The sequence below is a fragment of the Papaver somniferum genome, chromosome 6 (genome assembly GCF_003573695.1).
Source record: "Papaver somniferum cultivar HN1 chromosome 6, ASM357369v1, whole genome shotgun sequence".
NCBI classification, from domain to species: Eukaryota; Viridiplantae; Streptophyta; class Magnoliopsida; order Ranunculales; family Papaveraceae; genus Papaver; species Papaver somniferum.
This window is the reverse complement of record NC_039363.1, coordinates 139046328-139118416: the sequence shown is the minus strand read 5'-3', so window position 1 is coordinate 139118416 and position 72089 is coordinate 139046328. Positions and strand designations below refer to the sequence as shown.

The 72089-nt window shown below is 40.4% G+C and overlaps 3 protein-coding genes across 3 annotated transcripts; 1 reads left to right on the top strand and 2 right to left on the bottom strand.

Annotated features, from left to right (window-relative positions):
* Nucleotides 1-46583: 46583 nt before the first annotated feature.
* Nucleotides 46584-48203, bottom strand: LOC113289514. The gene has a single exon (XM_026538780.1). It carries the CDS (start codon nucleotides 48021-48023, stop codon nucleotides 46740-46742), a length of 1284 nt encoding a protein of 427 aa, XP_026394565.1. The 5' UTR covers nucleotides 48024-48203; the 3' UTR covers nucleotides 46584-46739.
* Nucleotides 48204-51643: 3440 nt separating this feature from the next.
* Nucleotides 51644-53028, top strand: LOC113286244. Its single transcript, XM_026534908.1, has 2 exons — nucleotides 51644-52417; nucleotides 52720-53028. Exons 1-2 carry the CDS (start codon nucleotides 51748-51750, stop codon nucleotides 52752-52754), a joined length of 705 nt encoding a protein of 234 aa, XP_026390693.1. The 5' UTR covers nucleotides 51644-51747; the 3' UTR covers nucleotides 52755-53028.
* A 4539-nt stretch (nucleotides 53029-57567) lies between these two features.
* Nucleotides 57568-60913, bottom strand: LOC113289513 (protein DCL homolog, chloroplastic-like). The gene is made up of 3 exons (XM_026538779.1): nucleotides 60327-60913; nucleotides 59486-59600; nucleotides 57568-57948 (listed from the first exon to the last, which is right to left on the bottom strand). The coding sequence occupies exons 1-3, from the start codon at nucleotides 60701-60703 to the stop codon at nucleotides 57772-57774; spliced, it is 669 nt and encodes a 222-aa protein (XP_026394564.1). The 5' UTR covers nucleotides 60704-60913; the 3' UTR covers nucleotides 57568-57771.
* Nucleotides 60914-72089: the final 11176 nt, after the last annotated feature.

Sequence of the window (72089 nt, the reverse complement as noted above, 5' to 3'; positions counted from 1 at the left end):
TAAATATATCTATTTTTAAACTTAACAGTTTGGTCCTTATTTATTTGAAAATATGCAGTTATTATCATATTTCCATGCATTTTTCTTTCTTATTTTAGTGCAGCCCTTTTTCGGTTGTGCACTTTGTTATCATTTTCTCAATCATGTAAGTTTTGTAAAAAAAAGGTGTCGTAACTAACTTGTATCCATGTATATATGTTAAGCATTTAAATTTTTTGTGTTGGGAATTGCTTTTTTTATATTTTTTTTATTATTCAACTGTGAGTAATCGCACAAGATCTGGAAGTATCTTGTTGGTAATTATAATATCTAATGGGTCATTCTGCTTTAAACGTGGAAATACAGGAGATCGTGACAAAGAGAGAAACATTTGGTCATTGTTGATATTTAAAGATTGTTGGGCCCTCTGGGATGAGAGAAACATGCAGGTTATGGCAAAATAAAGGCCTAAATCCGAAGAAAAAAAAACAATCAATGAAGTAAATTGTTGATATATGTCTGGGTGTGTGGAGGGGGAGGGGGAGAAAAATGGTTCTTTGGAATGATTTTATGTGAGATTGGAAGGTTATTATTGATATAATGTAACAACTACGTACATCATAATGGGGGCTTTTGCCATTTTATATTTTCTTTTATAAAATCTCAACCTTTTTCCTCAAGTTGGTGAAGATAGGGATTGCTTGCCGTGCGGAGCACTTCTTCCGTCTCTTCAGGAAGGGATAAATATAAACTAGGTTGAGTTTATCTTTTTATTCACTGTCTTTACCCTCTTCTGCAATGAGAAATAGTTCGGGTATTTCTCACACGATTCGTAGACCGCCAAACCAAAATCCTGATTGATATCCCCTCATTTGTTTGAAGATGAGTCATGCTTTGTGATGATATGTTAAGATAGAAAAATATTTTCTATAACCGAGTTGGCCGAGATAGAGAGATATTCTTTGATTTGTGAGAATGACTAGGATGAGTCACATGAAAAGGCATGAAATACCTCAAAAATCGTGTGTAGAGTGTGATAGGACCTGAGGTTTGGATCCCTCTCTCCATGGACCTTCACATGTATCACGTGGAGGTCGAATTATTTCATGTGCATCCCTTTGTTAAGCATGTGGTGCTCAAGGGAGCTTATCCACGTTTTGGATAGACAGGTACAGTTCAGGCCCAATTTACTAGTCATGAGTGTGTTTGAGACACTGAGAAAGAGACCTGATCCCTAGGTGAGGCTTGTGCCTGAGTCTTATACTTGGTTGAGCATGTCCTAATACTCTTCAGACGAGTTGGCTCAGCTCGGATGAGCCTATCTTAGGTTTGGCTGACACGGCTGAGGTTGTCTGATATTTAGCCGACGCGAATGAGGTCGTATGAGATTTGGCTGACTCGACTGAGGGCGTATGAGATTTGGCTGACGCGACTGATGTCGTCTGAGATTTTATCGACGTGATTGAGTCTCTCTGTAGTTATCTGGGACATGTTTGGGAGATAAATGAAGGCTTGAATGCCTCATAATGTCTCTAAGAGACTTTGGCTTACTTGTCCTTGACCACCATATCTTGCAAAGATTTGCTAGGAACAGATTGCATCTATATGTTTGTGGGTAAAAATTATTTCTGCTGGTTTTTGATAAATTTGGGTGTGTGGATGAGAAACTAGCCTAAACCTTAAACAAATACACCGCATGGGAGTACTTTAGATTCGAGGGATCAATATGTACAATCCTGGCCTAAACCAAGAAATGGTCGTTCCAGGCTTGCTTCGGTCACAAAGTGAAGGAGAAGGGTTGGTCTTAGGAGGGAAGCAAAGAAGGTATTGAGATAAAAATGGTTAACTCTGAAGGTGTGGCTATTTTATGACTTGTATCAGAATTTGGAACTGGCTTGCGGAATGTAAGTTATCGGTTCTTTGGTGTTTTTTGGATACTGTGCTGTTGTTAACCAAAACTGTTGCCGTTTGGTTGAAATATGTAGAACCTATTTATACAAGTCATGCTGAACGCACCCTGATCACGTAGAAAGTGAGAATGATTGAGTGATGGAGAAGTGGGGTCGTGTGTAAATTCCAGAAAACCACGTTCTCATCATGAAGGAGACAGGTTAGTTTACACCACTACTTCTTGCCGCCACTAACTGCCCCGCTTTCTGACACTTTCTTATAATGGGCGTGTTGCACGCCGCACGCTGTAAACCGCCAGACCAATACCCTGATGAGTATCCCCCACATGTTTGATATCTCGAGTGTTTTCGTGGAAAACGTGTAGCAGATTGCTATGTGTAGCAAGTCAAAGTCAGGATACTTGCCGTAGTAGAATAGCATGTGATGTTATTAGGCTTGTCTTGGTTGGTCACCTAAGAGTTGCCACAGGCCTGTCAATTCTGTGGCGAATTTGGACGGCTAAGATTGTGACCCATGGGAAAGGGTGGCCATTTATTATGGCCACGTTATGTGGGCGCCTTATAATGGCACAATGGCGTGGTTGGCATAGTTTGCACATGCCAGTGGCACGGTGGTGCAAGTAGCGTCTGGCGTAGCCATGGCCGCTAGATTTTGGCACATTGGTGTTAGACCAAATATGGCTTGGCAACATTATTTCTAGTTGCCACATCAATCCCAGTGCTCTGGGTAACGTGATTAGGCTTGGTTGGCGTAGCAACTTCGCCTAAGTTAGGGTTTGGCATGCCGAAACTCTAATTAGTGCATGTGGCATGCGGCCGCGGCATGGTGACACTTTTTGTGCAAACGGTTCCATAGTCATGCTAAGGGAAACATAGTAAGGCCATAATGTGGAAGCCGCCACATGAGCAAGAGTTTCTATGAGTGGCTATGATATGGCCCCATTCCTAGGGTTTCCTGGGTGCCGCATGGCTCGTGGCATGTTGTGGGGCCCTAAAGTGGCGTGATTTGAGCCACATCTGGAAATTAGGGTTTTGATTAATGCACCTAAAGCAGAGTCGTGCTTTTGACTAGAAAACCTTAATTTAAGCACATCATGGCGTTGGCCACGAACAAGAGGTAGGTTAGCATGTAGGGCGTTATTTACGGCATGTTGCATGTTTTGGCATGCTGCCATAAAGTGGCATGTTTGGCGTGGCGGAGTGGCATGTTGGCATGCCGCTCAACTTATGGCACAACATGGCACGTTTGGCATGTTGGCGCGGTTTTCTGGAAATCCAATTAGTTTTGTGACTATCTGGCGCAGTTTCCCCTTTTTAACACTGTGGCAAGTTTAAAGCAACCTGATTGGCTAATATAAGAGGATCCAACCAAGCATGGGAGTGGTCACACTTCTAGTGTGCGTGTGGAGGATTTAAATCGACCTGATCGGTCGATGGGAAATAGGGCTGGCAAATATGGGCTTAGCCACAACTCATGTGTGTGTGGCGGGAATAAGGGCCGGTTCGAGCAGCATGGGGTGTGGCCACTTGCAAGTGGCGCCGGCTGGCCTATGGCATGGACACACCTCCTTTTGCTGCTCCTCCTATTCCGCGGCTCCTTTTATTCCTTGTTTTCTGATTGTGGGTAGGATTTTGCACCTACTAATCCATGACGAATTATTTTCCTAGTTCGCTTAGACTTAATTTCGACAGGCAAGGTCCATTATACTGCGCAGGGCGTAAAACCTCAATTTTTGCAAATTAGTCAGGGTAATATCTGAATCTTGTGAATTATCACAAAACTGATTGAATTTTATGTGTTGACACAGAGTTCTTTAAGTTTATTGCCAGAGAGCAGTATGCTTTCCGATTGAATACTTTTATGCAAGGACCTCAACCTTGATACTTGGAAATTCGTGCTACTCTGCTGCGAGTGAACACAAATTGGCATACCATATTAATATTAAGGGTTCAACCGGGGAACTTAACACAGAAAGCATTCAAAGAAACTTATATTAACTGAATAATACAGGCAAGGTGCCAAAATTTACAGAATATCTGGGATTTTTGCTACATGCACCATTCTGGGTAAATTTCATGTGAATATTTGTTGCTCAATAAATGCGCCAGTGAAGAGGTTGAACACTCATCACTTTTATATGGCTTTGTCTCTTTGTAGAGTGACGGCCTATTAAATGCAGGGTTTTACAAATTTAGCCCTGAACTAAAAACTACCATCAACATTAAGTCCCCTGCTTAGCACGTAACAGTGGCCTTGTTGCGGGGTAAGCATGAGATGGTTCCAAACAAGGATAAAAAATCAAAAGGGTAAGACATGAAGGAATTGCCAGAGAAAAATTCGACCAACCTTTGGCAAGAGGCATGAGTAGTCTATGATCCTCGTGTTGGCGACTTGACGTACTTCTGGCTTGCCTATAGGGTGTTGGTGCTTGGCGTTGCAACTTTGGCCACGGAGCATTGATGCTGGCGCTGCAACTTTGGCCACGGAGCGCTGATGCTGGCATTGCAACTTCGGCCACGGGACGATGCAGATTGAGCGCCTGATGTACTGGCGGGCCCCTGGTTTGGCGCCATGGAACGTTAACACCACGGGCCCAGCTGCCTTCTTCCGTGCGTATCCCAAAAGGGAAACCTTCTTCTACTCAAACTCCGGAAACGCTATGCACATATAAAAGGGCGTTGCCCATCTTCACTATTTTTGTATCATTTGGCTTTATTTCTACGTCCTCGTTTTAGCAGCAAGAGTGTAACGATCGAGATCCTACCAGCAGGAGGAACAACAACAGTACAAGTGCTTGGGTGTATCTCAGGTATGTATTCCTACATCTCTTCTTTTCCCTTGAAATTTGTTCGTTCTTCCATGTCGGCGTGAAACCCTAACCAGTAGTTTCTTTGAACTTGCAAAACTTATCACAATACGCTAGCAGTATCGTAGTAGTATCGACAATGAATCCAGCACCATTAGCATTACTCTTAGGGTGAGTGAAATCTGTGCATGAATGGCCACCGTTTGCTCCCTCTTCCGTAAAATTTAGCCTTAGGTTTTGGCCACGAGCACAATTCCCACGGCAAGATGCAGATTTGTCCAAGAGCATATTTCCCGTGGAATCACATGTATTTGTTGGAGCGAGCGTCAGTCCCCATTACGTTTGGTCGTGAGTGCCATGACATGTGGACAAAGAAAAATTTCCCGTAGAAAATTTGTTGTTGACCCTCAATTATTGTACCCGATTTTTTTTTTTGACAAAATCTTCATGTATGGTTTTCTTCAAAGTAGTAATTTTTCTGTTTTGCTCCATTGTAGTTACTTCGAAAGTAAAAGTAGCATAAGGAATTTTGTTAAGATGTCACATGAAAGCAGTTCTGCCGCCGCATAGAGAAATGCTAACAACTCCAAGCCGAACACGGATGATGAGTTTTTTTACAAAATATGCTACAGTTACGAGGACTCATCCCAAATACGTGGCAACCCTTTTGAATGATTCAGAGAATGAAGGAGAAGTCTAATCATTCTATCCAGGGCGTATAATGAGGTTTTTCCATCAGAAGAAAGAGTATACGGCCTCTCCCATAGACTTCAAAATTTGTCATAGTCCATTGCGCTCTTATAATTAATGGATGAAATTCATGATAAGCCAAGACAATGTAAGGTCTAATATGGATGCGGCGCAACTCATGAATGCTGTCATGGAATCCGCGACACTTCAAATCAGAAAAGATGCTGCAGGTTTGATTACTTTCATCTCCAGATGGTGTCTAGAAACTCACACGGCTATATGTAGATGGGGTGAGATGACCATTTTTTTGGAAAGCATAGCCGTTCTGTTGAGTCTTTCAATAATTGGGAATCTTGACGTCATCATTCCCGAGGAAGAAGAAGAAATGCATGTGTAACACCCCGTGTTTTTAGCATGGCGCATGCTAAAAGATGCGCCATTTGCTTGTGATGAAGCTTCATCCAAAGCTTTATGTGCATAGTGAGATATGCATTTGTCCAGGGGCCATATTTGGTGCCAAGGAAGGAACATTGCGTAGGTGTTTGAAGGTGAAAATGATTTCTGCTGATTTTGGTAATTTCATGTGTGTGGGTGAGAAACGAGTTTAAACCCTAAACAATGTACTGCAAGGGAGTACTTTAGATTCGATAGATATCTATACAAATCCGGCCTAAACTAAGAAATGGTCGTTCCAGACTTGCTTCGGTCACAAAGTGAAGGAGAAGGGTTGGTTTTGGGGAGGGAAGCGAAGAGAGTGTTGAGACCAGAATAGTTGATTCTGGAAGAGTAGTTGTTTCACGACTTGTATCAGAAAGTGGGAAGCTAACAGATGGAAAGCTAGCAAATATTTTCTGAGTGTTGTATCCTCCTGACCTGAACTTGTTGTTCGGTGGAAATAGGTAAGACCTATTTATATAAGTCGAAGTGAAACGTACTCTGGCCTCGTAAGAAATGGAAAACGGATGAGTAAATGGGAGAATGTGGTAACCGGTAACGCATGGAATTGATGTTCCATAAAATAAAGTGTTTCACCGTTACTCCCTGTATTTACTAACCGCCTCATCCTTATGACACTGTCTTATAACGGTCGTAGTGTACGCCGCACGCTGTAAACCGCCAAACCAATACCCAATGAGCATCCCCCAATTTGTGACATGTGTTGATGTCTCGAGTGTTTTCGTGGAAAACATGTAGCATGTTTTTGTTCGGCAAGTTGATCTTGGGAGACTTGCCGGCTCGGTGGTGACCTTCGACGGTCGAGATTTTGCATCTTGAGAGGAAGGGTAGCCGTTCATTATTGTAACCCTTCGTTTGGTAGCCAGTGGCATGAAAGCATGGCCGATACGGCTTTAATATGGCCTAGTTTAGGCGCGGCCAAAATTTAGGGTTTTGGCTTTGTTTGGGCGTGACCAAACTAAGGTTTGGCGTCAGGCCAAAGGTTTCCATGCGTTAGCTAGTAACCTTGGCCGGATAAGATCTGCATCTTAGATGAAAAAGTGGTCGTTGATCTTCGCAAGCCTTTGTTTTGGTAGCCGCATAGGGAAGTCCGGAATGGTATGGCGCGGAAAGATGGTTGACATGCCATTGGCACATGTGGCATGGCTGGCAGGCCTTGGCGCAGTATGGGCGTGGCCAAAACCTAGGTTACCATGCGTTGGTTGGCGACCTTGGACGGCTAAGATTTGCATCTTAGATGGAAGGATGGCCGTTGATCGTCGTCAGCCTTTGTTTTGGTAACCGCATAGGGAAGGCCGGCATGGTATGGCGCGACAAGGTGGCTGCATGCCATTGGCACATCTGGTATGGCCGGCATGCCTTGGCGCGGTTTGGGCGTGAGCAAAACTAAGGTTTTGGGCCAAAGGTTACCATGCGTTGGTTGGCGACCTTGGACGGCTAAGATTTGCATCTTAGGTAAAAGGATGGTCGTTGATCTTCGCAAGCCTTTGTTTTGGTAACCGCATAGGGAAGGTCGGCATGGTATGGCGCGGCAAGGTGGCTGGCATGCCATTGGCACATGTGGCATGGCCGGCATGCCTTGGCGCGGTTTGTGCGTGACCAAAACTAGGGTTTTGGCGTTGGGCCAAAGGTTACCATGTGTTGGTTGGTGACCTTGGACGGCTGAGATTTACATATAAGATGGAAGGGTGGTCGTTGATTGTCGCACGACTTCGTTTTGGCAGCCGGGAAGGGAAGGCTGGCATGGTATGGTTTAGGCGCGACAAGGTGGTTGGCAAGGCATGCCATTGGCACATGTGGCATGGTCGGCATGCCTTGGCGCAGTTTAGGCGTGGCTAAAACTAGGGTTTTGGCGTTGGGCCAAAGGTTACCATGCGTTGGTTGGTGACCTTGGACGGCTTAGATTTGCATCTAAGATGGAAGGGTGGTCGTTGATTGTAGGACGCCTTTGTTTTGGCAGCCGTGAGGGGAAGGCCAGCATGGTATGGTTTAGGCGCGGCAAGGTGGCTGGCACGGCATGCCATTGGCACATGTAGCATGGTCGGCATGCCTTGACGCGGTTTAGGTGTGGCCAAAACTAGGATATTGGCGTTGGGCCAAAGGTTACCATGTGTTGGTTGGTGACCTTGTACGGTTAATATTTGCATCTAAGATGGAAGGGTGGCCGTTTATTGTCGCACGCCTTTGTTTTGGCAGCCGTGAGGGGAAGGCCGACATGGTATGGTTTAGGCGCGTCAAGGGTTGGCACGGCATGCCATTGGCACATGTGGCATGGTCGGCATGCCTTGGCGCGGTTTTGGCGTTGGGCCAAAGGTTACCATGCGTTGGATGGCTACCTTGGACAGCTAAGATTTTCATCTAAGATGGAAGGCTGGTCTTTGATTGTCGCACGCCTTTGTTTTGGAAGCCGTAAAGGGAAGGCCAGCACGGTATGGTTTAGGCGCGGCAAGGTGGCTGCCACGGCATGCCATTGACACATGTGGCATGGTCGGCATGCCTTGGCGCGGTTTAGGCGTGGCCAAAACTAGGGTTTTGGCGTTGGGCCAAAGGTTACCACGCGTTGGATGGCGACCTTGGACGGCTAAGATCTGCATCTCAGATGGAAGGGTGGTCTTTGATTGTTGCAACCCTTCGTTTTGGAAGCCAGCGACATGTAGCGGGGCCGGCATGGCTTTGTCATCGAATCGTGGATGGCATGGTTTTCCATTGGCACGGTGGCGCGGTTGGCATGGTTGGCCTGCCTTGGCGCGGAGGTGTGGCTGGCACGACATGCTATTGGCACATGTGGTGCGGCTGGCATGGTTGGCATGCCTTGGCGCGGAGACGTGGCTGGCATGGTTTGCCATTGGCACGGTGGCGCGGCTGGCATGGTTGGCATGCTTTGGCGCGGAGACGTGGCTGGCATGGTTTGCCATTGGCACGTGATGCGGCTGGCATGGTTGGCATGCCTTGGCGCGGAGATGTGGCTGGCACGGCATGCCATTGGCACATGCGGCTGGCATGGTTGGCATGCCTTGGCGCGGAGACGTGGATGGCATGGTTTTCCATTGGCATGGTGGTGTGGCTGGCGTGGTTTTTCATTGGCACGGTGGTGTAAGAATTTAGGGTTTGGTGTACGCAGGTGATGTCGGTCAATACTAAGGGTTCTGCCGTGGAAAATGACACATATATATGTAAAAAAAAGGTACCCTGGTAATTATTACGTAGGTGTGTTGAATGATTCAATAAATGCGCTAGTGGTCCTAGTGACGTCATGTCAGATGTAAGGTTTTATGATTTTAACCCTAAGCTAAAAACTACCATCAACATTAAGTCCCCTGCTTAGCTCGGAACAAGAGCATTGTTGCGAGGTAAGCATAAGATGGTGACAGGCTAGGAAAAAATCGAAATGACAAGTCGTGAAAAGATGGTCAAGAAGACCCGACTAACATTTTTCGAGAGGTAAGGAGATTTCGTCATTCTCGTGTTGGCGTCCTTGCATAGATTCTACCTGTGGTGTTGCTGGCTAGACCGTCAAGTAGTAAGATGTGGATTGTCGGCTTGGAATGGGAGCCGTAGGCGTTGGTCGGCTTGGAATGGGAGCCGCAGGCGTTGGTCGGCTTGGAATGGGAGGAAAATGGCTTCGGTCAGCGGAATGGTGGAAACTGTCTTCAGTCCGCAGAATGGTGTAAACTAGTTTCAAAACTTAGGATACCATATGATGGTGATGACGTTGGAACTTAGGTTATCAAATGGTAGTGACGGTGCCTGGCAACTTTGTCGAAATCAGGGTTTGGGATGCTGAAACCCTAATTAGCGCTCCTTACTAAAATCGTTGTAGAATTCTTGTACGAACTCGGATTTTGAAGGTCAACACCTCCATCTGACCGGAAAAGAATTTCATATCTCCTTACGTGAGTATATTTACGTTTTGAGCTCGTTTAGGAGGTGAAAACGTCCCGACAGTGAAACTCAGGAAGAATCCAGGAGGGATGTTGCGGGCCCGGGGTAGCATAGTCGCGCCGAGTCATCTATTCCCATTCATGGAGCAAGAAGGGAACTTTATTCTGTGCAAAACTCTAGAAACTCCGTCCGTATGAAAAGAGGTATTGACCTCCTTTTGTTTCATGTTGCTCGTTTGTATCCGTGTTTTCATCTGCAGTGTCTCTCCAGTGGATTCCAAAATTTACCAAACTCCATTGCATTCTTGGGATGGATGGATGGAATATATGCTCGGCAACGATCATGTTAGGGTTAATCTTGGATATTGTGGTTGCGGTGTCGGTCCATCCTCAATTTTAGGTTGTTCAGTGCCTGGACCTTCTGACCGTGATGATGATGTGATGTGAATGCTTGTATGGTCGAAAACTTCTGGCGCCCCCGGATGAAATAGGGAGACGTTCCGTTGCCGATGTGTTGTTTTCAAGTCTTCCAGGACTTTGTTCCAAGCGACATCTTTCGAACCATCTTCTGAATCTTGGACTATCGTATGGAATGAGATGTGGTAAGAAGTCCCCAGTTATACTTCGGTTTGATCTGATGGCATGGATGAATATGTGAATGTATCTTTGTGGCGTGCTCTTGAAGTCTTCGGTGTACATGTACGGCTTCGTGTTGAGAAGTTCCTGCGGCTCGTGAAACTTCGACAGTGATGATGTTGAAATCATAAATAACCTGGTTGAGGGGAGTGAAAGCGTATCATGCTGTTAGTCCCCATGTGTATCATATTTTCATTGCATCGCCTTGAATCCACGTCCACGTGATTTGATACAAGCTTATCGTACTCTTCTGGATGTGACGCTGAGATGCTCAGGATATCGCATGGACGAAATATTCTTGATAGAGAAAATGTAGGAATGAGAGAGTTATGTTGTTTATCATGGCTCCCTCTGTTTCTTCAAGAAAATGTTTCAGGCGCGTCTCTGGAGTTATCTCATGAGTCTTTGATGGTCGTCGATGGACTGCGAAGAGAAGTCCCTAGTCGCATTTTTCTTCAGTTTCTGAAGTTGTTTTCCTCTGAGCAGGCTTGGGATCCTCCGCGGCCTCGTAAAGTATTGAAGGCGTCTTCTAGATAGAGAGGTGATGATATTCTTGCGCTGCACCCTTGAAGAGTAGATGACCTTGTTGCGGCTATGGCATTTTGGTTGACCGTGTCTTCTGATCTTTGACAGTGAAGGGATTCCGTGTATATCCTCAGTCCTCAAGTATGGTTTACATGTTTCCACATCTTTGTAGTGATTGATGCTGTGGTGAAGCTCTGGCTGGTATCAAAAAATGAGCGACAACAATTCTTGGTAGCAGATGTAATCAGAAGAAACTACATTGTTGTGGTAGCAAAGTAGGTTGGATGGAATTGTATGGGCATCTGTGGAAGTAAAAGGATCGGCTGGAGTTGTACGGGCATCCGTGGAAGTAAAAGGATTGGCTGGATGCATAAGCGAGCAAACTGTCCATGACTACGAAGATTGGTTGGCTATGATCATGATCCTTGACATGGGGAGCGTGGTGGTACGACCCTTTGCAGGAAGAAGCGTCGTTGAAGCAGCTTCGGCTCTTGGAGAAGATGTTTAAACTTAAGAAGCCGAATGTTGAAGCCTCGTCTTCGTATCCCGGAGAAGCTTATGGAGAGAACGCTGAAACGGAGCATCTGCTGGAGCGAGCGTTGAAGCGGAGCGGCTGTCGGAGTGATCATTGAAGCGGAGTCGCTGCTGTAGGATGTTGAAGCGGAGTGGCTGCGTTAATCTTTGTGATGTCAAACTGGATACCCTTCAAGCGAACAATGGTTAGGAGTCCCCAGTTCCATCTATCAATCGTGCTTTCTAAGAGAGGTTGGGGTTTGGGAACGGCTTCCCTGGTTGGAAACACTGCTTCCATGATGCAGTGCGGTTGAGGGCTGCAAATATGCCTTGACGTTGCGCCTTGGGGAAATATAGAATCTCACATAAATATTTCGTCATAGACTGCACGATTTTGCGGGTGAAGTCCCCTGAAATCATGCATCTCCTGACAGGGAAAAGAGTCTTTGTGAACTCAGGGGGGTTGCTGATTTTTCTTTGCTTCGATTTTGGAGAAGTCGTTCCTGATCTTTTCGTGTAATGAAATTAGATTGCTGATTCCCTTCTACTGGGCGTTCAAGAGCAACGACAGAAGGATGCAAGCTGCTGGCGCAGGGAAGATGTAAGCTGCTGTAAAGATGCAAGCTGTTAACGCTGGAAAGGATGCAAGCTGCTGGCGCTGGAAAGATGAAAGATGTTAGCGCTGGAAGGATGCAAGCTGCTGGCGCTGGAAAGATGCAAGTTGTTAGCGTTGGATCGGCTTGGAATGGGCGCTGGCTTGGCATGGACGCTGACTTGGATTTGGTATGGTGCGGACTGTCGGCTGGGCATGGCGCGGATTGTTGGCTTGGAATGGCGCTGGCTTGGCGTGGCGCGGACTTGTTCTTGCCGGCCCAGTTTCCTCTTTCCATACGTAGCTCAAATAGGAAATCATTTCCTTATTCAAATTCCAAAAGTGTTATGCGTATGAAAGGGGTTGGCTCTCCTTTTTATCTCGTATCTTTGTTCTCACGTCCTGGTGTTAGCGGTAGCGTGGTTGCAATAAAGTGGGCAAGCATATTCCAGTTATGTACTCCAGCGTTTCTCTTTCAATTTGTTTTCTTGTTTACTTGTGTTGGTGCAAACCCTAGCCATAGGTATGCCTTCCATAAATCTGTAGAAATATTGTTCTTCTGAACTGGTGTAAACCTTAGCCGTGGGTATGCCTTTCATAAACTTGTAGAAACACTTCATCATAAACAATTCCTCTTCGAATATCACCGTAGTAACGTCGGCTACCTTATGAATAATGACGGGTAATCATTATTATGCAAAGTAGGCACGTACAAGTAGGTGACTGTTTTTTTTTTTTTTTGAAAGGCAAACAAAGCTCTTGGTTTATGGTTTTGATTTTCTGGATTTTTGGGTTGATAGAAAAGTATTACCCCCCGAGGGTTTTGGCTTATTATTTGGAATGAACTGTTTTAGAATATTGATGTTTTTGGTTATGAATATAAGTGGCATGATTACCCCAGGGAAGTCATGGAATTGTGAATGTTGTGCGATAGTAGAAAGCATGAAACACGGGAAAAATATGGCTACCGATTTTTTATCTCCTTTGTGAAGATTTGAAGTAGTAGACCATGTATTTTGTCTAGCAAGACTTACTCCGTTTTTCGGATCTCTTGATGAAAAGGAATCTCCTGGGTGTAAGACCGAGTTTTGTGGGTAGCACCGCCATGACTGTGGAAAGTCCCCAGTCATCCCTTGTGGTGTCATGACTGGTAATCGGGCCGTCTGGTAACTGAGCCGTCGATCCCTGGGCGGGTCGTTTGGATTCTACTGTCCTGACGTCTGGGTCGAAATATGAGATCGAGGATTGAAAGTTGACATTGTAACCGAAAGATCAATCTCCCACTGTGGTCGCCAATTATTTGAGGGTGAAAACGATTTCTGCTGATTTTGGTAATTTCGGGTGTGTGGGTGAGAAACGAGTTTAAACCCTAAACAATGTACTGCAAGGGAGTACTTTGGATTCGAGAGATCAATCTGTACAAATCCGACCTAAACCAAGAAATGTCCGTTCCAGACTTGCTTCGGTCACAAAGTGAAGGAGGAGGGTTGGTTTTGGGGAGGGAAGCGAAGAGAGTGTTGAGACCAGAATAGTTGATTCTGGAAGAGTAGTTGTTTCACGACTTGTATCATAAAGTGGGAAGCTAACAGATGGAAAGCTAACAAATATTTTCTGAGTGTTGTATCCTCCTGACCTGAACTTGTTGTTCGGTGGAAATAGGTAAGACCTATTTAAACAAGTTGTTGTAGTTTTGAAAGTGGTAGTAAAAGTTCGTTGCTCGGACTTGTAAATATTTAAAAATAAAAATATATACACAATATTTGTCACAATGGGCGAGAGGTACTGGGACTAATGATTCGGCCAATTTTCATAACATAGGGCTCAATGATTTACTCTCAACAATAATCGCTCAAAACATAAATTATATGGACTCTTATTTTGCCAAAGTAGATTTTCAAAACATTGATTGTAAGTCCTAACCATGATGTATCAAAACACCTAAGCCAAGAATACATCATCAAATTAAATAACAACCAATTAATTCAAATCATATTTCAATTTTAAATTAATGCAAACGTCTTAAAAAGAATTAATGAAATTACCCCAAGTATGAAGTTAGGCCTCCTCCATCGTCCCAGTGTTGGGTTTTAGCTCATCATAGTAAAAATGCTCTCAAAATAATTATTTATTGCTCAAAAAGTGGTTTACAAATGATGAAAAGGTGTAAAACAATTGAACAGAAAAATCGCAACAGAAATAACTGTTGCAAAGGCGCTGTTCAGCTGTTACAAGAAGAACGATAAATGATAACTGCTGTTGTACGACGAACTACGACCCACGAGTGTGCGTCTAGACACTGTTGATAAACGACTGCTGCTGCGAGTCCGTTCTTCGTGTTCTTCATCTTCATCAATGGCGGCAGCAGCATCAGAGAGAAATCATGGTTCTCGATTCTACAGCGTTCCTTCTCTCCTCCCAACTCTCGACACCCTTCTATGTGATAATAGTAACCTATTTATACTCCTAAGCCTCATTTAATCTCGCCATAACTCCTCAAAAATCTTCACAGTGAAGAAAATTATTTTTGAGAATAATTTCTTATTTCTTTCTCTGTGTACGTTAATTTCCTTGAAAATCTTCAGAAACTGATTGATACGCAACCTAGGAAAGTATCTGGTCTTAACTCCACAACCATGCAGCATCTTTTACGTGATTTTCTTTCCAAAAATGAAACCGATATTCTTCTCTCCTGTTTTGATCGGGAATTGATTTTCTGGCCAAAGTTGATCGATCCCAACCACCATAATATCTTCTTATACTCATATCACATATACCCATTAAGTTTCAGCTCTTTAATCTCCCAACAGATCCATCAAAATCTCGAACGAAATTCTGCCAGGGAAGAAGAAACATTTCCCGCCAAAAAAAACGAATTTGAATTTTGTTGAAGACCTTCCCCTATCCAGTTCAGGGGTGCAAATAGCAAGTGGGGTTGAAATAGACTTCTTGGGGTGGAAATAACCAAAACATGGGTGCCTTTAGTAATTTTTCTGGGATGTTTTCCGCACTTTTTCGAGGTTCCTCCGGGGTATTTCTGGGGTACTTCCGGTCCACTTCTGGGGCGCTTCCGGTATACTATCAACGGAGGTCCAAATGCCACATTTTTGAGCCCATTTCTCCGCAAGGGATTATTTCTCTAATAATTCCTACAAAGACATAAAAGAACACAATTAATAAAAAATTGAGCACTAACAATACATACAATAGAGACATATTAGACACATAAATGCGTCTATCACAAGTCGAAGTGAAACGTACTCTAGTCTCGTAAGAAATGGGAAACGGATGAGTAAATGAGAGGAGGTGGTAACTGGAAACTCCTGGAATTTATATTCCATAAAAGAAAGCGTTTCACCCTTAATCCCTATATTTACTAACCGCCTCATCCTTATGACACTGTCTTATAACGGGCGTAGTGTACGCCGCACGCTACCAAACCAATACCCAATGAGCATCCCCCAGTTTGTGACATGTTTTGATGTCTCGAGTGTTTTCGTGGAAAACATGTAGCATGTTGTTGTTCGGCAAGTTGAGATTGGGAGACTTGCCGGATCGGTGGTGACCTTCGACAGTCGAGATTTTGCATATTGAGAGGAAGGGTAGCCGTTGATTATTGCAACCTTTCGTTTGGTATCCAGTGGCATGAAAGCATGGTCGGTACGGCTTTAATATGGCCAAGTTTAGGCGCGGCCAAAAGTTAGGGTTTTGGCTTTGTTTGGGCGCGACCAAACTAAGGCTTGGCGTCGGGCCAAAGGTTGCCATGCGTTAGCTGGTAACCTTGGACGTCTAAGATCTGCATCTTAGATGGAAAAGTGGCCGTTGATCTTCACAAGCCTTTATTTTGGTATCCGCATAGGGAAGGCCGGCATGGTATGGAGAGGCAAGGTGGTTGGCATGCCATTGGCATATGTGGCATGGATGGCATGCCTTGGCGCGGTTTGGGCGTGGCCAAAACAAAGGTTTTGGCGTTAGTCCAAAGGTTACCATGCGTTGGTTGGCGACCTTGGACGGCTAAGATTTGCATCTTAGATGGAAGGATGGCCGTTGATCGTCGCCAGACTTTGTTTTGGTAACCGTATAGGGAAGGTCAGCATGGTATGGCGCGGAAAGGTGGATGGCATGCCATTGGCACATGTGGCATGGCCGGCATGCCTTGGCGTGGTTTGGGCGTGACCAAAACTAGGGTTTGGGGACAAAGGTTACCATGCGTTGGTTGGTGACCTTGGACGGCTAAGATTTGCATCTTAGATGGAAGGATGGCCGTTGATAGTCGCAAGCCTTTGTTTTGGTAACCGCATAGGGAAGGCCGACATGGTTTGGTGCCGCAAGTTGGCTGGCATGCCATTGGCACACGTGGCATGGCCGGCATGCCTTGGCGCGGTTTGGGCGTGACCAAAACTAAAGTTTTGGCGTTGGGCCAAAGGTTACCATGTGTTGGTTGGTGACCTTGGACAGCTGAGATTTGCATATAAGATGGAAGGGTGGCCATGGATTGTCGCACGACTTCGTTTTGACAGCCGTGAAGGGAAGGCCGACATGGTATGGTTTAGGAGCGACAAGGTGGATGGCACGGCATGCCATTGGCACATGTGGCATGGTCGGCATGCCTTGACGCGGTTTAGGCGTCGCCAAAACTAGGGTTTTGGCGTTGGGACAAAGGTTACCATGCGTTGGTTGGTGACCTTGGACGGCTAAGATTTGCATCTAAGATGGAAGGGTGGTTGTTGACTGTCACATGCCTTCTTTTTTGCAGCCGTGAGGGGAAGGAGGGCATGGTATGGTTTAGGCGCGGCAAGATGGCTGGCACGGCATGCCATTGGCACATGTGGCATGGTCGGCATGCCTTGGCGCGGTTTAGGCGTGGACAAAACTAGGGTTTTTGCGTTGGGCCAAAGGTTACCATGCGTTGGTTGGTGACCTTAGACGGTTAAGATTTGCATCTAAGATGGAAGGATGGCGGTTGATTGTTGCACGCCTTCATTTTGGCAGCCGTGAGGGGAAGGCCGACATGGTATGGTTTAGGCGCGGCAAGGTGGCTGGCACGGCTTGCCATTGGCACATGTGGCATGGTCGGAATGCCTTGGCGTGGTTTAGGCGTGGCCAAAACTAGGGTTTTGGCGTTGGGCTAAAGGTTACCATGCGTTGGCTGGCGACCTTGGACGACTAAGATTTTCATATAAGATGGAAGGGTGGACGTTGATTGTCGCACGCCTTCGTTTTGGCAGCCGTAAAGGGAAGGACGGCATGGTATGATTTAGGCGCGGCAAGGTGGCTGGCACGACATGCCATTGGCACATGTGGCATGGTCGGCATGCCTTGGCGCGGTTTAGGCGTGGAAAAAACTAGTGTTTTGACGTTGGGCCAAAGGTTACCATACGTTGGCTGGCGAACTTGGACGGCTAAGATCTGCATCTCATATAGAAGGGTGGCCGTTGAATGTTGCAACCCTTCGTTTTGGCAGCCAGCGGCATGTATCGGTGCCGGCATGGCTTTGGCATGGAATCGTGGCTAGCATGCCTTGGTGCGGAGGTGTGGCTGGCACGGCATGCCATTGGCACATGTGGTTCGGCTGGCATGGTTGGCATGCCTTGGCGCAGAGACGTGGCTGGAATGGTTCGCTATTGGCACGGTGGCGCGGGTGGCATGGTTTGCATGCTTTGGCGCAGAGACGTGGATGGCATGGTTTGCCATTGGCACGGTGGTGCGGCTGGCATGGTTGGCATGCCTTGGCGCGGAGATGTGGCTGGCATGGTTTTCCATTGGCATGGTGGTGCGGCTGGCATGGTTGACATGCCTTGGCGCGAAGATGTGGCTGGCACGGTGGCGCGGCTGGCATGCTTTGGCACGGAGACGTGGCTGGCATGGTTTGCCATTGGCACGGTGGTGCGGCTGGCATGGTTGGCATGCCTTGGCGCGGAGATGTGGCTGGCACGGCATACCATTGGCACATGCGGCTGGCATGGTTGGCATGCCTTGGCGTGGAGACGTGGCTGGCATGGTTTTCCATTGGCACGGTGGTGTAAGAATTTAGGGTTTGGTGTACGAAGGTGATGTCGGTCAATACTAAGGGTTCTACCGTGGAACATGACACATATATATGTAAAAAAAAAGGTACCCTGGTAATTCTTACGTAGGCATGTTGAATGATTCAATAAATGCGCCAGTGGTCCTAGTGACGTCATGTCAGATGTAAGGTTTTACGATTTTAACCCTAAGCTAAAAACCACCATCAACAGTAGGCATATTGGCAAAAGTCCAATGTTGCATCATCATAATGCATTAGGCCAGTTGGGTAGGTGGCCTCGAGATCGCAGTGTAATCATTGCGCATTATGAAGGCTATTGGCTTAGAGCCAATATCACACAATTATTTTGCATCAGGCTAGAACGGTCTAGCCTAGAGAATATTGCATAATCATTATGCAATATAGCAGAACGAGTGGTGCGCAATCATTATGCAACAGGAAGAACGAGTGTTGCGTAATTATTATGTATCAGGCCAGAGATGGCTGGCCGAACGAGTGTTGCGCAATCACTGCGATGAACAGTGAAGCAATCATGTCATTTTGGTCCCCTTTCTATACTTTTAAAAATTACATTAAGACATATATAGGGAGGGGTACTTGGTTGAAGGTGCATATGCGGACTATGTACCAAGTAAGTTTCATGGCTTAGCCGGAAGAGTATAAATGATGTTTAAGGCTCATTTATAGCTGCGTAGCCTTGCGAAGAGGGAATTTGATGCTTAGGCATCATTATGCCATGTCGTGGACCCGATGATGCATAATCATTGTGCATCTTGACGGAATGGCATATACGGACCAGGCCATTACCATTATTGCTTATCCACGGATTTGCAAATGAGTTTGCTTAAGCTGTTGTCCCTTTGTGGATGAACTACGTTATGTGCTTGATCCCTTGAGTAGGGAAGGGTACGTAGGCAGCCGCAATGAGTTGCAGCATTGACGGTCCAGCACGTTGGCGCTTCATATCATCTAAGCTCAGTAGCTCGATGCAAGAGATGATTACGTCCAGTCTTGATGAGGCAAGTTGGATACCAGCCAGTGGATGCTCATACTTCCTGTCAAGTCGTTCGACTTAGGCATGTACCAATCGGGCATTGGGCATGTTCTTGAAGGTAAGCTACATCGATATGCAAGTTAGCGGAGCTTTCATAAGCCTAAAGAAAGTACGACATGAGTCCTGCAATGGCCTATGCGTAAGACCAAGGCATATGCTTTATGCCTGGACAAGACTCGGCAGTATGACAGTTGCTCAGCTAGATAGGAAATTCAGTGATGAAATTTCTGCGGTGAGGCAAAGCCAGTGATGCATGCAAAATTCATTGGCGTTGGCCTTATGTCCTTACACCCTTCTACGGATAAGGGTAAGTCTGTAACAGTGTGGAAGCTAAGTTGGTTGCATCATGCTCCACGAGCATGCTTGAAAGGGCAATGAACGTGCATTTGCCTAGATTTAAGGCCCAGATGTAGCTTCATCATGGCGCACCGGGGCGATTACGGCCTGCGAGGCAATGCGCCAAAGGTGTAATTTTTCGGTCCGTCACAGCATGCCACTTTGGTCACGAAAGCAACATGATATGTTCGTAAGGATTATGAGAAAAAGTGATTCTATAACTGGTGGGTGTATGAATGGTTCCCTGATGAGCTGGAGTCGTATCAGGTGCTGGATGTCATACTCCATGTTGCTGCATTTTTAGCTCTATGGTTATCCAGATACATTATTGATGATGGCTCTGGCAAGAAGGAGATAAGGCAGAATGTAGCACCCCGTGTTTTTAGCATGGTGCATGCTAAAAGATGTGCCATGGCCTGAGATGAAGCTTCATCCAAATATTTTGTTGCATAAGAAAAGGAACATTGGCCCTTGGCCGATGCATTGACAATGTTTAGCCAACATGGCTGCACGTCAGGTTGGCAGCGGACAGCCAACATGGCTGGATATCGGTTTGGCAGCGGACAACCAACATGGCTGGACATCGGGTTGGAAGCGGACATCCAACATGGTTGTACATCGGGTTGGCAGCGGACAGCCAACATGGCTGCACATCAGCGGACAGCCAACATGGCTGCACGTCGGGTTGGAAGCGGACATCCAACATGGCTGGACATCGGGTTGGAAGTGGACATCCGTCATGGCTGGACATCGGGTTGGCAGTGAACAACCGTCATGGCTGGACATCGGGTTGGCAACAGACAGCCAACATGGCCAGGCATTGGATCTGGCCTGTGATTCAGAACTGAATGTACAACCATTACGGTCGTACATCGCAGTTGTCCAGATTGGTAACGTGTAGCCATCACGGCCTGGGGAGTTGATGAAGGATTTTTGCTCCCCAAATCAAAGCTGTAAAAATGTCAAATTAACATATATAGGGAGGGGTAGTTGGTTGAAGGTGCATATGCGGACCATGCACCAAGTAGGCTTCATAGCTTAGCCGGAAGAGTATAAATGATGCCCAAGTCTCATTTATAGTTGCATAACCTTCCCAATGGATTGTATTAAGCATGGTCATCACTATGCCATGCCGTAAACCAAGTATTCATCACTTGGCTGCATTTTGACGGAACAACCCATATGGACTAGGACATTACCATTATTGCTTGGCCACGGCCATGCACACGAGTTGGCTTAAGCTTCTGTCCCTTCGTGATGAACTACAGTCTGTGCTTGATCCTTTTAGAGTAGGGAAGGGTACATAGGTAGCCTCAATGAGTTGCAGCATTGCCGGTCCAGCATATTGTCGCTCATATTATCTAATTGTGAGATGATTGCGACATTCTGGCCTCTCATATCATCTGGCTTGGTAGATCGACGTAAGAGATGATTGCGGCCAAGCTTGATGAGGCTTAGTTGCATGCCAGCAAGTGGATGCTCATACTTCCTGTCAAGCTACGTAGAGTTGGTAAGCAAGGTAAGGTAGGGAATGGCAAGGGCTTGGTGTGGCCTATGCCAAAGTACAGGTCTTATGCCTGGACAAGACTCGGCGGTATGACGGTTGCTCATCTAGATAAGAAATTATGTGATGAAATTCTTACGGTGAGGCAAAGCCAGTGATGCATGCGATATGCATTCGCTTTAGCCTTATGGACTTACACCCTTTTGCGGACAAGGGTAAGTTTGAAAGGGTGTGGAAGCTAAGTTAGCCGTACCATGATCCACGAGGATGCCTGCAAAGGCAGATGAAAGTGCATTTGCCTAGGGATGAGGCCCGGATCGTAGATTCATCAATGACGCACCGAGGAGATTACGGCCTGCGGGGCAACGAGCCAAATGCGTAATTTTCTAGTCCGTCACACAGAAGCTCATCAAATTTTCTATAAAATTAGCGAAAGGCGTTGCTCTTCCCATCGACAGTTTGTTCCTTGGCTCTTTGTACACCCATCTGGATCACTTAGTAGCAGACATGTATGTCTCTAATGGGTATAAGAAAGTAGACTCGTATGTCCATGTCGCCTTTCTCCAAGCGTGGTTGTGGGAAAATTTCAAAAATTACGCTTCTAACCCGAAAACCTCATTTCCTGACATATATATGGCGGCTCTAAGACACTCCATTGGTTGGAGAGACGTCCAAGACCTGGCTCAAAGCTTGTTGATTTTCTTGACAACGCTCATGCAATTAACTTTCATCCTTAGGCTCCGGTCCACGCCTCCATAGTTCAACCAGACACTTTTGCTTTCGCCTCGAACATGACATTGCATTCTACCGACAAGAATATGAGCATTAGAGAAACTGTGTTATTGCGAAGCTGCATACCTGGGTATGTGCCATCTTTTTTCTGAGGGTCTTGCGAAGTAGTTCCTTATAACATTCACAGGGCTGCTCGACATATGGGCTTTGATCATGGAGTCCCATTCCGCCGTCCACTGACAGCTCCATATGAATTGCTACCCTTCGTTCTTGACAACAACGTCTTTGCACCAGATAAAATCCTTCCCTTATTGCTCTCAGAATGAAGACCGGTGACGACTCCCAAATATAATGTCTTCTGGAAGGATGAGTTCCTTGTTATCCATCAATTCGTGCAGGATGTTGTGACAAATCCACGCGGCAAGCCCTTCTCTAAGATTTTAGCAAAGCACACCTTGTTGAGGGAGCCTTCTCCGATTAAGAGGAAATATCCTAGTTCAAATGGAAACAGTCCCCAGAAAAGGGAGAAAAGATCAAAAAGTCGTGCAGCTGGCTTTTGATCGGATTCGACGACTCTCGTGACCTTTAGTTCTTCCAACATGCAAGTACGTATGATTTCCTTACTGTTTTGGCCGATTTTGTGCACATTTTTGTCGTCATTAAAAATTTATTCTTCTTTTAACTCAGGGTCTCGGCATCACGAATGCTTTCACCAGACTTGCACGTGGCCAGAAAATAACGCCTCTTGAGGAAGGGGCCGACGATACGGAGTCACGTGGCTAGAAAATGGCGCCTCTTGAGGAAGGGGCCTGCGACACTGAGTCTCTTGAAGATAAAGAAGAATCCGAAGCGGAAGAAAGCTCGGGATCCGGTGGCAAGAAGAGTACTTCTGAATATAGCAATGAGTCTTCTTCTAGTGGGCCCACAAATGAGTCGGTGAGTTTTCCACACGTCTTTTCTTCTCAGGTTATTTATTTATTCGGAATAAATGCTCAATGGTGATATTAAGGAAGAAGCCGCTTCTGAAGATAACCCTGAGATGGAGATTCGTCACAGTGAAGATGTAGCTTCGTCTCCAATCATGGAAGCCGTACCCACTAGTAATCTGGAGATGGAGGTTGATCGTGGTGAGACGTTGTTGCGATTCAAATGGCAGAAAGCGCTTCCGTGGCTGCAGGCGCAATCGTTTCCAAGGAACCTTTGCTAGTTGTGAATTCTGCTGCAGGTGTGGCTTTCGACCCTCCATTTTTGGCTCCTTTTGAAGGCCACATGCTGATCGTAGGCTTCAATGTACTAGTTAAATATGAGGAGATGTATACCAAAATATGGGAAAGGTATGTACATATCGCCACAACCAAAAAAATCACTAGCCGATTTGCGTTGGTCAAGCGTGTGGAAGAAGCCTTATTTTCAATTCATGACATGTGCAATGTGACTGGCCACACTGTTTCTGGAGATGTAATCTCAAGCTGGAAGTTCCACCGAGATGTGTGTGTAGACTTCGAGTTTAAAGCCTCTTGGTTCTGTGAAGGATTTTCCAAGATCCAAAAGTTGCAGTCTGAAGCGTTCGAAGGTCCCTCCGCGGATTTGATCCATCAACAAGAAGCAGAAATCAAAAAGTTGTCTCAAGAGTTGAAACTGAAACAGTCGACTCTTCAAAGCATGAAGGATGTTTTCTCCAAGAAGAACAAGCCGTTGTTGGATGATTTCCCTTGAATGTCTTTTATTTTTCTGAACTTCCTTCTCTTAGGTCTTTTTTTTTTTAAAGGCAAAATACGCCTCTTTATGGTTTGATTTTCTGTTTTTTGGATTGATAGATGGTTAATTTATAAGGATTCTATGAATTGACTTATTTTTGGGAAGGTTTTGTGAGTAACAAAATCTTTTGAAAGTAATGGTACTTAAACCAACAGATATGTTAGGATCCAAATCCTGAATAAAGGTAGTGCAACCATTTTTGGAAGAACGACAAGTATTGCATGAAAAGGGGAAAAATTTGGGAATGGTATGAAATCTTAGAACAATTTGGCTTTTGTTGTCAATATGGAACTGACGCCTGTGTCAAATTTCTAGCATATTCAAAACGTGAGTTGCGCAAACAATGTTCAACAAAACTTACCCGTTTAAGGGTCTTATAATAAACTGAATTTTCAGGATGTAAATCCAAATTTATTTCGTGACACTGTTCCGGCCGCGAGAAATTCCCAGTCGCCCTTTATTATCCATGTAACACATTCACATCGATCTTCAGCAAGGCGAAGAGTCTCTAGTCCCCAGGCGCAATTCCCCTAAATCTATCTTTCTTTGGACAATGAGCTTCAGAGCATTGCATTCACTGGTAGGATGATGGATAAACCTGTGATAATGGAAATATATTGAATCTAGCATTTCTTGATTAGTTGGTGGGCGTCATACCGAGGGTAGTTGGACCACCCCCTCTTGCACCTAAATTTCCAGTAACTCCAGGACTCTGTTGACAGGCAACGGGAAGCGTGGATATTATGGTTCTGGATTCTCTTGCATCAGCGGATGTGGTGGGAGTTCTGGTGGGTTTTGGTATAAAGCTCTTTTCGAGGGCGTAATTGATGCTTGAGCGATCATGGATTCATGAGCGGGCCGTTTACTTCCACCATATTGTTGAAGGGTAATTTCTATTGATGGGCCTGTATCAGTGGGGGCGACATGAGATTGCTGGGATGGGTATTGCTCGTTCCCATAAGGGTCTTGGCAGATTTCCCCTTATTCCGGCGCCTCTCTCGTAAGTAAAGCAGTTGTGGCTGCAGACTGTTGGACGACTCTTTGAACCTCCGTGAGAGTTTGGAGATAAATATTTTCCAACAAAGCTTCATAGGCTGGCTCTTTACCCTTGTCTTGTAGACACTGTGGTACACCTGGTAAGTCTCCTTAATGGGTCTTGTGAAACTGTCTTAGATCCCTGTCGCCGGCAGAATTCCATTGGCTTCTCTTCTGCTCTTGAATGACATGGCTACGTGATTTGTCTGCGTCTTCATTGGTAGGAGTACGAGCCTTAGCCAAAGACTGAACTTCCTTCGTATTATCCTTGAAATTGGTGAGATCCTTCTGACAGGTACCCGCTGATTCTTTCCACAATCGTATTATCATACTCTTAAGGATACGAAGCGCCTCGTTTTGCCGTCTGATAATATCGACTTGGTTTGCAGTCATATCTTCTAGCATTCTTACCAAGCCTTCCATGGTGGTTGGCTTCTGGCTGTTCATTGCCTTTGAAAGGTTCGAATGACCAGGATACATCTAGGAAATTGGAATCCTTGACCGAAATGAGTTTTAGATGTCTCCTGGTCATTCGAACCTTTGATATTGCAACCGAGAGATTAATCTCCCACTGTGGTTGCTAATTGTTTGTGGGTAAAAACTGTTTCTGCTGTTTTTTTTATAAATTTGGGTGTGTGGATGAGAAACTAGCCTAAACCTACACTGCACTGGAGTACTTTAGATTCGAGGGACCAATCTGTACAATTCTGGCCTAAACCAAGAAATGGCCGTTCCAGGCTTGCTTCGGTCACAAAGTTAAGGAAAAGGGTTGGTCTTAGGGAGGGAAGCAAAGAAGGTATTGAGATCAAAATGGTTAACTCTGAAGGTGTGGCTATTTTATGACTTGTATCAAAATTTGGAACTGGCTTGCGGAATGTAAGCTATCGGTTCTTTGGTGTTTTCTGGATACTGTGTTGTTGTTAACCAAAACTGTTGTTGTTTGGTTGAAAGAGGTAGAACATATTTATACAAGTCATACTGAATGCACCCTGATCTCGTAGAAAGTGGGAATGATTGAGTGATGGAGAAGTGGGGTCGTGTGTAAATGCCAGAAAACCACGTTCCCATCATGAAGAAGACGGGTTAGTTTACACCCACTACTTGTTGCCGCCACTAACTTCCCTGCTTTCTGACAATTTATTATAATGGGCGTGTTGCACGCCGCACGCTGTAAACCGCCAGACCAATACCTTGATGAGTATCCCCCAATTTGTGACATGTATGATGTCTCGAGTGTTTTCGTGGAAAACGGGTAGCAAATTGCTATGTGTGGCAAGTCAAAGTCAGGAGACTTGCCGCAGGAGAATAACATGTGATGCTATTAGGCTTGTCTTGGATGGTCACCTAAAACTTGCCGCAGACCTGTCAATTCTGTGGCGAATTTGGACGGCTAAGATTGTGACCCATGAGAAATGGTGGCCATTGATTATGGCCACATTCTGTGGGTGCCTGATAATGGCATAATGGCGTGGTTGGCATAGTTTTCACATGCTAGTGGCACGGTGGTGCAAGTAGTGCCTGGCGTAGCCATGGGCGCTAGATTTTGGCACATTGGTGTTAGACCAAAATATGGCTTGGCAACATTAGTTCTAGTTTCCACATAAATCTTAATGCTCTGCGTAACGTGATTAGGCTTGGTTGGCGTAGCAACTTCGCCTAAATTAGGGTTTGGCATGCCGAAACCCTAATTAGTGCATGTGGCATGCGACCGCGGCATGGTGACGCTCTTTGTGCAAACGGTGCCATAGTCATGCTAAAGGAACTATAGTAAGGCCATAATGTGGAAGCGGCCACAGGAGCAAGATTTGCTATTAGTGGCTATGATATGGCGCCATTCCTAGGGTTTCCTGGGTCCCGCATGGCTCGTGGCATGTTGTAGGTCCCTAAAGTGGTGTGATTTGAGCCACAACTGGAAATTAGGGTTTTGGTTAATGCGCCTAAACTACAGTCGTGCTTTTGACTAGAAAACCTTAATTTAAGCACATCATGGCGTTGGCCATGAACAAGAGGTAGGTTAGCACGTAGGCGCTATTTACGGCACGTTGGCATGTTTTGGCATGCTGCCACAAATTGGCATATTTGGCGTGGCGGAGTGGCATGTTGGCATGCCGCTCAACTTATGGCACAACATGGCACATTTGGAATGTTGGCACGGTTTTCTGGAAATCCAATTGTTGTGACTATCTGGCGCAGTTTCCCCTTTTTAACACTGTGGCAAGTTTAGAGCAACCTGATTGGTTAATATAAGAGGGTCCGGACAAGCATGAGTGTGGTCACACTTCTAGTGTGCGTGTGGAGGATTTAAAGCGACCTGATCGGTCGATGGGAAATAGGGCCGGCAAATATGGGATCAGCCACAACTCATGTGTGTGTGGCGGGAATAAGGGTCGGTTCGAGCAGCATGGGGTGTGGCCACTTGCAAGTGGCGCCGGCTGGCCTATGGCATGGACACACCTCCTTTTGCTGCTCCTCCTATTCCGCGGCTCCTTTTATTCCTTGTTTTCTGATTGTGGGTAGGATTTTGCACCTACTAATCCATGACGAATTATTTTCCTAGTTCGCCTAGACTTAATTTCGACAGGCAAGGTCCATTATACTGCGCAGGGCGTAAAACCTCAATTTTTGCAAATTAGTCAGGGTAATATCTGAATCTTGTGAATTATCACAAAACTGATTGAATTTTATGTGTTGACACAGAGTTCTTTAAGTTTATTGCCAGAGAGCAGTATGCTTTCCGATTGAATACTTTTATGCAAGGACCTCAACCTTGATACTTGGAAATTCGTGTTACTCTGCTGCGAGTGAACACAAATTGGCATGCCATATCAATATTAAGGGTTCAGTCGGGGAACGTAACACAGAAAGCATTCAAAGAAACTTATATTAACTGAATAATACAGGCAAGGTGCCAAAATTTACAGAATATCTGGGATTTTTGCTACATGCACCATTCTGGGTAAATTTCATGTGAATATTTGTTGCTCAATAAATGCGCCAGTGAAGAGGTTGAACACTCATCACTTTTACATAGGGTTGCACAAGACCCGCCCGTACCCGCTAAACCCGTGGGTTTTTAGTCCATACCTGCCCGTTGTGGGTGCGGGGTTGGTTATGAAAAAACCCTCTGTCTATGGGTCGAGGTTGGTTTAAGCTACTACCCGCCCATACCCGCCCAAAAAACCCGCAGATTATATACCATTAGATAAAACTAATCCTAGATGTCCATTATGAAACCTTAATACTAGTAGATAGGATACCTGATAACCCTCATTCACTTTCTACACTCTCGTTTCTGTCCGTCCTCTCCTCTTCTTCCTCCTCAGTTCTTCTATTTCACCTACGAATGACAATTACCAGAAATCGACAACAACAACTTCGAATCTTCACCAGAAATTGACAACAATCGAAAAATCAACAAATTTAACACTTAATCTTCATCTGTTAACTTAAGTAAAACATGTGTGTGTGTGAATGAGTATTGAATTATAAAGCGGATCTAAGCGGTTTTAAACCCATATCCGCACAACCCACAGGGGGCGGGTAACAAAAATCTCCCGCTGTTTGTGGGTGCGGGGTTGATTTTGAAGGAAAAAAAACCGCATCCTGTGAGTGCGAGGTTGGTTTCATATTATACCCGCCCATACCCACCCATGTGCAGCCCTAGTTTTACATGGCTCTGTCTCTTTGCAGAGTGACGGCCTATTTAATGTAGGTTTTTACAAATTTAGCCCTGAACTAAAAACCACCATCTACACCATATAATAAGGTCGACATGACCAGTGTATTTCGAAAGGATGTTCTAGGAGTTTTTCAAAAGGGACCGAGCCAGAATAACTATCATATCTCGCGGGGATGTCCTAGGAATTATTCGGAAGCCTTGGGATATTTTTACTCATCTACAGAGCCTACATGACCAGCAGTACTTTTCGAGGATGTATACTAGGACTCATGGCATCACAACCAGCTTCGTCTCGCGAAGACATGTTGGAATTATATAGGGCGCTGCACATGGTCCGGTGGGTACGGATTTTCTATGAACCCGGTTCCTGTACTTGATAATGGTCGGTTCCCATTCTTGAGTACCTGTACCTGTTCCCGGACTGTACTTGTCCCGGTAATATCGGTCAGGTACAGGCCGGTACCGGGTTTTTTACCTGCAATCTAGATGATTTCCATTGACAACTCAATCTCATTCTTCTCTTCAACAGAATTTATCACCCAAAACAAACGAAAATGCAAACCCAGTACTCTTCTATGGTATGAACAACCGTGAGATCTTTTTTCCCTGATTTAACTTCCAAATCTTCTTATTCTTGCTGAATCACCATTAAATTACCAACACAATTAAATTAATATACCCATTTATCCTAATCTTTGACTGTTGAGAAGAGCCAAGGGCAGTCTTCGTTTTTATCTTTGACTGTTGAGAAGAGCGAAAGATAACCTTTGTGTTTAAAATTGTCCTTAACTGTTGAGAAAGTATATGCATACGTTCGAGTCAAGGACAACCTTCGCATTTTTATTTGGTTGTAGAGAACGTATATGGACACGTTTTAGCCAAAGATAACCTTCGTCTTTGCCGCTAGAAGTTCGTACTTAGGTACGTATGAACAAAGGACAATCTTTGTAATTGTATTTGGATGTTGAAATTGTATATAAATATACTCGAGCCAAAGATAAGCTTTATTTCCGCTCAAGGGATTAGTAATATTGACCTTCGTATTTCCGCTTCCTGAGAGTAAAGAGAAAAAGGGGTAGGGTACGTTCCTATTATCCCCATTACGGGAAAAATAATAATTAAAGTTTAATATAGAACTAAAAAGAAACATGTTTGTTGAGTTCGTATTCAATAGAACTGTCCAATGTTTGGGACATAGTTCCTAAATGAACCTCAGATTCGAAAACGACAAAGAGTACTGCAAGCTGAGGTAAAGAAGGTTCCTTAGATATTCAAAAATGACAGAGAATACTGCAAGATGAGTAAAAGAAGGCGTCTGTAAAAGAAAACGACCCTCGGTTCAAAAATAACCTAAGGGATTTTACTCCAAAACTTTTACTCAGATTCCCTCGAAAACAGAGGTATTCAGATCCAGCAAAGGTTTTCTCAGATATTCAAAAATGATAAAAAATACTGCAAGGTGAGTAAAGAAGGCGTCTGCGATAGAAAATGACCCTAAGGATTTTACTCCACAACTTTTTGCTGATATTCCCCCAAAAATAGAGGTATTCAGATCCAACGAAGGTTTGCTCATGAGCAAGCAAATAAAAATAATAGCTTTTTGAGCTTTAAAAAGTGTTTTTAAAGGTGTTTCTTAACCATTTTTTTGTAGATCCGTAAAATTTCAAGATTTTTTCGAGGTTTAATACTCGAAAACTTGTCAAATAATGATAAATCTTCATTGGGAAGTGAGATCTATCCCTCTTATTCTTAGATCTGATCTTCTAACCAAGATCTAAAGAAAAAAGATGATGAAATAGCCAAAATAATGAAAATCTAGAGCTTCTGTTTCTAGCGCCAAACTGTGACTACTATTTTCCCATAGTTTACGTAATATGAACAACTCAAAGGATCATATACTAAGTAGTATGGATACCTCAGTTGAACTGATACTGCCGAGTAAATAAAAGGTACGTTCGAAATGATATCTACTCGGAAGATCATATACTAAGTAAGTAAAGATACTTTGTAAGAGCAGATGCTAAGAAAACAAAGGTACGTCTGAAAACAGAGACGAGTAAACAAATAAGCTAAATAAAGAGATATCTTTATGAATAGATAACTCAAAAAACATAGATAACTCAGAGAACAAAGATAACTCAGAGAACCAAGATAACTCAGAAATAGAGATAATTCAGAGAACATAGATAACTCAGTTAGTAAATAGTTAAGTGGGAAGATAATATAAGTGCAACTAAGTTAATAAATCACACAAGAGATTACATGGTTCTGCTTGCAACTCCAACCAAACCCAGAAGACGACGGAAAAGAAGAAGAGGGGCAAACTTCTGGAAAAGCTTCATAATGAGATGCATTCAAATCTCGATCAACAACAACATGATACCTTCAACCTATTCCAGCAGAGGGACAAACACATTTAGTAACGATGGGAATCAAGGAAGACAAATAAAACCGAGAAGGCGCTCCAACAAAGTAATCTGGATGAGCATGCAAATCTCGTCCAACTCGACTGAACTGAAATCCAGCGGTTACTTTACCAACAACTTCAAACTTATCTACAAGAAACGTTTCATCAAAACCAACAAACCTATACCGATGATCACTGGAACCAATACTCATTTCAGTATCACTAATTTTGATTGGTGGCTCAAGAGGGAGAGGAGAGAGAATCTGCACAGTACTTTCACTCTCACCTCTCAAAACACCATGATTGGGACTCACTGGGTTAGACATATCACTCTTGTTCTCTTCCTAACTGAGGTTTGCTTCACAGGGAAAAACAAGACAATTTATAGGATGAAGGAATGTTGGTTTCGCCTTGTTAATATCACCATCATTAATGAGAGGCACATCAAAAGTTTCAGAGGGTAATTCAATGTTCAATACCAAACCAAAGTTTTGATTAATGAATACAGGAAATCAAACAGATACACGCAATGCAGTGTATTGATTAATACATTCAGGCAATTCAAAAGACACACGAAATTTTTGAATCGTTACGAATCATCTGATATTGGTTGTTCGGTAAATTCAATGAACCTGTTTTTGAATCGGTGTGAAATCTTTATTTCCATTGAATCAGTAAACTCAGGAAACCAACTCGGGTCAAGGAACCTAACGGTATTCTGCCAACGGCTCTATTGCTACAAATTAGAGCTATCATGGGTCAAAATCAGTACAACTACATCTATGTACAGAACTGTATTAAAAGATGAGTTAAACACTGATATCAATACCAACTTGGAGATGCATTGTATCTTCATAAACTGTATAATCCAACACAATTTGTACTCTCATTGGATGTCCCAAAATTTTATAAGGAAACAAACTCCTAAGCCAAAAATGAACAACTTCAGAGTTCATAAACTGAAGGGATCAAGATGGGTTTTGTGGTTACCCACAGAAAATCAGACAAGGCTTACTGATAACCAATTGTGCGTGAATAATCCTAGCTTTGAAAGCAAGTTTAAGCAGTTTTGTTATTGGGACAAAGTGAACAAAACAAATCTATTCGCAGGTACTACAAAAAATTCACCGAATAACTATGCTTTAACTGAATCCGATTGTTCAGAAAGTTCTACGAACATGAACCTGTATCAGTATGAAAACCACAAATTCATCGAGTCAATCGACTCGGCAATACAACTTTGGTCAAAGTCCCAAACGACTACCTCTCAACGGCTCTACTCTAACATATCAAATTGCTCAGAAACACTGCAACGGTACAGAGGTCATCAATTGTTTATAATTAATAACAATGGAAGATACTACATATTTTATTTCCAATTGGTCAATGTGAACATAGCAACACTGTCTTGGATTGTGGAAAACTTAATTCTGAGAAGCAATAAATTCTCAAATATTGTTTATCAGAAATTGTCAATATCAACACGCCTCCTCAGTATGCTGTTCACATTGATCAACTCAAGCAACTCTCTTTACACACGCAAAAGGCAAGTACAAAGCTAGCTAAAGATTTAAAGGTTGAGAAAAATTTGTACCATTCTTGGGCCAGTAACATTAATTGTGGGAGGATGTATGGTACAAAAGGAACAGTTCCTACAAGACTCTTTATCTTAAAAAAAAGAGATGTTTCTGTTGGACAATCTAATAATGAAACTTGCTTCATTATCAACTAAAAAAACATCTCTCTCAACCAAAATACCTTGACGGGTTTTTGTTGTAACATCCAGTATTATACTTCATACCTCGTCCATGGTCAAAGGCTGAATAGTTTCTATTGGACTGGAAACCAAGGGAACTATTACAACAACAAAGACATCCCTATTAATCTAAGAAATACGGAATTATTCCATACTTGCATTGAAAATGAAAGAGCATTTACTAAGCACAGCTCACTTTCACAAAGTGATGCTACACATTTTGAGCAGACCAAAACTGCAAAAGCAACACTTTTCTCTGTCAACTTTGTAACTTCTCACTATACGAAGAATACCCCAGTACATCAAGCCTCGTTCTTTTCCACTCTCTTAGCCAAACAAAGGTCAACACCTACTAAGATAAGAGACAGCTCGAGTACCAGAACTCAGCTAAAATGTACAGAGCACCGTAGTGTACCAACAAATTTGAATTTTGAAAATTTCAGTACACTCCCACCCATAAATTTCCCCTCAACCATTCTTAAAGAAAGAATCACCATCATTTTTTCTCTCAAAACGAATTATCATACAATCTTCCTTATGGTTGATTCAGAAAACACCATAAACCAGCTTGCTGAGAAAATGAAGAAGGTGACCACCATTACTGAGCAAGAGGAAACTTGCATAGAGATAGACCCATCTTATCTCAAGGCTCCGGAGAAGAAAAAATGGAAGCTTAGTTTTGTGGGAAGATATGTAAGTCCTCACAAAGCCCTGATAATGGACCTAACAAACTACATCAAAAGAAACTGAGATATCTCCAAAGGTTTCAATATATCCAAATTTAACAAGGGTTTCAATTTTTTCATCATCAAAGTAAACAGTGAAGAAGATCGTATCCACCTGGCTACAAGGGGCCCTTGGATTGCTCTGGAAAAGTTCATGGTTCTCATTGAAGTACCAAAATATGGCTTTTATCGACTTCAACCCAAAATGCTTTGATTTTGTTCTAATGAAAATCCATCTGAAGAGGGTTCCAATAAGAATGACATCTTGGGAAGCATTGTTTGAAATCTGTAGACCGGCAGGAGTCCTTAAAGAATCAAAAAGGCCTTATTGCAGAGACGAAGACGAGAAGAACGTGGATGTTATAGTCTTAATCAATCTGAAGGAGAAAATGCCAACAGGAATTTGGGAAAAAGTGGGAACTAACAAGACTAGAATCGAATATGCATATTCAATCTACCCAAAGCTGTGCCAAGTTTGCAGGATTCCAGATCATCCAGCGAAAGCCTGCAACACTACAACAAATGAAAGCAATGCCAAAGAGGGTGGGACTGAGGAAAGACAAATGGAGTTAGGAGGACCTTTAAACGGCAAAGATATAGCACAGCAAGACAGTGAAAATGACACCACAGAGTCATCAGATTCTCACCTGATCACAGTGCAAGTTACTAACAATGATATTCCAAATGCAAAGAGAATAGTGGGATTCTATGGTAAGGAAACACAAATTGTTGAATCAGGAGGAGAAGAGGGGGAGGTCAATAGCAATGCTCTTTCGGAGGAATATTTCCTTCACAACCTAAAGCCGACTGATCTCTCTGACCCATTCATTAACATTCCTTTCAAAGGAAATGTTATGGAATGGGACAAGGACAAAACCTTCTCCCTAGGAGGAGAAGTCTCTGCAGGATGCAAAAAATAAAATCTTTGTGGGAAAAATACAAAATCTCCTTCAATCAAAAATGCAGCTAGAGCAAAGTTGGTAAACAACAACAAAAAGTCCCCTCCAACAATTCCACCTAGTTTTGAGAACACTTTTCCTCAGCCAAATAATGCAGATAGCTCATCCAAATCCTGGATAAGACAGCAAAGGCCAGCAAATCTCCTACAAAAGTTTGAAGCAGCACACCAGGAGGATAGAGTCCAAAATCCAGGGCATTCCAAGAAAAAGAGAGTCTTTGTATAAGAAAAGGAAGAAGGGAATGGATCAGGAGAAGCATGGACTGGGAAAGCTCAAAAGGTAATCCTAAACTATTGCAACTTCGTATCTAAATCCCAACTTGGCACAATGAAATATCACACACAGAAAATTAGCTCTAAACTAAGCATGTTATATCCTTGTTCTAAGAAAAAAGAGTACCCTATAGTATCATACTTTTGGGAATTCATTGTGGTGATAACCTGGAATTGCCAAGGTTTAAGACAAAAAAATACTCAAAATTATCTCCTGGAAATTCTTAACAAGGAAAATCCAGATATATTATGCTTAATAAAAACCAAACAACAAAATAGGAACATGCATAAAATTCTAAAGTTTGTGAATGTTCACAATTACTACCTTGTACCACCTAGAGGTCAAGCAAGGGGTATGGCAATGATTTGGAAACATAACCTCTCTATTAATATTGAAAGCTCGGCTTATAACCAAATAAATGCTATTTCCACAGAACTCTGTTCCAACAGTTTATACATGGTATCCGCCTTCTATGGTAGTTCATATCCTGTTGAAAAACAGTCTTCTTGGGATATGTTAGTTAAAATAGCTGAAACTATCAACATCCCTTGGCTTGTTATGGGGGATTTAAATGTAGTCCTCAGTAGAGAGGAAAAAAAAGGAAGTAGAATCTTTGACAATGGTGAAGCAACCATCTTCAAAGACAAAATATCTGACATGAACTTACAAAACCTGGGGTTCAAAGGGTATCCCTATACTTGGAGCAATCAAAGAACTGGTAACTCTAGGGTGGAGGAAAGATTGGATAGAGCCCTAAGCAATGAAAACTGGATTGAGCTTTTCCCAAAATCCACAGTTCATCATCTCATTGCTAGAGGGTCAGATCATGGTCCAATCATTCTCAAATCTAACCATGATTGGAAGGATGGTGCCTATCCCTTCAAATATTTTATGGGTTGGATGGAACACCCAGATTGCAAGAGATTAATCATGGACTCCTGGAGAGCTTCTCAACAGGGATCTATGAGTTTTTCTTTTGCTAAAAATCTGAAAAATGTTAAATTCTCCCTGTACAGATGGAACAAAAACACTTTTGATAACATCCAACACAACATATCAAGGATTAAAAAGGAGATAGATGGTCTGGCCAGCAAGAACAATAGATGTCATACTACTTTAAAGAGACTTGAATCCTCTCTTAGTAGATGGCAGAACATTGAGGAAAGTTAATGGAAAACAAAGAGCAGAAATAACATCATACACCGGGGGGATAGAAATACCTCATTCTTCCACAATGCTGCTAGGACAAGATACAGAAGAAATAGAATTGAATCCATGAAAGATCAATATGGAAATTGGTTGGAAGAAAGAAGTGATATTTCAAATTGTCTCACAGACCATTTCAAAAGCATATCTTCCACCAATAATCTTGTTCTAAACATGGATATGCTAAATCTCATCCCTTCTTCCATAACTGAGAGAGAAAATGAACTTCTCATTGAAACCCCTAAGGATACTGAAATAAAATCAACTCTGTTTGCAATGGATGGCAATAAAGCCCCTGGTCCAAATGGCTTCCCTCCAAACTTTTTCCAAGATAATTGGGAAACCATTGGAGAAGACCTAACCAAATTGGTTCAAAATTTCTTTGAGTCTGGCTATATGCTTAAGGAAATGAATGCAACATTCATATCTCTCATCCCAAAGATTCAATTTCCCTCCTCTCCAGGGGACTTCAAACCAATTTCTTTATGCAACACCACTTATAAACTCATATCGAAAATCTTTGCCCAAAGAATGAAACCATTGCTAAGTAAAATTATCTCCCCTTATTAATCTGCCTTCATCCCAGGAAGGCAGATAAATGATAACACTATGGTTGCTCATGAGATTATCCATAACATGATAACTAGGAGAGAACTACAAGAATGGATGGGGTTGAAAATCGACATGTCCAAGGCTTTTGACAGAGTAGAATGGCCATTTCTGTTAGTTGTCCTTGAAAAATGGGTTTCTCAAAAAAGTGGTGTCATATTATAAAACAATGCATCTCCACCACTAGTCTAGCCATATTGATGAATGGAGTTCCCTGTGATACTTTCAAACCAACAAGAGGGTTCATGCAAGGGGATCCTTTATCCCCCTACCTGTTCATTATCTGTATGGAGGTATTCTCAAGAACTCGTATGCAGGCTGAGATTGAAGGAAAAATCCATGGGATAAATATTGTGAAAAAAGCCCCACCGATAAGCCATTTGTTATTTCCTGATGATTGCATCATTTTCTGCAAAGCAAACACTACTGAGGCTGAAAACATCCTTGATATCATAGCTAGTTTCAGCTCTTGTTCAGAGCAAATGATCAATCTAGCTAAGTCAGGTGTCTTCTACAGTAACAACACTTCCCCTGATAAGAAGTTGAACATAACATGACTTATGAAAGTCAGTCCTATATCCCTTAAGGATAAGTACCTGGGATCCCCGCTTTTCACAAATAAGTCTAAAGTAAAAGCCTTTCACCCTGTGATTGATCTAATAAAGCACAGGATGGGGGGGGGGGGGGGGGGGGGGGGATAACAAAACTATCAACCCAGCTGGGAAGATGTCTTGATTAAACACGTCACTTCCACCATGGATAATTATCAGATGAGTACTTTAAAGTACCAAAAGCTATAACAGATGAGATGAATAAAATTCAAAGGGATTTTTTTTGGGGTAAAGAAGATGGAAAACCAAAGGAGTGCTACTTTGAAAGCTTGGCATGGAACTTGCATTCCGTTAGAAGAGGGGGGGGGGGGGTAGGCTTTGTAAACTTGGAAAAGTTTAATAGTGCTATCATCTCCAAAATGGGTTGGAGAATTCTACAACAACCGGATACTTTGGGTGCTCAAGTCATGCATGCCAAGTATTTTGAAAAAATTGATATTATGCATATGCCGACTATCCCCAAACAAACAGACTCTTGGGTTTGGAAAGGAATATTGGCTGGCATAGAAAATATCCAAAAATTCGGAAAATGACAAGTAGGTAATGGTAACAAAATTAATATTTGGAAGGACAATTGGGTCACAGGTTTAAATTTTCTAATCTGTAAACCCAACACCTGCCCTCCAAATATTGAAAAGGTTGCTGACCTTATTAATGAACATCAACAATGGGACAGAACTCTTATCTGCAACATCTTCATTGATCCCATTGCTAGAAAAATTCTGCAAACAAATATAAATCCAGGACAGGATGATAAAGTCACATGGACATTGACAAAGGACGGAATTTTCACGGTGAAATCTCTCTACAAGAAGCTAACACAAAATGATCAAAATGGTTTTGAAACAAAAAAATGGATTGCTATTTGGCAACTAGTTGTCTCTTCTTCTATCAAAGTTTTCTTATGGAAAGCAGCCCATTCTATCCTCCCAACAGGAGAAAGAATGGGTAAACACTTGCATTACATTGACAAAATGTGCAAAATCTGTAACTGTCAAGAGGAGTCAGTCTCTCATTTGTTCATCCACTGTCCTCTAGCTTATCAGGTGTGGAGAGAACTGCATTTGGAACCAAATGAAGTTTTCAATAATAGAGATGACTTCCATGAATGGCTATCAAACCTCCTAAATAACAAAAGATACAATGACAAGTCCATGGAATGGGCAGAGATGTGTATTACTGTTATATGACATATTTGGAAAGCCAGATGCTATCTGACTTTCGAAAAGAAAAAACCAAATGCTAGCAGGATTGCTAAAGATATTATCCACTATATAAACTATCAGAAAGCTGTCAATGATAGGAAAAAAATAAATATCATGAATGTGTTATACTCGAAAGAGGAAGCTGAAAATCAAAAATCATTGAATTCAGGCTAACAAGAAAATAACCAATTCTCTTTACCCTGAAAATCAATGTGGCAACTTTCCTCCACCCTATTTCAGGGAAACATGGAATGGGGTTAATCCTTTTTGATCATACATGAAACTGCAGGAGAGAAAGAGGAGCAGTGCTTAGGCAAAGCTCAATCGATGAAGTAAAGCAAAGGGCGGCCCTGGAAGCATACAACTGGGCAGTGTCGTTAGGAAGCAGAATGGATTTTGAATCCAATTCAGGCCAAATAATAAAGCTGATCAGGAGTATGTATGCTGAGAAGATAGGAGATCGCTTCTCTCTAGCCTATGACAGAAAGGAAGTCTTTGAAATTGGCACTTGGAGCACAACCAATGATAGGGAAAACTACTTAGCAGTCAACCTAGCTAAATATAACATCGACTGTAATTATGATAGGTCTTGGGACCAATTTTCTGTAACAAATATTATCCCGAACATATGCGGCAGTATCTCTCCCTTAAATTTAAGTCAACAACAAGAAGTCAATGTAACAGCTGAACTAAATGTTGTAGCCAATATCCGAGGGATTCATGGTAGACTGCTCAGCAGCACCATCCCTCATCTTTTGTGTGTACACATATATCTCACTATCAGACACGTGTATATAAAAAGGTACGTGGAAAGCATGCAGGCCAAAACATCAAAACATGATGCGTCACGAAACACCGAATAAACCCCGAGGAGTTACTTTATCTCATCCCCAAAAGAGGAGCTAAGATCAACGATGGAGAGAAAGTTAGCTGACACGGACTGACAGGGGCAGAAGACACTTGTCTGACACGAGCAGACCCCTCAACTACCCACATTAAACACTCTGAGCAGTGTACGTGTCGACCAACCTGTGGAACGAGCGAGGATGCCTCTGCGGGATCAAGGGGCAAACGCAGACCTCCGCGTGATGGACGCAAGGACACAAGAAGATAAGGTTCCAACGGTCTTCAGAGATGGGTCCCACGTTCTAACCTTATAAATACCCAATCTCCACCAAGAGGAAAGGAGATCGAAAATATCAGGAAGGGAAGGAGAGAGAGAGAGAGAAATAGTAAGGGTAAGTTAATCCCTTAGAGGAGAGAAACATGTAAACCCCAAAAGTCATTCAACTATTCGTGTAACCGTGAAGAACATAGTAAAACAACAAACCCCGTGGATGTAGGCCTTAGTGCTGAACCACGTAAACCTTGGTCTTATTTACATTTCAGCACTTTACATTCATTTAGCTCCGCGCATGTTTGCTTATATGTTTTGTTTTCCTTAATACTTATATCCCATGCACAAACGCCACGCATGGAGTTGTTGGATGAGGCCATGATAAACCCGAAGGTTTTGAGCCAATGAATCAACACCAGGGTACCATCATCATAATCTCTTTACATGTTAATGATTGATTGTGAACGTTCGGACCCCCTCGTGGTTCGTGTGCTCACATTTTGTTTACAGTCTGGGGTTTTGTTCGACCTCTTTATCTATAAAAAGAAAAAAAAAACGTTGGTAACATAGAAGAAGAGAAGGAGAAAGAACCCGACCTTTTTGTCCCAAAAAACACAAGGACCTACATACCCATGTGTGTACAAATAATGGTAGTAACACAACAACAAAATCAGACCCAAAAACGAAAGGAGCCGAAGTAAATTTTTCGAAACGTGAGGTCGCAATCGATAAGCGAAGGATTTGAGTATCAGAAACAAACAGAAAAACACAAGAATTGAATTGAGTCAGTCAATCACACCCCGGATGAGTAATAAATCCAAACCAGTTGGTCATGTCTTCCTTAGCCAAGACAAGCAAGCAAGCATCAAAACAATGTAGACCCTCAAGTGACCGAGAGACCCTGTACAGAGGACAATGGATCCATCGACACATACCGCCATAAAAGACAAACCTCTCGGCTTCACATCACCGGTCGTCCTTTTCTAATCTCAACCGTTTTAAATGCTTAAACTCGGTTCAGAATGTATATATCACAATCTGTTGGTGTATGATTTCATGTTTGGATGGGGTTGATTCTTGTTTTAGTATACTGCATTTTTAAATTTGATAATCAACTTTGGAATCGCTGGGTTGCTGCAACATGGACATGTGGTGGCCCAAGCATGGATCGGTTAACGGCACGTGCCGGGAAGTAAATAGGTTTTAAATGAGTCGAGGAAGAAGACGATGGTGGTAAGCCCCTCACATGGGGTCGATGTCTCCGTGTTTTAAGAAGGACACGTGAAATGACGTGACTGGGCGGTGGGCGTTCAGGCTTTGGAGAGAGGAGAGGAAGTGGGCTGAAATGAATGCTCCAACGGTCAATACCACCACCACCATGCACCTTAAACAGACCGTTACTTTCTTCTGTCAGATTTAATTGTTCCAAATAATTATTCAATTCTGGTGTCATGGAAGAACGTTGCCGATTTTATATCAAGTAATGACAATTTGTTGCCATTATTACTCAAGTTTATGATATCCGTTAAAGTTGTTTTATGAGTTTTTAGATTAGAGAATTGGCCCTAAATATATGGCGTGTTTGGGTACAAATCTGAATCTGTCTTTTGTTTTTGGAGAAATAGAAGTTTCCAAATGTGAATCCAACGCGCTATTAGATTTTACACTTTTGCACTTAAGAAACATGTCTGGAAACCATGGGATGAAAATCCCTTGTTTGTTCACACCTGCATCCCATAAACTAAATATGGCAATATTGCAATGGAATTTTTTGTCTAATCCATTTTTTTGTAGCAAGTTTAATGGTCATCTAGGTACACCCAGAAACCATGTAAGCCAGATAGTAGCCAACCCAAAGAGAATCAAATCATGAAAGCTGTTTCATTTATTTTGGAAGGTAATTGAAATGAGGCACTAACCTCCAAACAGGACAAAACAAACGCACACACACGCTTCTTAACAACAACTGATGATCGATAACCAGTTGTTTTAGTTTTGACGATTATGATGAAGGAAACTCAATGGATAGATTCTTCTTTTTGTTTGGAATCGTAAATGATGAAATCCATGTGGGCCGTGTGATTACTAATAAACCATTTGGTGTACGATTATGATTTTATTAATACGAGTGTGGTGGTGTCATTTTGACAGCCTATAAATTTTGTCTCTTAAAATTAGGAAAACTATAAGAAAAGAAAGATGCATCCCCCACTGATAATATGTGTACGGGGATCAAAGGAAAAAGACAATGAGAAAGATGAAAATGGTATAGTAATGTGGATCCTTTTCCCCCACCCCCAACAAATACACAATGACAGTGAGTGGATTTCTTGTTTCGGTTCGAATATGTGTGAGCGGATTATTACCCTTCGGTATGCCCAATGGAGAAAATTACTTATTGTAGAGTTTACATCACCTGTTCAGCTTTCGTGCTTAAAAATCTGACTTTATTAGTTTGTATTTTATTTTATTTTTCCCGAAGGAGATTTCATTGAAACAAGATCAACAGATTACGGCTGGAGTCACTCTGAAAGCTGACAACCTAATTTTTGCTTTCTATGTCTAAGATACTAGCAATTGCATTTGGAGGATCATTTCTCCGAGTTTGAAACCTAATGCTAGTTCTAATTAATTTTATCAGCTTATCCGGTACATTGTTGCTAGACCTCTTTTGAAAAGTAACTTGACAAGAATCTAGAGACTCTAGATTATGAAGGATTTTTTGGCAGTCAGTTATTATAATATGATCTTCCTATTTAAAACCTTAGATGCTACGACTACAACAGTTGATAACAGACCTGTAATCTCCTTCTATAATAATTTTCTTGTACTTCATATCTTTTACCCATTGAAAATCTTTAAGCAGTACCATCGATTCAGCTTGATTCACATCTCTGGCTCTTGTTGAGTAGGCCATTGCTGCCAATAATTTCCCTGCAGAGTCACGAACAATTAAAGCAAAACCTACATTAGTATTTTGAGAGAGAAAAGAAGCATCAGTATTCATCTTTACCCAATATGTTGGAGGTGTTCTCCAATTTCCAGTTTGGTTCATGTAGTTTTTATTCTGACTTTTCTTTTGATAACCTGTACAATTCATGCTTTTGATGTTTATGTAAGAGGTTATTTTATGCACAATGCTCCTACGATGATACGATTTATTTTCATACACTTACTCACATCTTGGTTTCCATATATGCCAAATGGTGCAAGCTGCTAAGCTGGCCAGATGAGTATTTGTAGCTTCTAGATACTTTTTATCAGCAAACCAAGATATTACCCAGTTTTTTTTACAAAGAGATTATTATTTTTTGATCGGTGAAGAGACACTGAAATGTCGAACCAAATAGTGTCTCTATAATTGCAATTGCAAAGTAAATGAGTGCTTGTATTTTCTTCTTGGTTGTAGAAAGTACATAGGATGCTAATTTCTTTCTTGTATCTGCTAAATCTCTTGTTAACTGGAAGGATATCTTGACAACACTTCCATAAGAATTGTTCACATTGTAAGGAACTTTCATGTGCCATAATCTTAACCATTGTTTTCTTGGAGGGGAGACTTAAACATTTCTCTATATAGAGGGTTGTAAGTTATCAGAGGGTTGTAAAGTTACCAGATTTGATTAATGGCCATCTTACCTTGTCTTTACCAGGGATAGGTATCTTGATGTTTAGTATTTATTGCGTTTGAACATTATTGGAATGATTATTAAGCTTATGTACATCCCAGCTTCCCGTTTCTTCAATGATAAGTGAGACTTTTCTGTTATTATTAGCTTGTTGTTGAGTGGAAACATCCGCTGCAAAGTTCAGCTCTTCTGTTTTTGAAAACTATCCGTGCTTGTGTGCTATTACATCTGAACCATCTCTAATTTCCCATATGCAGTAAGTTTTTATAATTTGAAGACTTGTCTGAATGCTTTGCCATATCCATGAGCTTCTTTTCTTTGCAGTGTTATCCAATAACAAATCTTTTCCTTTGAAATATCTTGCTTCTAGAATTTTGTACCACATAGCTTATTTTTCATGCAACTGTCTCCATGCTAATTTGGCTAGGAGAGTGAGATTTACTAATTCTAAGTTTTACAGACCAAGACCACCGTTTCTGTTTGGTATATTCACATTTTTGTAAGAAATGTTATTGCCTCATTTTGCATTCTTTTTGCTTCAAAAGTAATAAATGGATTATTTCCATTCTTTTTATAGCTTTATCTGGACTTCAAACAAACCCATCTGGTAGTTCACTGTGGTGCTCAGAGAAGCTTGGATCTGAGTAGTTTAGCCAGCTTGAGAAGTGAGCTTTCCTTGCCAAGTCTGCAGTTCATTTTCCATCTTATCAACCGAAGAATCAAAGAACTTATCTTTACTTCTAGGTGTCTGGAGCAGAGTACCCAGATACTTTTCTTTTTGGTCCATTTGTTTCATTTGTAGCATTTTTGTGATGTCTTCGTAGGCTTCTTTGCTAAGATTCTTGCTGAAGAACACACATGATTTTTCAAGATTAACCATTTGACCAGAAGAAGAAGTAAATTTGTAAATTATGTCCTTGAAACTACTTATGGATCTTCCAGTAGCTTTAGTGAACATAATGGAGTTATCTACAAATAAAAGGTGAGATATTATTGGTCATGTTTTTGTTGGAATTACTGGTTCTATAATTTTTCATTTATCACATTGGTAAGCAATCTACTAAAATCTTTCTTGCATAGAATAACAGGTATGGAGATATGGAGTCACCTACCTTGCCTTGGTTCTCTTGTTGGAGAGAAGAATTCCATGGGAGAGCCATTAATGAGAAAAGAGATTTTTGGTGTACTAACACAATGATGTATTAGCTGACACCAGTTTTGAGAGAATCCCAGATGACTCATTTTTTTTTCTTTCAAGAAGTCTCATTCCATTATGTCAATAGCTTTGACCATGTCCAGCTTGACACCCACTGCTCTTTGATAAGCTTTAGTTGTCTTCATCTAATGCATAATCTCATGAGCTCCAATGACATTGTCATGAATATTTATACCAGGAATATATGCATCTTGTCAAGGTGATATGATTTTGTGAAGTATAGGTTTTAATCTTGTGGCTTGAGTTTTTAGTTATAAGCTTGTATTAAATGTTACATAAGCTTATTGGTCTCAGATCAGTTGGTCTAGTCATAATTTACTTTTTTGGTGGAAGAACTTGAAAGGTTCCATTTATTTTATTTGGGAAATAAACATGAGTAAAAAAATATTGGATCATTTTTGTTACCCCCATTCCTATAATGCTCTATGTATTTTGCTAAAAGCCAGCTTGATATCCACCTGGTCCTGGTGTTGCCCATGCATTGATGCTGAATATTGCTTCTTTGACTTCTTCGGCAGTTGATATTTGAGTTAAATTTTGGTTTTCTTTTTTTTTTCTTATACAGGATTTATCTGCTAAAGAATATTCTAATCCATATTATGAGCAGAAGAAGTATATACGTTACTGAAGTGCTATGTGAGTAAAAACCGTATTTCTTCTTTTGTTGAGACCCATTTTCCTTCTTCATTCAAGAGAGTATCAATGTGATTTCTTCTTTTTCTGAAGTTATCTTTGGAGTGAAAAACTTGTTGTTTCTGTCTTCTTTCTTTATGATGTTCTCTCTGGATTGTTAATACTGAATAACTGCTTCTTGTCATACCATGTATTTAATTCTGTTTCGAGAGCTTTGATTGTGTATGCATCTTGAGTACTGTTGCTTTTCAGTTTTTGGAGTTGTTTCTGAGTCTTTCTATTTCTGTGTTGACATGACCAAAGACATTGCTGCTCCCAGAGATTTTGTAATTGCTTGTAATATCCTGTCACATTCAAATTCTTTTTCTCTGTGGAGTTTTATGTTTCTTCAATCACTTATTTGCAGGTGGAGTTGGTAAGCCAGACTTGATAAAATCTTCTTATCTTTAGACTTTGCTATGATGTTACTTGAGTGTGTAGAAGAATTAGGGCATGATCAGATCCATGAGGTAGAAGATTGTTTATAACTGAATTGGGATATGAGATGAACCAGTTGTGCTCGTAAAATACATCATGTTACTAGTTGTGTGTAATATTTTAACTCCTAAGCATTTTTCCATAATAGAGCTAGGCCTCCATCCTTTCTTATAGTCCCTTGGCATTTTATACGAGGATATCCAAGATGATTTAGGAATTTATAACTATAGATGCAATCATTCAGGTGTTGTCTAGTTCTTCTGTTTCCTATTTCTTGGACACTCCAAGCAAGAATCTATATTTTGTAATTACTTTTTTTTGCTGATTCTTCAAAGAAACTGACTCTATCTGTGTGAAATAGATGAACTACATGCAAATGATTGAGAACAATTTATGAAAATTAAAAGAGACTGTCAATAAGGTGAGAAAGATTTTAAAACCGATCATTTTGCCACCCTTGGTTTCCTTGCTACTGATGGATATAATTGTCCCAATTCATTAGTTATACATCAAAATCTTACACCACTGTATGAACATCATCTGATCCGTAAAATTAGAAAAAAATTGCAAATCGAAATTTTAAATTTTTTAGTGGTTTAAAAGAGAAGAACTGTCTAAATTCTATTGCAAATCAAAATTCAAACTATCACACTATATCATAGTAAATCGGATCTGCAAGCCTGCAGTGTGTTCGTATGTGAAATTAATATGCATTTCCAATTTTTTTTCCTGACTTGTCGCGAGAATATTGGTTCATGACATCGGGTGCCAGACCATAGGAAGCTCTAAGAATTCACCAATCCAAGACGAAGGGACTTAGCCGGGCTCCTCGTCATGTGAGAAATTGATGGGAACAAAGTTCAGGGGAGAGAGGGGTATGTAACATCTTCATTTTATTTGGCAAGCCAAATGTTGCAGGATTGCATTTTATCTTGGTCCGTAATATACGGAAAGTGTAATTGGTCAGGGTTCGGACCTGGATATTGACCAACCCAAACTCCGAAACCCAGCCTTCACTTACACACCTCGTAGTTGTGTTCTCACTAGTTTCTAGCTTTTCCTCAATTCCCAACAAAACACATACACACGCGCTCTCTTAAAAACACCATTTTTTCTTCTCGATGTTCTTAAAGTAACCCAAAAAAAAAAGACTCTCCTTGTATTTCTCGTCCCATGCTATTAAAGTATATCAGTACCATATCACAAGAAAAAATTTCTGGACTCAGGAGATTCATATCCAGTGCCTTTAATCAAAACCAGATTCTCTTCTTTTGATTGAGTTCAATACAAATGTGTCAGTCCCATTTTTGCTAGCTTTAAATTTCAAAATTTTGGATTCTTGATAAATATAACATGAGTGCACCTATGTAGTGTAGATGGGCTCTGCACAGCCGTAAATTGCAAATGGCAAGACCTAAACATATATAGCTTCTTCTGTTAATGGTAAAGATAGCTGTATCTCAGAACATCTCTGTACTGAAATGTATAAAGAGAATCTGATCAGGCTAACACAAACAAGCAAGCTGTTGAGTGCAAGTACCATTGTTACAATAAAAGAAGAACAATTGAGTGTAGATATCAAAGTTACATTAAAGAAACACCAGTTACTTCAACAGACCACTGAGTGAGTTCTAAAGCAAGACAAAGATTAAATGAAAATGAAAATGTAAATTAATTTATATATAAAAATATCTTTTTACACCTATTTTTTCTTTCAATATGATCCTCTTTTCTTTCTCCAAATTTCACAATTTTAATGGAAAAATGAACCAAATGCAGCTGTTGTAGATAAAATAATTGACAGTTAATTTAGATTTTTACTATGTGACCTGGAAACAGATTCAGCAAGTTTACCAATTTTCTCAATCAATTGAGGAGATAATTTCTTCATTTGTTTCTTTTCCTTCTCTAACCTAAAATCAAAACCTAAAGCATCACTAACTTCTTCAGAACTCCATCCAGCTTTTCTAAGTGAATCTGAGAATTGATCAGCTTTCAATAACAAAGTGTCCAAAACCCCTTGTTTATCAACTAACAACACTTCACCTTCAAAGAACCCTAATGGTTCCACATTAACCATCTCTTTAACTTCATTTTCAACCCATCCACCTTCTCTTAAAACAGACTCGACCCGATTCAAATATTCATCAACCCATACGGGTGATTTTGGCTGTTCTTGTTGTTTAGTGATTTCAAAGAATCTTTCAGGTGATGACGGTGTTGAAGATGACGATGATGAAGATGAATTCCTTCTCCTTTTATCAACCGCTACATCACTCCAGAATTCCACCCATCTTGGTTTTTTAACTGATGAATCTAAACTTTTTCTCGAGAAATTCGAATACGAAGAAGAAGACGATGCTGAGCTCGTACCCGCTTGTTTCTCACTAACGGATCTCTGTTTGTTAAGTAGATTACCTGTATTACTGCTATCTTCGTCGAATCGGACAACTAATTCACGTTGAAAGAAATCAGATAAATCAGATCCACAACAATAAACCTGATTCTCATCGACGAAGAAAATAGGATTACCAGCTAAACAAGGATTGCAAGGGATGTAACAATGATTGAATAATGGGATAAGAAGAGGAGCTTTTTTCAGTGAATTACGGGCGACCCGGATAGCTTTTTCTGGGTCAGATGGTTTAATACCCCAAGATTTAGGCCATAGAGAGTTTTTCCCAATCTGGAATGAAATTGCAGCAATAGGTAAATCGAGTAAAGAACGAAGATGAAATCTAGATGACGATGAAGAACTAGCGCGCCAATTCGGAAAGCCGGCTCCAATAGGAAGTCCAGCTGATAAAACAGCTCGTAAATCAGGTGGAAATACGAAACCAAATTCAGCTTCAGTAGTAGCAAATTCTGAATCAGTTAAACCTTCTAACACTGTGATTTCACATTTACGAAGATGAGATATAACTTTATCTGCTAATGTTGAGAACGAAACAAGACCAGTGTTTCTGACTCCTCCGGATGCTGTTGTTGGTCTCGGTGTTGGAGGTGCAGATGCTCTAGCTGAAAGTCTACGAAGACCAGCTAGATGTGCTGGATTTAGCCCAGTCATTCTTCTATCTACGTCGACCATACTCGTCGGAGTCTCAGAATCTGACTACTTTTTCTTCTCTCGGAAAGTTTGTTTTTGTCTCGCCGGGAACTACTTACAGTGAACGAAAATGAATGATCTTCTTTTGTTTTGTGGGAGAGTGTGAGAGTTTCAGATAGAGAGAGATGATGAGAGGATTTGTGTGTGGTTTTCTGTTTGGAATAGGAAAGAGTGGACTTTATATAGAGATTGGTTTTAGATGTGGGCCCGGTGGGGACCGCTAGAGAAGAGGGGATCTTTGCTTTCGTAGAATAGAGATGTAGAGAGATTTCTTCGTCCAGCGATTATGGGGTTCTGAGCTAACTGCAAGTTGCTATTAAAAAAAGAGGACGTTTTTAAGTCTTTTATACCGAAAGTGCCCTCCTTAATTGCAGCTGGATCAAGATGGGTCGGTTACTCGGTTTGTTTGGAGTCTTTGACATTTCTAACCGTTGGGAAATCATTGATAAATTAAACATTTTCTATATTATGTGTCATAAACCTAGTGAAGCGTTAAAACAAATCATTGCAAATGGTCATTAAAAAAATACTGTAACCACACCACACATGCTAGCTGAAACTGTTTGGAAAGGTATTCATATATGAGGCAAGAATTATCAGCAATATTGCACAAAATGCAAATTGATTCCAGAGGGTGCACAACCACATAAATGATGGTCTAATCGAACGTTTAAATGGAGGGAGAAAACAAGGATATATAAGTCAAAAAGTGGCTACTAACTATCAAGATTTAAGATACCCCATGTGGGCAAAGGCGGGCATCTTTTTTCTCAACCTTCCTTTTGGTTTCGGACTTGGATTCACACACAACAACTCTGGCCCATTTTATCGAACAACTGTAGGATGGAACCATCTGAGCTCCGGTTCTTTGTTAGGGATTGCCTTGTAGTGAAATCAAATCAATCACTGGATTAAGGTTGTGTTGTATTCGGGGAACTAGGGCTAGTGTCTTGTGGATTCCCCTAAAAAGCATAAGTTTCGACCGTTTGAGTCGCATCAATTTGTGCAAGAATCGATGTTTGAGCACCAACCAAAAACTATGCGTATAAATAATTCTCAATGATTTTGGTCTAGTAAAATAACAACCATTCGGATCAGGCATGAGTGTGAGGCAGCTAAAGGAATGTACTTGATGTCACCAATTCGGGAATTGTGAAGTTATGGTCTAGCATGACTTAAGTTTCAAAAAGTATATGGATATTATAAATCTTAAGGATATATCTTAGTTAGCACAAAGACCAAAAAAACTACCATTAAATTAGCGAAAGGGAGAGCAAAGAAAGGGAGACTTTGAGGCTCTTCTTGACCTTTGACTTTTTGACCAACTTAACATAATAGCATGGCCACATGGGTTATGTACTTGTGTCTTTGTGTGTGGGGGTAATGCCTGTAGGAAAGTGAGTTCGAAACTCCCATCATTTCTCGTCTCCTCTTAAAAACAAGCCGCTTTCAAATTGACATCGTAGCTTAGCAAACTATAAGAGCTGCATTACATTTTTCTATGACAAATTAGTTTTGGGAGAATTGGCCTCACTCATCCAGCTCCGCTCTGGATGGCTTACAATATGAAGTGCCTCCTATGTCCGGGCAGCTGTTGCTAAGTAGAGAAAAAATATCTAGTAATGACGGTTCTCCTTCCAAAACAATCTGTACAATTGGGACACGATTTCATAAAGCCATGATACAGACATATCAGTACGTTCCGAATGGATGTTTCGGGCAACCGTAAATTAGTAGTCTATTTCAACCCAACAGTTTCTTTTTCGATGTTTTGTGTAATGAAGAACCCTTCAAATGGAGAGTCTAGAACCACTACGCGGTAGTCTTTTTCGAAGCGAAAAATTTCGGGACAAGCCGATGTTCAGTTTCACTCGGAGGAGTCATTTCATGTACCCTCGAAATGGACGGTCTAAGTTACACAACTTAGTAGTCTATATCAACCTAAACAGTTCTGTTTCAACGTTTGATAACCCTCAAGGAATCGTCGTTATTTGCCCATTCCCCGTCTACCTAGCAGCCCCATGCAACTTATGGTGTTTCAGACGAAATCCAGCCGACCAACATTCTTAATGATGTCTTCCTCAAGGAAGCATGCATTTAGGCTCGCAATGCACGAACTGAGTTGCATCCGAGTATTATTCAGCTCAGAATAGCTTTGCCTTTGTTCCACCGTTGAAGTACCACTTGAGAAATCGTCGTCATTCCTACGTGTTCCTAGTACCCCACATTATCTTAAACCAGGATTGATCTCCCTAATGAAACAGTTGTTGAATTAGCTTTATCATGATCACAGCTTGATCATATAGAATTTATATTAAAAATGCAATCTATTTGCCTTTAAATTTGCTACAACTCGATAATAAATCACAAAAAAGAAACAGACGGGTAGATACCCATGGGTCCTCATTCGAGATTTTTCTATTTGCACTGTATTATAAATGAGTGATCAAATCTTCAAATGAAAATACATTATGTAGAATTAAATGAATTATTATCTTAACCTAACTATTATTCCATTCAATAATTGAGTTTATTATTTGTGTACGTTTGTCCTCTTAAAGGTACAAAATGGTTAATTGATAATTCGAGTTTATGCATTTGGGCTTATATTACATAATTCAGAAATGGTCCTACTATATGTATGTATAATTTCCTTCTTCGTTCCTTACAATTTCCATTGATTTTAATCATATACCGGAAGAATCAAATCAGTCGAAATTAGTAGTGACCAAACTAGTGACATCACCATGACGCAAATAAACAAATACAAGATCAGCAAGATTGCATGTTATAGATCTTACTAGGTTCATCACACCCAATATTTAATTATGTTCTCTAATCTTAATTAGTCTGACATTTATATCCTAATCAATAACTTTTAGACTGAAACAAGACCATGTCCATGTGATTCTTATTATCTTATGTAACGTTACTTTCTTTCTCGACCATTCTTTGCTTTAGCCATTCTTTCCTAATCAATAACTGTTAGAAGCCAACGTATGCACGTAGTTTACATGTATGATCATTACTTGGTGTATACACCAAGTAACTTCTATGTTTAGGACAGTCTCTGTATTTGGAATGGTTTCTGTAATTAGCTTTTATTCCTTGTAAAAGATTGTAACCAAAACACTATAAATATAAGATGATTCTTGCTCTTCTCACAATAACGAGAAAGAGAAAATATATCTGTTTTCATGAAATTTGACATGGTATCTTGAGCAGGTACGTTTCTTCAGAAAACAAATTTTTTTTTCACACGTTTTTTCCTTTTTTTTCTCTTCTCCTTCCTTCTTGATTCTCTTTCGCTCTCACTATGGTTGCATCACCACCACCATCTCCATCTAATGTACGTGGACCTAAGTTTGATGACTCTAGCTCAAGCTTAGACCCTTATGATGTACCAGCGTCGGACAATCCGTCGACTGTGCTTTATTCCCCTGTGTTAACAGGTGATAATTATCCCACATGGTCAAGGGGTATTGCTCGGGCTTTAAGAGCCAAGAACAAATACGGATTTGTTGATGGTACAATAGCCAAACCGTTAGCTTCTGATGACAAACTTCCAGCTTGGATTCGTGCAAACAATCTGGCTTGTATTTGGATTGCCAATTCCTGTGAAGCTGAGATAAAACGAAGCATCAGTTGGATAGAAAACGCTAGGGATATTTGGATTGATCTTGAGGATCGATTTTCTGAAACAAATATGCCTCGAATATTTGATTTAAAACGTCATATATCAACTCTCAAACAAGAAGATTCTAGTATATCTTCTTATTACACCAAGCTTAAAAGTCTATGGTATGAAGTGGGCGCTCTTACACCGGTTGAACCTTGCACCTGCGGTAATGGAAAGCAAGTGCTTGAACAGCTCAACAGAGACAAAGCAATGGAGTTCTTACAGGGACTTCATGACAGATTTTCGGCCGTAAGAAGCAACATCCTTCTTATGTCTCCTTTTCCGACGCTTGCGAAGATTTACTCCCTTGTTCGTCAGGAAGAACAACAACAATTTATCAACGTTGCTGCTACACCCCAGATTGACAGCGCAACCTTGTCTACCAGATTTGCACCTCGACCTTCCCCTTGGAGCAACACCAATGGATCGAGCAGCAAGAAGCCGCGACCATCTTGTGATCATTGCCGAAAGATTGGTCACACAAAGGACCGTTGTTATCAACTGGTTGGTTACCCGAAGAAGCCAAGAGATGACACAAGCACGGGCTACACAGGAAATCCCAGCACAGGCTACACGGGAAACTCTGTCGCTCCAAGTAGCTACATGGCTGCTGCTCCACAGTTGACCCATGATCAATACAATCAACTTTTAACATTGCTCCAAACTGGTACTACGACAACAATTGCAAATCTTGCAGGTATGTCTTTTTTTACAAAACATTCTCTTTGGATTATAGATACAGGAGCATCTAATCATATTTGTTGTTCCTTGAAGCTTTTCTCATCTTACATTAAAACACCTTCACCCATCTCTGTTCAACTTCCCAATGGAAGTTCTCTATCCGCACTTCATGTGGGAACGGTTCACTTTTCTCCCACCTTAAAATTTACTAACGTGCTTCATGTACCTACTTGCAAATTCAATTTATTATCCGTAGGACAATTGGTTCGCTCTAAGCGCTACTCTGTAAAGTTTGAATCTAATCACTGCTACTTTCAGGACCTACAAACGAAGAAGCTGATTGGTCAGGGTGATTACTACAATGGTCTATATTATCTTCGTGCTGTTACTGCTTTTTCTGTTTCGCTTCCGCAAAATTTTCATCTTTGGCATTGGAGATTGGGACATCCGTCCTCCCCTAGATTAGATTACTTATCGAAGAAATTTCCCTTTATTAGTTCGGACAAAGGCATCTGTGGGATTTGTCCACAGGCAAAACAATCTCGTTTAAAGTTTCCTTCTCGTTGTAGTTCTAGTTCTAGGATTTTTGAATTAATCCACTGTGATATTTGGGGACCCTTTAGCGAACCAAGCATCACTGGGGATCGTTATTTTTTGTCTATTGTTGACGATTATTCCCGTTGCACTTGGATATTTTTAATGAAGGTTAAATATGAAACTTTTAAATACTTACAATATTTCATCTCTTATGTTCGTACTCAATATAATCATTCTATTCATACCCTCTCCTATGGATCGGGAGATGTTTTCTTACCTCAAATTCAAAAAATACGTTCTGATAATGGAACTGAATTTCTCTCAAAATCCATGCAAGAGTTGTTCTTCCAACTTGGGATAGTGCACCAACGAAGTTGTGTTGCCACACCCCAACAAAATGGAGTGGTCGAACGCAAGTATCGTCATCTTCTTGAGGTTGCTCGCTCTCTAAGATTTCATTCCCATCTACCTCTGAAATTTTGGGGTGAATGTGTGCTTACTGCCACCTTTTTAATAAATAAACTCCCAACTCCAATTCTTGGTTACAAATCACCTCATGAAATTTTATTTGGATGCCCTCCAAACTATACCTCACTTCGTGTTTTTGGTTGTTTATGTTACGCCAAAAACACTAAGATCAAACATAAATTTGATGCTAGAGCACGCCCTGGAATTTTTATTGGTTATCCCTACGGTCAAAAAGGATACCGCATATACGATATCGACGCCAAAACAATTTATGTTTCTAGGGACGTTGTCTTTCATGAATCTATTTTTCCATTCTCTACTTTGGTCGATTCAAGTTCCGATCCTAAAGATGACATGATCCAACATGATCCAGTTGTGATAATAAACCAACCCACCATCAAAACACCTCCTGCTGTTTTCGACTCCAAGATTTCACTGGGCAGCAATCTACACGCCCCTGTTGATGATGCTGCTGATGCTTCTGCCAATGACGCTGTCGACGCTACTGCTGATGTTTTTGTCCACGACGCTCCTGATGCGGCTGTAACTGCTGTTGTGGATGCTGCTGTAGATGTTCCTGCAGACGACGTTGCTGAAAACGTCGCTGTGGATGCCACTGCTGACGTTACTACACCTGATGCTGCTCGTTTGCCACCTCCTTCGTCTGCGATGCCGGAGCCCACTCCTGTACTACTTGAAAGACACCAACGGGCCCGTTGTCCTCCATCTTACTTAAAAGACTATGCCTGTAATACGGCTTTTACTCCATCATCTACCGAGCCTTTATACCCTTTGTCTCATTATTTGAAATTTGAGCAATTTTCTAATGCTCATAAGCATTTCCTCTCAACTATTATCACTCAAAATGAACCTCGCACCTTTCAAGAAGCCATGCAATCCCCAATATGGCAAAAGTCCATGGTTACAGAAGTTACTGCCTTGAAAGAGAACGACACATGGTCTGAAGTTCCTCGTCCCCATAATAGATCTGTTATTGGATGTAAATGGGTGTATTGTATCAAATATAAATCCGATGGAACAATTGAGCGTTATAAAGCTCGTCTGGTTGCCAAAGGTTATACTCAACTTGAAGGAGTCGATTACCATGACACTTTTGCACCAGTTGCAAAACTTGTCACTGTTCGTATGTTATTATCCATAGCCTCCATCAAAGGATGGTCTCTTCACCAACTTGACGTCAATAATGCCTTCCTTCAAGGTGATTTAAATGAAGAAATTTTTATGGAATTACCTCCCGGTTTTCAACGACAGGGGGAGAATCTAGTTTGTCGTTTAAAAAAATCTATTTATGGCCTTAAACAAGCTTCTCGTCAGTGGTTTGCAAAATTTTCAACCACTCTCATTGCAGAAGGTTTTAAACAATCTGTAGCAGATTATTCTCTATTTTATTATCATAAAAATGCTAGATCTATATATATTTTAGTATACGTAGATGATATTATTATAACAGGAAATGATCCTATACTGATTCAACACTTCAAAAAAGTTCTTGAAAAGAAATTCTCAATCAAAGACTTAGGCAAGTTACAGTACTTCTTAGGAATTGAAGTTTCTCGATCGCCGAAAGGCATTTTCTTATGTCAAAGAAAATATACTCTGGATATTCTCCAAGATGCAGGGCTAACAGGATCACGCCCATCATCATTTCCTATGGAGCAAAATATCAAACTAACACCTACAGATGGAAAACTCCTAGATGATCCTTCATCTTATCGTCGTTTGATTGGACGACTTCTTTATTTAACAGTCACTAGGCCTGACATAGTATATGCAGTAAATTATCTCAGTCAATTTATGCAAAAGCCTACAAATACGCACATGGGTGCTGCCAATCGTATACTGCGATATTTAAAAGGTTCCATTGGTAAAGGAATTCTCTTGTCATCAAATAGTGATTTAATCTTATCAGGATATACAGATTCAGATTGGGCAGGCTGTCCAACAACTCGTCGATCTACCACAGGATATGTTACCATGATGGGTAATAATCCTATATCTTGGAAAAGTAAAAAACAACTTACTGTGGCTCGATCATCTGCATAAGCTGAATATCGAGCTTTAGCTAATCTTGCAAGTGAAGTTCAATGGCTCACTTATCTCATGCAAGAATTTAAAATTAAAATTCCTAGACCAGTGAAAATACACTGTGATAACCAAGCTGCAATTCATATTGCAAATAATCCAATTTTTCATGAACGAACAAAACACATTGAAATAGATTGTCACTTTGTTCGTGAAAGAATTGTGTCAGGATTAATATTACCAACCTATGTCAAATCCAAAGATCAATTAGCAGACATCTTCACAAAGGCATTAGGAGGAGAACATCATCAACGCATTGTCAGCAAGTTAGGCGTATACGATATATCTCATACGGCTCCAACTTGAGGGGGAGTGTTAGAAGCCAACGTATGCATGAAGTTCACATGCATGATCATTACTTGGTGTATACACCAAGTAACTTCTATGTTTAGGACAGTCTCTGTATTTGGAATGATTTCTGTAATTAGCTTTTATTCCTTGTAAAAGATTGTAACCAAAACACTATAAATATAAGATGATTCTTGCTCTTCTCACAATAACGAGAAAGAGAAAATATATCTGTTTTCATGAAATTTGACAGCAAGATTGCATGTTATAGATCTTACTAGGTTCATCACACCCAATATTTAATTATGTTCTCTAATCTTAATTAATCTGACATTTATATCCTAATCAATAACTTTTAGACTGAAACAAGACCATGTCCATGTGATTCTTATTATCTTATGTAACGTTACTTTCTTTCTCGACCATTCTTTGCTTTAGCCTTTAAGAGTGGTTTTGTTAACTATTGTTTAAGAAATATCTATGATGAAGAATCATGCTTTATAGGTTGTTAATTAAGTAAAGAATTCTTAAGAAGAGAAATGATGGATAGGGTGATAAACAAGATAAAATCTACGGATTCTAGCTACACTCCTCAATTAACAAAATTATGCCGACTTAAGTTTTACTTGTTGATGTGTCTAAGATACACCATGTTTAATGTCTTCCAAACTTGTATGTTCGGGTGATGATACCACTAACCTGAATTTATATGGTCGACAGACTAATGCATTTGCACTTGTAGAATGATTTTAATCATGAACTATAAAAGGAAATGAACTAAAAAGGAAGAATGTTAATAATATCTAATCTAATAATTGTAAAGAGGAAATGAAATGACAACTAGCTAGACCCCCTCGTGTGATGGTAGTCACTTACTAAGCTTTTGAAAATATCATGATTTTGATTAGGATCTCGATCTCTATAGGGGGTATAATTAAAGTGGGAATAAAGGGTAAGAAAGAAGAAGACGCAATGGTATGTATATGATATTGAGAGCAGAGCATCTGTAAATCTCAAGAGATGCGTGCGTGTGTAGTGTAAAAGTGTGTTTTTGAGGGTTCGATAAAAGAGAGATAAGTGGGGTTTGTTTCATGAATCATGGTCACTTTGCTGCTTAGACTTAATTGGAACCAACCTTTTCTCTACTCGGGGAGAATAATTTGTGTAAGCTCATATGATCCACATGAGCTTGGTCGTGACTGTTTATAAATGACCACCGCACTCCTTTATGTATGTAGAAGAATGTGCTTCTTTCTTTCTCCAGGTGAAAACACGTCTCTTTGTATGGACGATATGAAGTATATGCAGTCATTCTATCCTATGCCTGTCGGCGCCGGACATTTAAGGCATATATATATTTTACTTGCATTCTTTCTTCCCATTGTTTGTCACTAGCACAAATATCTGTATGCCTGGTTCAGAATTGGGCCAGCAGAAGTTGGTTAGCGACTGATTACCATAAACAAGTAAAAAAACAAGTGGTAGGTGCAGAAGAAAAAGTAAAAAAGAAACCGTTTCTTTGCATTTTCTATCGCAAACAAAAGCCTAAAAGTGATACAATTACAGCTTGATCAGGCCCAAGTCTAAGTTTTCTGTTTGGAGATGGCCTTATGTTCATAAGGATTAATTTAACTTACAGGGAGCCAAGGCATTCCATAAAGCAAATTGTGCAGTACTGAAGAATTCGCCGGAGGAAGAGTTGCGCATTTGTGCCATATCAAATTGTTAACTTCATGTTAACGGCTAGGAATGAAGAGAAGCTAGGACTAGGAGATTTCAGTCTTGCAGGGTCAACTGTTTGACAACACTATTACTATGAGATAGGTTTGGGCAAAACCAAGATGCTGCAAATACAACTTGCCTATTCAAAATTTTACAATCTAAACAATATGAAGCCGAAAGAGTTATTTCTTCTTCTAGCAAACTTTTATACAATGATAAGATTACGAACGGATAATCATTCTTTAATCATTGCTATTCGTTGCGTTTACGTTGTCGAAAATGTCTAAGAATGAAGCCATCTGCAAATTGAGGGTAATTCTTCCTGATCAAACCTTTTATGCATTTCCAGTAAGAGAAATCAACCGACACTCCATCCTTCCGGACGATGAACATACAACGAGAGCTTTCAAAATCTGGATGGTACCCAATCTGTTCTCAAATACAAAACAAAAGTTTCCAGAATGAGCCAATGCCATCAACAAACAGGTTTCATTGTTTGGAAAGCTAACAGCTTGGGATAAATCACTATAACCACACAGATGATTGGAAAATATATCAAGCTTATTTAACTCATTTCCTCATCACTTTAGCACTGTCTTAGTCCCGTTGACATGGGACCAAGTTAAACTATTCAACACTGTATTGAACCACATTGTTGTATGTTGAGTAGACAGATCTTCATTACTACTTTATAATGATATCCAGCTCTACCAAATCATGCTATCCATTTCATATGGGTCTAACAAACCATCTTGGATCCATGCATGGACAAGGTTTGTTTCTTTTACTGGACTACAGCCAGTAACAAATTTTGACAGCGTTCACTCTGGCCAGCTTAAATAGTTGTGATAACAGTCGCAGTCGCAGGTTGAATATAGGTACATATGGAGTTTGAAGTTTCATATTGTAAGAGTGCCGAAATCAACATAATATTTCTATACTGACAGAACTCTTTTCATGTTTTATCAACTTCGAGTCTGACACTCAATGAATACCATGCTATACCACTCCCTACAGTGTGTTTAAAGTACAGTAGAGAGAACTTGACTCAGTACCCCATAAATAATGAATTGGACTATTTTTAAGCGCATTGAAGCAAGCTTAAGGACTATGACATCTATCAGATCCACAACCCCCATCCCAACACATACAAACAACACCTCAATTCCCATGGAAGGTGTTGGCCAATTGGTTTGGGGGTTAAGACCAATTTTTCTGCTGAAGTTGAAGCTATTATTGCTGCTTTAGAATGGGCAGTGGCTTGGTTGGTTGATCGTGTTGTGGTGGTTTCAGACTGTGCGAGTGCAGTTAAGGCTTTCAGAAGTGCTAATGTTCCATGGAAGGTGTTGGATAGATGACGAAGAATTAAAAGAAGCAACACTAAGATAAATTTCAAACATGTCTGTAGAGAAATTAATTTTGCTGCTAATACAATGTCAAAATACGCTGCTCACTTGCAGCAGGGTACTTCTCGTTCTTTTTTAGGTAGGCCTGAATTCCTCCAATGTTTAGAGGGTAAAGGCATTGGTTACTTTCATTTTAAATAATATTTTGGGCAGGGTCTTCTTGACCCGTGTTCTTTCTTTGTAATATTTGAAGTTCCTAATGAAATCTTTGACTTAGATAAAAAAAAGAACACCTCAATTCCCACTCCATATATCCTCCCTCTTATTCATATCACAACAATCTAATCCTATGAATTTTTTTCACTAAATGAAAGGTCTACTTTTAGGATATAAGAAGAACTAGCTATTAGCAATTACCGATGTACCAGAGTACTATACTATGAATGTTGGTCAGGTTCTGAGTCTGGCGACATAGGTCAGACATAAGTATAGGTTTTCACTTATAACAAGCTCATGGTTTAAGGGCAATCAAAATTGTGAAAAGTTCAGTGCAAACATTTGGATAAATTTAACAAAAACGAAGCTAATTTGAGAGATAAAGGTACAAAACTGTGGCATACCTTGATATAGTCAATTCCTGGTCCAATTTTCTTTTCATACTCCGGGTGATATGGAAGTAACCTTTCCCGGATTGTTTTTTCATGCTCAGGAATCAGTCTATCTTCACTTTCATACCTGCAATGAGAAATCATATTCAAGAACAGGAAATTAGTCACAGGCAGCAGGAAGAAAATTTAAGGATTAAGTTCTCAAAGTTTCAATTTAGTTGAACTCATATATCATAATGCTACGAAGCTAATTTCTCGTGACTACAACACAGGTCCAAGATACGAACATATTAAATCACTTTCTTATGTATGATTGAATCTATTCAAGACAATTAGAGATATCCTCCTCGCTCAAGCCACACGGAATTGTCAGTTACATAGTTGTGATTCTGTTACAAGACTTTCAAGTTCAACGACGCAACCTATATAATAATATGAAAATGTGACTACAAATCTGCGGACACTTCATGTGAGGCAGAGCAACACTGACCAATGCCTTCAAATAGCAACATCTAAGTTGCATTCTGCAATAGAATCCTAACCAACAGATACCTCTGAGTTGTTAATTGCAATTCAACCCACAGTGACTAATTTACAGTCTCAATCTCACCATTCAAATTGGGGAAAATCATTGACCTCTACAAATTGGATAAACTTGAAAGTTGACATGTTTCAGTTTCATAATTCAGGTATTGGAAAACTACACTAGTAAGCTCAAAACAAAGTGAGGTACTTCATTGAAACAAAATACCCAAATTCCGCAAACCCTAAAACTATAGTGTTTTCTACAGCTCAAACATAGTATTCAATGTATTGAAACAGAGAAAGGATAAAGATGAAGGAAAAATCTTACTTTCCAGAGTGAAGAAGCATCCTAACAAACCCAACAAGTGGAACAGTATCTTCCAAAATCTGATCTTCCCAATCATCCCACTCACCTTCTACTTCATCCTCCTCAAATGAACTTTTCTTCTTCTTCTTATTCATCAATCCATCTTGTTCTTCAATTGGTAAAACATCAGGCTTTCTAAGTAAATCAGGACCATTTGAATCCTGACAACTAATCCTACTACCACTATTGCTACTACTACTAGTTCTAAGAAGTGGATAAAGGGTAGTTTTATAAATAGGAAAGTAGAGTACGGAAGGAGAAGAAGAATTAGGGTTTGAGTTTTTACTAGAGAGTAGTGAAGGAGGAGGTGAGTTTATTATTGAAGCTGCAACAGCCATGACTGTGATAAAAAAAAGGATGAGTGTTTTTTGCAAATTTATCCAATTAAAGATGATGTTTTTTGCTTCATATCATTATATCAGCTTTCAGTTTTGGTTTGGATTTCAACAGGATTGGAAATCTTGATTTTTTGGTTTTAAATTTTTGTTGAAGTGAGAACTGGAACCAATGGTTATCTCTCTCCCTTGTGTTGCTGGGAGAAAGTGAGATGAGAGAGCTCAAACAAGTTGAACAGATAGATAAAATGGGCCTTGGACCCTGAGAGTATGGAGAATGAATTGGGCTAACTTAGTTGTATCACATACTAGAAGAACGATTTTGAACCCTGATTTTGGGCATACCAAAATCTTTCTAGGCATACAAAACAATAGTTCCATCTTGGGTGACCTTATAAGGGGTACCCTGTGGGTAGTTCAATTACCTATATACCCCTAATACAAAAATCTAAAATCAGTTTTCTAAAAAATCAAAATCAGTTTCCCTTACCATCTCTTCTTCCTCCTCCTCCTCTAGCCGAACTCTTCCCCCTCCTGCGAAAAAAAAAATTCATCATCGTGATTAATTGTCGATTCGTAAAAATTTGATCGTCGATTAAACTCAACCACATAATAACTCGTACAAAGAAAAGCAGGGACTAGGCAAACCAAATCGTTTTCTAATCCATCAATTGAAGAAGAAGAACCAATTGAAGATGAAGGTGTATAAACTGAAAATCAACCACCAATTGAACCAGAAATTGAACCAACTGCATATCCAACTCCGGAAATGAGGATAAGAAAGCAAGTTTTACAAACCCAATCTCCTATTTGCTGTTTTTCATCGATTAAATGACGATTACAGTGTTGGGTTCGGCTCAAAATTGAGTTGCGTTGTTAGCCGAACTGTTCTTCACAAAAGCTTCCTGTAAGTGTATATGAACAGTTCGGCATGAAATTTCATGAAATTTCAAGCCGAATCTAGTCACAGATAGAGATGCATAGGGGTTCGGCGTATTCGATAATCATAATATGTGCCGAACCTAGCACATTAACGAGGTTCGGCTATTACGATATTCTCAATATGTGTCGAACCAATAACAATATTTTAACCCAAAAAATAACAAATTGATGTTCGGCTCATACGATTTTCGAAATATACGCCGAACCAGTAATTATTTTTTTTTCCGAGCTATTCAGGATGTTGTTCGGCTTACTATGAAACTTTCATATAATCCGAACTAGTGTCTAGCAAACAGTTCGGCACATGCAGTAAACAGATTCAGTAAGCCGAACCGTTCATCAATTGGTAGATTCGGCTCATAGATGTGAGCCGAACCCCAACCTGTTTCGCCGAACCATGATTCAAAAAACCTAACTTTTGATAATTGAGAGCTATAGAAGTGAGATTAAGTATATGATATAAGTGTACCTGTGTATTAGAAGCATTGGGTTCCTCATCAATGTCTTCATCATCAGGATTTGGCTCATAAAAATCATCATCTTGAGTTTGTGTTTGAGTTTGAGCTTGAGTTTGAGTGGGTGTAAAATCATTCTCATAATCTAAGAAATCAGCCATTTCTGGATCATTGTTGTAGTTGATATGTATTTTCCTAGGTTTTTTAGATGAATGATGACCCTCCTCATCCTCCATTGAATCAAGAATTAGAATTTTCTCACTTTCTCCTTCTCTTTCTCTCCTTCTTAACCAAACAAAAACTTTGATTTTTTTTTCCTCAAAATTTTCATCTAAACAACTCTTATAATTCTGAAAATTATTTTAATCACTAAACAAAATATTTAATCACTAATCAAGATTATTAACACTAATACGTAAAGGGCAGATTTGCCATTAAATTTTTTTTGGGTTAAGGGGTTATCTGATTTTGCTATTTCACAACCTTTTTTGTCTTCATTCAGTATGGCTTGGAAGATTTTGGTATGCCCAAAATTATAGTTCACGATTTTCTGGGGACAACTCAAAAGAGGTGGGGGACTACTTTGTGATACAAATGTCCACCCTACATTATAAAGAGTGTCCTAAAAAATTAGTGAAGACTAATCTGTCCTTATTCTAATTAAGGTTATAACTATCCCTAATAACCCACTAATCTAACCCACTACCCACTAATCCAACTCATTAATTAAAACCTAAATTAAAAGAAAAAAATCAGTTTCAAAACTGATTCTATCCTTTTCTTTCTTCATCTTCTTCTTCGTAGACATCGACATTAATCGTCGATTCGAAAAAATTTCATCGTCGATTAATCAATCTTTATAAGCAATGCGTGCCAAGCAAACACCCAGACTTCCAGGATTGAGTCCGGGACTCCCACATATAGTGAATCTTCCAAAACAATTGCTAATTCAAAAAGAACTTGAACCACCGTTCAGAGGCAAAATCAATCATCTAACAACAACCAAGAAGTCCGATTCAAGTGAAATGAAAATCCGCGGGTAATTTCCTTCATACCCATTCTTTTCAATTCGTTATTTGTTGAAGAAATCGACTAGAAATCATCAAAACCCATTGAAAATGGTAGTTACAGTAGATATTTCGGCTAGGAGAATTTTTTGTGTAACCTGAGAATTGCTAACCGAACTTCCAAAAATAAAAACAGTTCGGCGTTCTCGCAAAAATTGAAAAATATCTGGTGACATAACTACGTAGTTCGTTTTGCTCGCAAAAAAATCTCTCGTAACCGAACTCAATTTTTCCTTTGAAAGAATGAGTTCGGTTTTGTCGATAGTTTCTCTTGCTAACCGAACTTTTGAAATATTTAGTTCGGTGTGCTCACAAAAAAACTCTCGTAACCGAACTAAATTTTTCAAAAGTTAAGAATGAGTTCGGTTTTGTCGATAATTTTTATGGCTAACCGAACTTTTGAAATATGTAGTTCGGTTACGATGCAATTTTTTTTTTGTAACCGAACTGTAGTCTGCTAACTTCAAGTGTTGTGTTTACTTTATTCTTTAGTTCTATTTGATTTGATAACACAATATTCTCTTATGTTTAGCTAATACCTTGGTTTTTGTTTATTAGGAACAAAGAAAAAAGATTGAGACTACAACTAGATGAGGATTTGAAAACTCCCACCCCTCGTGGAGCAAAACATTTAGATTTCCAAAAACGCGATGCCACAAATTCTAAACATGGAGGGGGCTTGTTACCAGAAGTCAACCAAGATAATGTTCGTGATGTAATCCAAGATGTCAATGAAGACGTGATGGAGAATACAATTGATAATGTTATTGAAGAAGAGAATGATGATGAAGAAGAGCAAGGAAATGAAGACCAAGAAAATGAAGAGGTTGAACAAGAGCAAGGAAATGAAGACCAAGGAAATGTAGAAGAAGAAGAAATAGAACCTGGGAAAGAAGGAGAAGGACAAGAGGAGGAAGAGGAGGGAGAGGAGGTAGACTATGAAGAGGAGGAAGATGATGGAAAAGAGGGAGAGGATGATGATGAAGAAGAAGAGGAAGATGATGGAGAAGAGGGAGAGGATGATGATGAAAAAGAAGAGGAAGAGGATGATGACGAATAATAAGAAGAAATTGTTCCTGCTAAAGAGAAAAAGAAGCCGAAGTCGCCTAGCAAAAGATACTCACACATTCCCCATGCTGATTTGTGTTTGCCACCAGTGGACCCAACTTATGGTACTTCAAATGATGGAGGGGCAACATTGTTTGGGTACAAACACTCATGGGCTGCGAAGATCTATGCGACAAAGGTATTCTTTAAGTTCATAGTGTTACGTTCTTTTCGTATTAATAGTGTTTCGTCAAGTATTAATAGTGTTATGTTCTTTTCGTAGGATCATAACGATGCAGTTCGTCTTATTAAAAGTCAAAAGGCGTACACATGGGATCTTTCTTTGGAGCGTGACGAGTTTGTAGCCAAGGTTAAAAAATGTGTGTTAAAGAAATCTATTGAGTTAGCACATGTGGAATTTGACACTGTTGCCATATCCGCATTTCTCGAGAGGCATTATCCCGAGACATATACTATGCATCTTCCATTCGGCAAGATGGTAATTACTCCCGATGATTACCATAATATCACCGGCTTACTAGTGAAAGGTAAATGTCTTCGAGAAGGCTACAACCCCTCAATGAGTTATGAAGCTCTTGAATATTTGGCTCTAAAATGTCTAGGATGGGATGCAAGAAAGTCTCAATGTTAGTTTAGACGTGCTATGAGGTCCCCTCAACATGGAGATGAGTATAATCCAAGAGAGGCAAATGGAACATTGAAGAAGAAGGTCAATAAGTTCAAGTTGGTAAAGTTGAAGGCAGCATTTGGAGGGACAAAAAAGAAGATGGAGAAAGGAAAGTTGGTGATGGACAGGGAGACCCTTAGGCATCATGTCACCGCTCTTTGGTTATATATGCTAGGAACTGTCATTTTCCCCGACACTTCTGGAAATAGGGTGGATGCACATTATCTACAGCTTTTGGAGAATCTCGATGAGATGAACAAATACTCTTGGGCCCGCTGGTATGCTTGCTTTTGTTTTAGAAGAGATGAGCAAAGGGTCGAGGATTAAGTGTAATCAAATTGGAGGTTACTTAACTCTTGTTCAGGTGAGTTTTTCTACATTGTTAATTAGCAAATTATTTGCAAAATTTTTTTGCTTCCAGTTCAATTTTCATGTACATGGATATTTTTGTATTTTCGCATAGGTTTGGATTTACGACCACTTCCCTAAATTGGGATTGGCTAGTGCAAAAGACCCTTATCCCTATAACCAACCTACAACAGGAAAATGGTTGTTTTTGGATGAACAAAAGAAGTCTAAAGAAGAGCAGTTGACTTTGTTGAGGGAGAAATTGGATAAACTTACGGTGAACGATGTGGTATTTCACCCATACGTCGTAACCAATGATGTCTCTGTAGATGAAGACGACTTGAATGCTTTCTCTAGCGTCACGCCTTACTATGGACCAATTTGGTATCCTAACGGCTACGCAATATATAATCCAAGGAGAATACTAAGACAACTTTTTTGCATCCAAATGGATCCCGACGTGGAGAATGAAAATTTCACTTTGCTGGTTCAAGGAACAAAGAACACCGAGGAGTATTTTGAGTCAAATCATGAACCAACTCCTGCGGTAGCACATTGGAATGCACTTACTACCTACCACATACCAAGAGGTGATTTGGTACCTTGTGAGGGAGATGTAAATGCATGTGAGGAAGATTATATGGAGTTTCATGAAGTAATTAGTCAGCCTTTTGTGATAAATAAAGAACAACAAGCTGGGGCTGATGCGGAAAAGGCAAAGGCAAAGGAGAGGGAGGCTAAGAGAGTTCAGAAGGAGATGCCTATTTGTGAAGAAGAAGCAAAAAGGTTATGGGATAACGTGGTAAGAAAATTTCTTTCTCTTATACTTTTCGGTTGTTTCAAACTATTGAAAAAATATTTATTTGTGCTTAAAATTGGAATTAGGTGTTGAAGGGTTCGAAATTGTTGAAGAAATGGATGACTAAAATCAAAAGTGGAGAGTCGATGGAGACCAAGGAACAAACCGCCTACTACAAGCAGTGGGAGGGTCTTATAACTAAAAGAATGGTGGAGCCAAGTAGGTCTAAGCAACTGAAGAGGGGTCGACAACCAGGAGAATGTTCAAGTCGCGCTGTGGACGAAACCGGTGGAGGAGATGAAACCCAAAGTGATAAAAAGTTCGTCCCAAAACTCGTGCTAAACAAGGAGGTGGTAAAAGGGGTCAACAACAAGGAGAAGGTTCAAGTCGCGCTGTGGAGGAAACTGGTCAAGGAGATGATACCACAAGTGATGAGGAAGTTCGACCTAAAACTCGTGGTAAACAAGGAGGTGGCAAGAGGGGTCGTAAAACTGGTCGTTAGTGATTTCGTATGATTTTAGTTTCAAAAGACATCTTAGTTATGGATTTCGTATGGTTTAATTTGGTATGTTTGTGTGTTTTAAACAATTACTTGAGGATTTCGTAGTTTGGTATGTATAACACTTTTATATTTGTTTTAGAACCTTGTTTGTGTTTTCAATTTTTATTGGGTTTGTGTTTTCAATGTTATAAGACTAAAATGTTGAAATACAGTATATTTTCGGTGACCTGCAATTTTTATATTTGTAACCGAACTTGCAGCTCGGTTACCTGTGATAAATTACTGGTCACCGAACTCTTTTTTCGGTTACCTGGTAAAATTCTACCAGGCTGCCGAAGTCATAGTTCGGTTGCCTCGCAACATTTTCACGGGTCACCGAACTTTCCTGTAGGCTGAAGAAGTTAGCCTTCATCCATATGATATTAGTTCGGTTAGCAAAACATAATTTGTCTTGTAACCGAACTCACAGTTCGGTTAGAAGACCATTATTTCTTAGGTCACCGAAATGTTCTCCGGAGACTCAAATTTTTGCCATTGCACATGTTGGAAAACTCATTCTCTTGATGCAGAAATCACATTGACCAACTCTTAGGTTTCTTTTGGAGTGTTTTTGGAATCGTATATATGTTTAGTTTCGCTGTGAGCCTCCACAAAAAAGTTCGAGGACCACTTGTATTTGTCTTGTAACCGAACTCGCAGTTCGGTTAGCAGACCATTATTTCTTAGGTCACCGGAATGTTCTCTGGAAACTCAAATTTTTTTCCATTGCACATGTTAGAAAACTCATTCTCTTGATGTAGAAATCACATAGACCAACTCTTAGGTTTGTTTTGGAGTGTTTTTGGAATCGTATATATGCTTAGTTTGGCTGTGAGCTTCCACAAAAAAAGTTCGGTGACCACTTGTATTTGTCTTGTAGCTGAACTCTCAGTTCGGTTAGCAGACCATTATTTCTTAGGTCACGGAAATGTTCTATGGAGACTCAAATTTTTGCCATTGCACATGTTGCAAAACTCATTCTCTTGATGCAGAAATCACATAGACTAACTATTAGGTTTGTTTTGGAGTGTTTTTGGAATCGTATATATGCTTAGTTTGACTATGAGCCTCCACAAAAAAGTTCGGTGACCACTTGTATTTTTCATGTAACCGAACTCCAAGTTCGGGTGGATCGCAAGTTTTTCTCTCCTAACCGAACTTGTAATTTTGGAATTTAAATGTCCTTTAGATGACACAAATATAATACATAATTTTAAAATTATGTACTATATATCAAGTAACGGCTAATTTTGTAGCCGTTATACACCCAAGTGGTATATATATGGTGTTTCATAGTTAACATTTTGTTACAAAATTTCCTACAAATGGCAGCTACTACTCCTAAATTTACTCTATATGAAGATCTCTCTCTTTGCAGAAACTACATATTATACTATCCAAAGAGAGGTGAAGAACGAAGAATGAATGGTATTATGAGTCAAAGTTATTGGGGGAAAATTCATGAGAAATTCATCTCCGACACAACAAACCCTTATAACCGTGATCATCTAGCTTTATTCATTCGATGTGGAAAGATTAGATATAGAATTTTGGAATTTATGGCTTTATTTCGTATTGTAAGGCGGTATCGACTAAGGGGTGAAGGATTCGACGAAATCATTTTAACATCAAAAAACGAATGGCGAAGATGGAAGAGAAAGGATTTCAAATATGAATATCATTTCCGCCTCCTTAAAGACTTTTTCATAACGCGTTTCAGATATTAGATGGTACGTAATTTTATTTTGGAAAGTCTTGTATAAGTTCGACATTGTCCTGTAATTTCATATCCTAACCGAACTTCTGTCTCGTACAGTTCGGCATTGTCCTGTAATTTCATTTCCTAACCGAACTTCTGTCTCGTATAGTTCAACATTGTCCTGTAATTTCAGTTCCTAACCGAACTTCAATGTCAAATTCAGCAGTTAAAATGTTAGGCTTCTGAACTACAGTTCGGTAACCTGGTAAAATTTGTCCGGTTGCCGAACATGTGTTCGGCTACCTGCAATATTTGGGAAGCTAACCGAACAAGGAGTTCGGCAATCTCTGTATTAAAATCTGCTAAACGAACTATTATCTGGCAACTACATAAAATACTAACATTTTCTCAAAAATTAATACCACTTTTAAAAAAACATAGTATTCCGTTAATAAGCATACTTAGTTCCATTACATGTGTCATTTAATCATCCGCAAGTGAAATTTGACATTCATGTACAATTTCTTCCGACTTCTTCAAAGCATTCCACATCTCCATGTTAGGCTCAATATTAACTCCTTGAGATACTTTTACCTAGATTGAGTCTGACTGTCTAGTTGATTCTCTAGAAAGTATTTCGTAGTTAGTCCATATAGATTTCTAAGAGAAATATTGGGTGGTGTTGTTAGACCCCCGCTTTTTCAAACCCCACATCTGGGGAATGGTGAACCCCATGTGTACCTGAATGTGATTCAAATTCTAGATGTGTGGTGTAGATTGGAGGGAGCATAGTAGGGAGGTGGAGAACAGGGAGGTGAACAACATTTCCGATTAAAATTTATGCTACAATTTTTGGATATTGTCATTTATCTGTTGCCATATTTTTGTCCCCAAAAAAACACGGAGTATTCTGTAGACGTTTAGGAATATAATTTATTTTTATTTTTATATGCTCATACTTCCAACCATTAGACTTAGTTATCCTGGCTAGTTTGGGGCCTAGGTGAATTATTTAGGGCCTATCAAATTTTGCTCCCAAATAGAAGGATGTTAAGGGGTGTCTAATTTGTTTGAAAATACTAAACTACCATCCACACTAACCTTACTGAAACAAATACGAAACCAATATAATTTTTATTAATCCTTAATCAAATTTTTTTTTCTCAATTTCCACCAAAATCTAAAATTAAAACCTAATCCCAAACAATAATTTAATTTTCTTTTTCTTTTTAGTTTTAACAAAAAACGTTTTCGGCGAAAAATCTTTTAAGAGAGATTCATCAATAAGTTAAATATGAATCTCTAGAATTTCCTCATCAAATTTTTCTGGAAATTAACCTTAAGGGGTTCATTTATGCATTAACATATATCGATCCTTTTGATAATCGGTCTATATTCTTCCCCACATCGACCGGTTCTGGGTATAGAAAATTTTATGAAATTCTTATAACCAAATTGAAACGAGTATATTGAAAATGATAATGATTTCATAATCACTTTTACCTCGAGTATGGTTTTAAATTGTGTTTTGTATCTAGTTTTAAATAAGTTATTTTTTGGTAGAATTAAAACATGAATCAGTTCATGTAAATGTCTACATAAAATGATTCTTAGTAAAAGCAAATGTCCAATTTGTCAGTGTCATTTTTAACCTGAAACCGATTTATATGAGCACCTATATAAATTAGCCGACTTTTTTTGTGCATTGTTTGGAATCAATCTATGTACATGTATCATGAATTGATTCTTACAATAAGGGGTTATGTAGTAATTAATATGCATCGATTCTTGGTGCTTTTCATGAATTAAAATACCAACTCAGAATCGGTTTACGAGTACATGAACATCTACCGGTTCTGAGTTGATTCTTTCTATGAAAAAAAATACATATTTTGATGATCATGAATTAACATTAGCTGATTTCGAGGTTAGCTTGATTAAATATCTAGTAATCACCCGAACTAACAGTAGTTAACCTAGAGTAAATTAGCCATTAAAAAAAATAGTTTGCCAAGGATTTTTCCTGTTAGTTCAAAAGATTTTATTTTGGCACGTAGTGATATTTTTTTTTCTGATCAATCACATAGGGCCAGACTAGCCAGGTTAGTTATACCCATCTTGATGATCTATTTGTTTGGTCTGCTAATCCAATTTAAAAATTGAAGTATACTTAACACATATGCTACAACATCAACAAATAATGTACAGCTCAAGAGCGGACTTTGGTGTAATTTGGTGTGATCCTGCAGGAAATGTAAAAAGCTTAAGAGAGGACTTTGATTTGATGTCAGATGCAGTATGAGCTGAAGCTGCTGCTCTAATTTTGGTCATTTCTTGGGCAGAAGAGATGCATCTTTCCAAAGTTGTCTTTATCAGTGACTGTTTGCAGCTTGTTCAGTTCAACAACGGTGCCAATATTAGCATTGTTTGGAGAAGTGATGATCTTGTCGAGCAGTGTCGGAATTTAATTACAAGTTCTGTTTCTTTTAAAAATATGTAAATTAAGCGTATGAAAAAAAACTAGCAGATCGGCTTGCACGCCGAGCTAGAAAACCGGGTCTTAAAAATCTTTGGGTTTCTTTTTCTCCTTTTTCGAACTCTCCTATTGGTGAGGAGAACCTAAAAGAAATCTGTACCTCTGTTCTTTTTTAATTATCGGATGTGGTTCTTTATCAAAAAAAAACAAATAATGTACAGCTCGGTGGTTTAGTCTTAGAGGCGTGCAGTGTGTGGTTCGAATTCGAATCTCTGTGGTTGTGGGGTACTCGCTGTTTGGAATATTTTGGGAAATGGGTAAACACTGTTCGGAAAATTTTGGAAAAACTGAAGCCATAAAAGGCTAATGAGTGATGGGAGTTACCATGAAAGCCTAACTAGCCTCTTGACCTTGTTTGTTCTGCTTCCCATTTTTTTGTTTTGCTCTGCTAATCCTCCTATTTAGCAAACAATAATTCTTTCCATCATTCTTAACAGACCGAGAAAACCAAACCATGTAAAAAGCGTCAGATACAGATTATTTTTATGAATCTCAGTGGACCCGCGCTCTCGAGAGACGTGCAGGAATGGGTTTTGTGTCTGGCGGTTTTGAGCTGGTTTTTGGCGGTTCGCTCTGTAAAGAATTTTTGTAATTCTTTATGGACCGTGTAAGTAGACTCCACCAAAACCGTTTCCTACGTGGAACACATTTGGAATTGCCAGCTCATCTAGTGTCAGGAGACGTGTTTTACACTCCAGCAGTGCTTAATGAACCGAGAATTTGGACAGTGAGAAAACCGCTCACTCACAATGGTTACGCCCTTGCACCAGAGAAAACAGGCGGTGCTGGTATTGGGACCCACACACTGTGAGTGGGAGGTTTTCCCATTGTCCAAATTCTCGGTTGAAAGGGAATTTCTGTTTACCACTTTTATGTTCAGAATGACAAATCTGAAAACTCATCTTTTGTTCATTAACTGTTGATATTAATATATTATATTTAACGGAATCTCACCCATTAAAATTAGATATTGCAATTTCTCTGTGAATTTAGCAATTACGAACTCTTCTTCATCTTTATCCTTCATCTTCTTTACACTGCAGCTAAGAAAACTTCTATACATTGGAACTATAAAAAACAGAAGAAAAGAAAACGTGATTTACCCAAATCAACAATCACAAGAACCTGCTTATGAATTGTCTTGGTTAATTTATATCAATTTTTCTTTTTTCTTTTTTTTGATAGAATTTATATCAAGTTATGGTTGTGTACACATATATCTCACTATCAGACACGTGTATACAAAAAGGTACGTGGAAAGCATGCA

Excerpts from the sequence above, each read along its gene's own strand:
- LOC113289514 (XM_026538780.1), bottom strand. The coding sequence starts at position 48,023 with ATGGTCGACGTAGATAGAAGAATGACTGGGCTAAATCCAGCACATCTA.
- LOC113286244 (XM_026534908.1), top strand. The coding sequence starts at position 51,748 with ATGCCTCGAATATTTGATTTAAAACGTCATATATCAACTCTCAAACAA. Across the intron at positions 52,418-52,719 it reads AACAATTGCAAATCTTGCAG|GACCTACAAACGAAGAAGCT; the intron begins GTATGTCTTTTT and ends TGCTACTTTCAG.
- LOC113289513 (XM_026538779.1), bottom strand. The coding sequence starts at position 60,703 with ATGGCTGTTGCAGCTTCAATAATAAACTCACCTCCTCCTTCACTACTC. Across the intron at positions 59,601-60,326 it reads ATGCTTCTTCACTCTGGAAA|GTATGAAAGTGAAGATAGAC; the intron begins GTAAGATTTTTC and ends TTCTCATTGCAG. Across the intron at positions 57,949-59,485 it reads CAGGAATTGACTATATCAAG|ATTGGGTACCATCCAGATTT; the intron begins GTATGCCACAGT and ends ATTTGAGAACAG.